Source organism: Lepisma saccharinum, chromosome 25 (assembly GCF_977018435.1).
Source record: "Lepisma saccharinum chromosome 25, izLepSacc3.1, whole genome shotgun sequence".
NCBI lineage: Eukaryota > Metazoa > Arthropoda > Insecta > Zygentoma > Lepismatidae > Lepisma > Lepisma saccharinum.
Window position 1 is genome coordinate 53,225,566 of NC_139253.1, and position 62,014 is coordinate 53,287,579.

Genomic DNA, 62,014 nt, shown 5'->3' on the forward strand with positions numbered 1-62,014 from the left:
GAACACTGGATACAGACATACACATATTTCATTTTTTAAATTTAATCTACGAACATACACACACACACACATACACACACATATATATAATTGTTTTACAAAACTAATTGGTACTCACTTTGTAATTCGCTCACAGTTCCATGCATTTTACATGGTACGACGTTCCTTTGTGTTCCTTGATTTTTTCACATGCTTTCTTCCAGTTGCGCATCCCTATTTTCCTGAAATTTGGTTCTGCATATCCTGAATCTGTGCCAAATTTACGGCATGGAAAACAAAAGCATGCGTCAAGTTCCACACTATATTCTAGCCACGGCGCAGATGCAAACCAGTGTTTTTGAAATGACCGCTTTCGCTTTCCGAACGTAGTATTTGGATAGTTTTGCAAAAGTGGTTGCCTAGGATTATCTACCCCAAGATCAGTAATTCTTTTCACATTAGTACATTCACTTGTTTTGTCTAACTTTGGAACGTCAGAACTTGGACCAACACCCTCTTCATTGCCGTCATCTTCCACATGTTTTGAGATAGTTTTAAAATATCCGGTTTTGATAAATTTATCCATTCAAGATGGAAATGCACAACAACGCTAGAACTCTTCCCACACACGAACAAATACACAGTGACCGTAGGAACCCGATAGCAGACCTTCCTCGCAAGCAAGAACACAAAGCTAATCTGTGGCTCTGAAGCTGAAGCATAGAGCAATTTTAAATCTCAGAACAATGCCAGTACTGGAGAACTCTCTCCATAGCCTATGTCGCTCGACCACCTACTGTTGACCGCTCGGCCACGGCGGAGTCTTTGATTCCATCTGTATTGGAAGGGTCATTTGCAACAAAAGGGTCGGATCTCTTGTTTCCAGGAACTTAGGGCAAAGGTAATAACCTCTAAGCAGGCAGATTTTATGACCTTGGTTATAATCTGGTAAGCAAGGAAAGGGTGGAATTTTGCTGTCCTACATTTGCTTCCGAAGATTTTCTTCGGAACAGTGTTTCCAACTCTGCTACAAATTTACCAGAAAATAATATGTAGTATTAATTTAGGATAATTTTTAATCGATCAAAATTTTGTTTGCGGGGGCCAGAGTTACAACTGCCGGGGCCAAAGCCCCCCCAGCCCCCCCCCCTTAACGACGTCCCTGTTTCGGATGCAACAATAAAAGTGACAAGAAATGCTTTAAAAAAAGAAGAAATTGAGAGGTCCCCAAATAAACATACTACAACATATTTACGTTTATTATACACGCATTTCTGTTATGATTTTATTAGTGGTATTATTATTATTAATAATAATTTTAAATTCAAAATTTTGACATGATCGGATTAGTGAAAATCGTTCGCACGTTTCATAAAGGTAAATATTGTAAATGTTTATAGGTGTTGAGAATTTTGTGGAATGTTAATTCATTTAATGAACAAAGAGAGACTTCAGACATGGAAAAAGAGAGATGTGTCGCTTAGAAACCAACCATTTGAAATAAATTAGACCTTCCGAACCGAAGCGACACACCAAACTGCACGTGTCGCTCGGACTAAGCCGTTTTCTTAATACCTCGTCGGCGTTGGTGGACATGCACGTTTCATTTTCTTGCTTCAGACTGAAGGAGCCCGTGTCGGTTGTAGCCTCAAATAATGGAGTTTTCAGATCTAATGTGCACGTGACTCATGTCGCGTCGGAACGAGCAAGCCAACGTTTACACCTGCCTTAGCGGCAAGACAGGCCACACCAGCCTGCATTGGTGAAATCCTCAAAGCGGCACGTATGCTTGTTGTTTCGGTATGAAATCTCTCTATTCAGACCGAAGCGACAAGCTACATGTGCCGCTTGGAACCGAACCCTCAGAAATCAATGCAACTTTTCGAACCGATGCGAAACGGCAAACTGCATGTGTCACTCAGACTGGTCTGTTTCCCCAATAGCGTTTATCGTGTCGCTTTGGTCTCTTTGTAGCGCATGCGCGGTGAATGCTTGCTTTTAGGGAGATTTTACACCGAAATGTGGCACGCGGCATGTGTAGCTTAAGGATTTCACCAATCAAAGGCAGGTTAGTGAGACCTATCACGCTTCTATGGTGTGAAACGTTGCTGTTGATAGGCTCGTTCCCAAATGGCATGTGTCGCGCGAGCACCTGAGAATTCACACCGGAGTGGTAAGCGACAAGCGACAAGACATGTCGCTTGAGGATTTCACCAATGCAGCCTTGTGCGGTCTGTCTTGCCGCTAAGGCAGGAGGTGTAAACGTTGGCTTGCTCGTTCCGACGCGAGACGAGTCGCGTGTACATTAGATCTGAAATCTCCATTACTTGAGGCCACAAGCGACACGAGCCCCTTATGTCTGATGCAAAAAAAAAAAAAAAAAAAAAAACTGCATGCGCCACCAACAAACCGAGCCGACACGATGGACTGTATTAAGAAAACGACCCAGTCCGAGACGACACGTGCAGCTTGGCACGTCTCTTCGGTTCGGAAGGTCTCATTTATTTCTGATGGTGTAGCTTGTCATGTCGCTACGGTGTGAAACGTTCGCTGTTGATTGGTTCGTTCCCAAGCGACACGCGTCGCCTGTCGCTTCGGTGTGATTTCTCACCGAAGCAAAATATTCACCGCAGATGCGCGAGCAACACACCGAAGCGACACTATGTATGTATGGTATTGGGATAATGACCCAGTCCGAGTGACACGCGAGCGACACGTGCAATTGTCGTGTCGCTTCGGTTTAAAAAAATTGCATTCATTTTTGAGTGCCAAGAGACGCTTGTCGCCTATCGCTTCGGTCTGAATGCTTCCATTGAATGAACGGGCTCCTGTATTTTGTCGCCTATCGAGTGTCACGTATCGCCTGATGTTTCGGTCCGAAATCTACCTATAATCTCGACTTAGGCTTACTTATTGAGGTGGCGTAAATTGTGTTATTTCGTGTTTGTACATAGCTCATATTTTTATATAATAATGTTTTGTGATGCATTTAAGAGTGTAGGAGTTAAAATACAATTCCTATTTTGAGTTTGGTTTGGTTTGAGTTGGTGTTTTAAGTCCACTTTATGCACAGTAAGGCTAATCGGGACTGGACCTACAGTTTAAAGTGGGATCCGAACCACTTGTGCCTCCACCGGGTATCGAACCCGGGACCCCTCGATTACAAGGTAATGACGCTACCACTGCGCCATGGGGGAGGCCCTAATTCCTATTTTGAATCTATTGTTATTTCATTAAACTCTTTCTGGTATACTAACGTAGCATTACATATTAAATGAACACGTCCCAGTACATAAAAAGTCTAGCTCTATTTGTTCTTTCGTCAAAACTAGTTACTAAGAGCTTAGTGTAATTGTTTCTGAAACATAACAAGCAGCCTTAATTTTCCCGACGAAATTCCTTCTCGCTCAATGTTAACAAATAGAAGCAACAGCCGGGTGACACATCCCAACATGGCGGGCGCCGCAAGCTATTTTGAGCCTAGTGCGCCTGAGCGCTAGTGTCGCTTCCAATATGGCCGCTCTAAGTAGGATGAATCTTTGTTTACATTCAGCAGTAGTACAAAATAGCAGCGCGTTGTCATGGCTGGTATGGTAGAAAACGTTTAAATTACGCTTTATTTTTAAATATTGCGAATACGATGTGAATTTCAGGTACTCTAACAAACGTGATGCTGTACTGAGAACGAAGCATTTAATTATGATAGGCAAAAATAACATGGAAAATGCAGACGAGACTATGTATACGCACTGGTTGTCCAAAGCAGTGCTGTACCATCTGCACGTTTTTTGTAACTGGGGTTCTCGGAAATTATTTGAAAATAAAGGAATTGAAATTGACCTGTACTTGAAAAGCTGGGACGGGAGAAAATTGCGAACATATCGTTGCAGTTCTTTCTCGAAAGAGAAAGACTGGTTTAATAATAATATTCACGATTTCATGACCAGGCTATACTCACTGAAAAAGGACATCGTACTGAATGAAACAGTAACATTAGCATGTCCACTTTTTTTCTGGTTACATTTGACATTAATTCATTCTCAAACTATTTTCATCTTCCCTCTTAATCGACTTGCACCTGTTCCAAATTTCACACATACGTAACACCGGTAATACATGGACGCATTTGGTAAGACGCTTCATGATTTTTCGAAAAAAAAAAGCTTTATTTATAAAGTACAATTTAAAACTTTACTTTCATGGAAATATATATTTATCTCTCGAAAAATAAAGTAAGCAGACTCGTGCATTCTTCGTAATTTCCTTGCCGAATTACAGTGTTATATCCCCCATACCAATCTTCTGTCAATTACGTTTTCCCTGATTTATTAACAAATTTCATTTTGTTGATTCTACGGGGTGAAACACATGAAAACTTTTAATTTGTTCTGACCCATAAAACTATTTAGAGAAAAAAAAACCTGAACAGTAGACCTTACTCTCTCGCATATTCACCATGCTTTAAACGACTTCAACACAAGGTATCCTACTTAGAGTACTTCCTGAAAATCCCGGCAGATGGCATATCGGTTAATTTTAATCGCGAATACTCTAAGTATTTATGTAAGAAAGGTAGAAATGTCATAAATATTCTGCGAGGAATGACCACCACGAAATGGGGTGGACACCCTCGAATCTTACTCCTCTTTTATAAAAATTGTTTCCGCGCATATTTTGACTATGCAGCATTCTGTTATGGCAGTGCAAAACAACATTTTCTTAACAAAATAGACATACAGACAAGAGCTTTACGAATATGCTTAGGCCTCATGCCTTCTAGTCCAAGTATTAGTGTGTACATGGAGAGTGACGAGATGTCATTATCATTTCGACGTCTAATACTCACCAATAAATACATACTTAAAACAAAAGAAAATTATCTACATCCCTTCAAAAATTTATTTGAGATTCAAAAACAATGGTTAACTGCAGATTTAATAGACCCATAATTAAACTCATATTATTTTATACATTGTTATATAGACATTGCAGCACACCAAAACGTTTTTACTTTCCCCCATCCCCTGATTTATCAATTAACCATTCCATTACAACCACAAGCACAGATACATCTACGAGATCTTGGACAGCATGAAATGTACAGGGACCATTTACAGATACGTATATACCAATGGTTCAAAAGATATAAATGGAGTCGGGTGTGCATACTATATTCCCGAATACAATATCTATAAACAATTCCGTTTACTAGATGATTCTTCGATATTTACAGCTGAAAGCTGTGCGATATATCAAGCGATCACTTATGCTATTGAAATTAATCACAAAAAACGTCTCGTAGTAACTGATACACAAAGTGTTCTGGCACTACACCACATATATCCTAGAATCTGTAACCAACAAGTACAATTAGCTCGTAACCACAACAAGACCGAGTCTACTGCCACGCGCATCTTTTTTGAGGTTCCAGCAGAAAAAGAACGTGGCAGCAGACACTGCCATATAATAGTCAGTTTGGTGCATAGTGTTATAATAAATTTTCAGTACAATCAGACCAGTTGGCCAAAATCAACATACGGTTGATAGGGCCAGAAGAAAGAAGAAGAAAGAAAATGGTGGTAAGGATGTGATGTGACGTTCTTCATTTGTTAGCCAAGCAAAATTAATAACAAACCTCCAATATTTGTTGTGCATCGGATACATGTCGAAAAACCCACGAGAAATAAGCGTAAGTTACGATGGTATCTGCGATTAACTTAAACTTTAGAAATTTTCAAAATAAGTAGTATACTTGTCGAAGAAAATACCTTAGAAACGTTCTCTTTCCTTTAACGGGCGATATGGAGTCAGCACAAGGAAAACAGTTATTCTATTCCTTTGTACGCTTCCAGCGTGCTTGTGGTCGGCTTTCTTATGTAATTTGAAGATAGTACATATCATATTAAAATCCTTAGTAATACCGTGGACAAAATAGTTAGTCTCACTGACTGAGTATAGCTGCCTCACAAGCGGGGGGCGCAAGGGGTTGCCCACCATTTCACCATTAGTGAAAGCTTAATTTTAAAATTCTTTACTTCTGCTATAAAATTGATCTATTTCCATTTAATTAGTGATATAAATCGCACAGAAATCATGCACACATCAAATAAAATTAAATGTTAAGTATCACCGAAACGGCTGGAATTACCTTATTGGTAACAGTAGTATAAGCCGGAGACACATTAAACTCGTTTGTTTTCAAATAAAAATCATTGCTACTTACCTCATATGCATAGCGGAAGATTTTTCAAGCTGGGGATCACTTTTTTTCCATGAAAAAGCGTTATTTTTAACATTATAATCATTTATTGGTCGTTGCTAATTCGGCGGGCAAATTTTAACTCACGTTGTCTATCGTCAGCTGATGTGCAGTGTTTCAAAACTTGGTAACACTTTACTATACCTGAGACAGATTTCTTCAAATTTACAGGAGAAAGTACTTACGCAAATCATTTTCTGTAGCGTTATTGATGTTCGGGAATGTAATTTTGATTCATTTTAATGTGAATGCATGTGGTTTTGTACGAAAATCTATTTCCGACGCGCTATTGCTGCTGCCGCCATTTGCTTCCTGCATGAGAGCACAATACGCTCTCGTATTGTCCGTATATGCTAAATTGAACGAAAGGAGTGCTAATGGAACCAAACCTAACAGACCTAACCTAACCTAGTAGGCATACCTTGTCCCCATGATGGTTTGTGGGGCTATCGTGAATTTTTGGGCTAACGTCAATGGTTTTTCTGGCTCAAGGAACGATCAACGGTAAGCTATCGCCATGTTGTGTGTGGAAATAAACAAGAACAGTAAGTACTCGTAAATATAATAAATATACATTACTTTCCTAACAAATTCAATTATTTCACCTAAATAAGTGTTCCGGAATGCAGAATAGTATGTTAGCAATGTAAAAAAGTGCGAAAGAAATGATTCCCAGGTGTCTCAGGTATAGTAAAGTAGTACCCAAAACTTATGAACCTATAAATGCCACACAAACTATTCACAAAAGGTTTTTAAGCGAAAATTGAGGCTAGACTCTACTTTACGTCCTTATCTGCATTGTGATTGCTTCTTTGTGTTCGCGGTGCGCGATCGTGGTGCGGCACCCGGCATCTCTTCGGGTAAGTACCTTTTTCTTTTTACACTTTCTGTTCACAATAGCCTTAGTATCCATTCACGGGGTCGAGGTATGCCTACGAGGTTAGGTTAGGCCTGTTAGGTTAGGTTCCATTAGCACTCATTTCACCCCTAAATATGTGCTTCATCATCTAAAAAAATCCTCAGTACGTTCAATTGCGCATATCCGGACAACATCGGTTTTTCTCGATTTACCCCTTCAGGAAATTTTTGCTCGCTTTGGGATTTATGTTGTTGAATTCCTTATAAAATAAGCTTTCCAACGATATATGACACGTATTCCTTATGAAAAGGACGTAAACTAGAGTCTTACCTTACATTGGAAAAAAAACCGCTCACACGTCATCTTGTCAAACTTCCGCGTGGTTGCTACACTGTGAGGGGGTTACATAACCGAAAGCACAGAACATTTGATTCACATAGTCGACGGTAATGGCGGCATGAGCTATCGTACAACGGAGATGCATGATTGACGAAAAATACATTATTTACAGGCAAAATACGTTGCACGATTCTAAAAAAAAACAATTTCCCCGGCTTCAGAAAGTCCTCAAGAATGCAATTCCGTAAGTACTTTCTCGTCTTTTCTCCTGTAAATTTTAAGAAATCCGTCTCCGGCTTATACTATCGTTACCGAATTATTTTATTTTCTTCTTTCACATTGGTACTTAACGTATTCTGCTTTCCTAAGGATTCTTGAATGTGCCATTTCGTTTCTTTCACGCAAATAATCTCAATTTTCGACATATCGAGTAATTCTTGTTTTTGCTAGCGTTACACGCAATATGGCAGAGAAATCTTGACTAGCGTTGTCGATGATCAGTGGTTATGTTGTGTTGCAACCTTCTTCATCGAAAAATACCTACTTTCGTGTTACTGATTTCGTATTTTTTTCCAGGTTCGAAAACCCCACGAACCATGCACAGATAGCCCCACAAACCATTCATAAATAGCCCCACGAACCATACACGACAAGGTTAGGTTATTCAAACAGTTAAAATTGTCATTTTAAAAATTGTTAAAAACACTCATAAATATCCCCACAAACCATTCATAAATAGCCCCACAGTTACATAAAAAACGGTAAAGGTAAAGTGCTCCCCTGTGCTTAGCACCACGCCATGAAGGCATATAGGGGGTGTGGGGGTAACGTTACATGCACGTTCATTTACGTTATACTACTGTTACACAGTAGGAAAACCGCGTGTTTGGAAACACTGGCCGATTGTTACTTCATCAAGCGCACACAAAATTTGTTCACGTAGTAGGACATCAATGGAACAGTTTTTGTTCATCGGAAAGACATTAATGTTGAGAAATAGATGGTTTTCCGCGAAAATTCATTCAGCGAGGGGAAAAAACACTTCCGAAACCTTCTTAGAGTATACAGAAACTCTTTTCGGTAAGTACTTTCTCCTTTAAAATTGAAGAAATACATTTGGGGGCAGGTGACTACGGCCAATTTCTAACATTCCTTTAACAGGGACTCTATAGAGAAAGCCGGAGCGGAGAAGGGTCGTGGTAGCGGTGTGGGGCGGTACGTCAATTACCCCAGCGGCGGAGTCCAAAATCGGTGGGAAATTTGGACTCAAAAATTTCAAACGAAAATATTTTTTTACTTTAAATTTCCCACAGATTCCAGGATGGATAGCCCCAAAAACCATTCACGGATAGCACCACGAAACATTACAATTTTCTTCATAAAACAATGCGAAAAAGTTTTTTTAAAAAATTAGATCAGATAAGGTTTGTTCACGGGTATTTCTTGGGTTCCGAAGGTTGAAACACTGCATAACGAATGAAAATCGAAAAAACACAAGCACGACGCACGATTATGTAGGAAGGTGTACGTGCCATATTGTGTCTCAGGCAAGCGAAAAGACTACGAGAAAGAAGTACTCATAATGTCAAAAATTGCAATTACTTTGATCAAAAAAATGTCAATACACCTTAAGGAATGTTCCGCGAAGCATATAGGTAAGTACGAATGTCAAAAATTGACGAAACGAAGAACTTATAGGTGTCCGAAGGATAGTAAATTTTTACCGTGGACTTTATACAAACGTTAGCCCACTGTACCCCCTAGAGAATTATGTTGAATTTTTTTTTAATAGACAGATTTTGGTATTTTACGTAATATAAAATTGGTTACAGCATGCAGAAAACACAAATAACGGAGATGTTTGATTCCAAAGTATGGCCCACGTAAGTAAAAACCTGCAATCTTGGAGTACTTTTGATGGCTCAAGTTTCTTTTGTTTTATTGCGATTTCATCATGCTACGAATGCAATTTTTACATGGTTCTATTTCAATCTGTTAACACATACTGCGGAGTTTTAGCGATCACTTAATATTTTGTTCAATATATCCTATCGTGGTTAGGTTAGGTTCCCTTAGCATTAAAATAAAGTCCCTAAATGCATTCTACTAAGGTTCCGATTTACTTCTACATTCATTCCCACACTTCTACGATATTTACTGTCGGTTGTCGACGGAGAATATCTTGTCCATGAGAAGTGCGTAAGGTACATTAGCACTCATTACTCTAAGGAAGGTTCAAATTTCGTGTGACAATGATTTCCAAAATTCTACAATAATTAGTCTTTGTGCTAGGAGAAATCATAAAACAATCTGAACCGTTACCTGTAATTCTCTTTTGTATATAGGACCATTCCATGCCAAATAACAGGCTCCGACCTCACCATATCTGAATTCCATGAAAATGTGAGAGTTAGTAGTATTTGAGGAAACAATAATATTTGCACAATATCAGCCAAGTATACTTTTTGTGTAGCATGGTTGCCAACTTAGGGAAAATTTGACACCTAAGATAAAAAATCATAACTGTTGTTGCAGGCAAGCTAGAATCTTCATGTTCGGCTCATTTTGAAGCTAATGGATTGTTCTTTTAATAAAAAATAAGGAGCGAATGCAGAATATAGAGAATATCTTCAATTTTTTGAAATATTTGGTATACTAACTAAATTTGGCCTTCTAATCACGAATCTGTTGTTTAAATGCAGGGGTCATGTCTGGAAATCGTGAAAAATGCTGATGTAAGTTGAGATATTTTTTTTAAAAAAAGCTGTATCGCATAACTAAGCTTGCCTAAGCTAACCTAACCTAACCTTACCGAAAATGGTTCGTGGGGCTATCTGTGAATGGTTTATGGGGCTATCCATCAATGTTTTGTGGGGCTACCCGTGCATGGTTCGTGCAACTACCCATTCATAATGTACTGATCAGAAGGCCAAAATTAGTTAATCTACCAAATATTAACAAAATTCAAGATACTTTCTTACCCTAAAAGTTTTGTGCGGATATCAGTTAAGTCTTTTCCCAATGAGCACATATTGTAATAAAATATAAGTTTTGTAGCACTAGCTTCCTCACTGCCCAAGATGCCATTTTTCTAGAAGAACACTCTAACTCCGTTGCCAAACAAACCTACATGCTGCCTATCACCTACTTTTAATATCTATTTAGAAGATATAGTGAAAAATTGTTTCCAGGGCACAGGAGGTGTCAAATTGGGAGGAAGAAGAATAAACTGCATAAGATTTGCTGATGACATGGCATTATTCGCTGAGGATAAAAGAACCATAAATAGTATGTTAGAATAGTTAAACAGCAGCTGTGAGCAGTATGGGATGAAGATTAATGTAAACAAGACAAAGGCAATGGTCATGGGACGGAAACCAAGGAATATTAATGTGAGAGCAAACAGTGAAAGAATCCAGCAAGTGGATAGCTTCAAGTACCTCGGATGCACTATAAGCAGTGACATGAGCTGCAAACAAGAATTGAAAATGAGAATCGCAATAGCAAAAGAAGCTTTCAATAGAAGAAAAAATGTTTTTTGTGGACCCATGGACATAGGTCTAAGGACGAGATTAGTGAAATGTTTTGTGTGGAGTGTAGCACTATATGGTGCAGAAACCTGGACGTTGAGAAGAAATGAAGAGAAACGACTCAAAGCTTTTGAAATGTGGAGATGGCGAAAAATGGACGGACAAGGTAAGAAACGAAGTCGTACTAAAAGAGTTCGTGAAAAAAGATCTATACTGAAGACCATCAAGAAGAGGAATAGAAACTGGTTAGGACACTGTCTAAGAAGGAACTGCCTGCTAAGGGACGCCTTGGAGGGAATGGTTGAAGGAGGAAAAGTCCGTGGAAGAAAGAGATATCAGCTTATGGATGATATTAAATTAACTGGGTCGTATGCTATTACGAAGCGTAAGGCAGAGAATAGGGAAAGCTGGAGATTGCAGTAAAAACCTGCCAATTAGCCAGAAAACAATGAAAATGAAAAAAGAAGTAGGAAAGGAATTGGAGATATTCTCTATATTGTGCATTCATAACAAAAATAAACTTCTTTGCCTTCAATCAAATTTTTATGTCAAGATCATATCATATGACCTTTGACCTTGAAAATTTTCAAAACTGTATTTTTAAAATTTTTGAAACTAATACATGTGATGCATTAAGATGTTATCGATAAGTGACAGAAATATCATCTTGGGATGGCATTGGGAACAGGAGCTGCTGAAATTTATAAACTTAACGAAAAAGTGTTACTGTGCATTGACTGAGATACAAACACTGGGAACGATGCACATGTTTACATTTTAGAGAAGTGCACAATAATAATAACAAATAACATTACGTATAATGCAGATTAGTGGCGTTTCCTATTCTTCATCTTTTCTCCTGAGGTCTTAGTGTCTGAAGCTTTGATCTTATATGTCCATCGAGTTTCAGTTCTTGGATATACATACGATGGAGAAGGACCATGTGGATAAAAAACAACAACTGATAACAACCTCATGAGAACTTTCACAAACATCGACAACACATCCCAACCACCATGCATGATCATGAACACAAATCACAAAACCACGAACTTCATCCAAAGGGCGACACTGGTGTGGTGTTTTTCACTTCTTATGTCTGTTGAAAACCTTTTCACAACAAGTTCTTCTGATGTCACAGGTATTCCTGGATTCAAACTTCTCCCAGGTTTAGGATTTGGTGATGATATTACTCAACATTCCCTCACTAGCTTCTTTGAAGTTCGTATCATGTGATTTGTTGCACTTGGGAATTAATTCTTAATTCTTCCAATACTACAATCATTAGGTAGTATAGTCAAGATTTGCACTTTAGCACTTCTTTCTGTACATTTTTCAAACTTTTCTTTCAACTGCTCCAATATTTTTCCATTAGTACTTTTGTTTTCTGCAACCTGTTCTTCTGCTGCTGGTATTTGGAATATTTTGTTTTGTACTGCTTCTGTAATCATCTTTATTTTACTTTTGCTATAACCTGTTGATTTCATTTTTTCTGTTTGATGGGTGATTCTGCAACACTTTGTAAGCTTTCATTTAATGTGAAACTTCTCCACTTCCTCATCACTACCATTATCACTTTCTCTTTGTTCTCTAACCATTGTGTCTTCACTCACTCTGTTGCTGGTTCTGATTGGAATTTGTTTTCTACAAGCATCACATATCTTGTATCCAATCTGCAGGTGTGGCAGCTTTTCTACAATCCATGGGAGAACATTTCTTAATTGTTTTCTGCTACTGGTATGTCCTTCAATATCAAAGGGGTTACAGCAATAAAATAATTAATCCCCCACACCCTGTGTAGGCACATAATAGTTCTTATCCATTGCAATCTACTGCAAACAAATCCACACACACACTTACAAGACAAAATGATAAGCACACTGGCACAGGTCACCTCTTACTGCTTGAAAGACTGTAGCTGCACTGAGAACAAAGTGACTGAGCACGTCTGAACTTGTTTCTTGGATACCTTCAGTGCAACAACTGCCTAAGTGCACTGCACCAGTGGACAGTAACTATCATAGCTCCTGTTCAAAATGCCATTCCAAGATGATATTTCTGCCACTTATAGACAACATCTTAATGCACCATATGTATTAGTTTCAAAAATTTTAAAAATACAGTTTTGAAAATTTTCAAGGTCAAAGGTCATATGATGACCTTGACATAACAATTTGATTGAAGGTAAAGAAGTTTATTTTTTATTAATTGAACAATCATATAGCTTTAAAATGAGCCCAACATGAAGATTCTAGCTTACCTGCAACAACAGTTGTGATTTTTTTCTTCGGCCCCGTTGGCAACCCTGCTACATGAAAAGTATGCATCACTTTTTGCTGTTATTGTGCAAATATTCTTTGCTCCTCAAATACTACTAACGCTGAGAGTTTCATGAAATTCGGAAATGGTTAGGTCAAAAATTCCATTTTTTTGAGTGATTTGGCATGAAATGACCCCATAAATTACTGTACGTCCCTTCAAAATACAATTAAAAAACGTGTTAATTAAAACTTATTTGTACATAATGCAGTTAAATGTAATTCGGTGTTATACATACTAATTTTCATAAAATACAGTTGATTTGTACCAGGTGGTTATAATTAAAGTGACGGTGTTCAGAGTGGTACAGCACGGGCTGTAATGAGAGTAGCAGTCTGAAACTTCGTAGATATGATAATGAAGCAATGCGCTCGCGAATTATGCAAAAAAAAATAGTTCCAATTCTCGCCACCAGGGTAAAAAATGGCGCTGTGAGCAGTCAAAACGTGGAATTTTCCGTAACTCTGACGTCAAAGTCGTTGACATTGCCTAACCATTGTGTGAGCTCCCTGGTTGTTGTTGGTGACGCTTGTTGCTTTTTTTTCCTTTAGTGATGTGAATGTTCGCCGAACATTAAAAGTTTGATTTTTCCCGTGTAAAAAGCAATGGCTATTGCGAAGAAAGACCGTGCACTGCTAGTGAAGTTGTTTTACCAGAATGGGAGCAATAGTAACGCTGCACTGCGGAAATATCGCCAACAGAAAGGGCTGAGAAGAGGGCCCATGTCAATTAATGGGCTGAAGAAGATGATGAAGAAATTCGAGGAAACAGGTGAATTGGGTGTTGCACCAGGGAGAGGAAGGCGGCCCATCCCCGTGGAAGTTGTGGACGAAGTTGCTGTAGCTGTAGCTGACCGTGCAGCACATGCCTCAACTTCTGCAACCAGTGCTAGAGCTGTGGCACGTGAATTGTCACTCCCCTGGTCAACAGTTCGCAAGGTATTGCGGTGCATTTTACACTGGTATCCCTACAAGATTCAAATTGTGCACCAATTGAAACCCCAAGATATTCCACAACGCCGTGAGTTTGCCCATCGGTTTTTGGCACGCATGGAAGTGGATGACATGTGGCCGGGGAATATTCTGTGGACTGACAAGGTGCATTTTACTCTGGTCGGTACAGTGAATACTCAGAACTGTCGCATATGGGGTTCCACTCGTCCACATGTTGTGCAGGAACAACCATTGCACTCAGTTTACGTGACTGCTTGGTGTGGGTTCACTAGCTCCTTCATTCTTGGTCCGTTTTTCTTTGAGGAGATGACACCTCGAGGGCCTGTTAGGTGTACAGTGACATCTGCACGTTATAGGGGCCTCCTTGTGCAACACGTGATTCCAGCTTTGCAAGAACGGAACTGTGAACACACCACCATTTTCATGCAAGATGGGGCAACACCACATGTCGCTCGCCACGTGAAAGATTTTGCTGCGAGAAACCTTCACTAATGACCGCATCATCTCTAGGCAGTTTCCAGATGATTGGCCTTCCAGATCCCCCGACCTTAATCCATGTGACTTCTGGCTGTGGGAATATTTAAAAGATCGTGTCTATCAGGGACATGTCCGGTCTCTGCCTGATCTGAAAGCTAGCATACAACGACATGTCGCTCAGATTTCACCAGACATGCTGCGAGCAACTGTCGATCATGCCGTGTTACGAATGCAGCATGTTGCTGAATTGGGAGGCCATATTGAACAGTTCTTGTAACCATAGTTCCTAATAAACATGCCAGAATCATTGTTCTTGTGTGTTTGATCTTTCCTGCCTATTTCCTGTAACTATACCACGTTTTGATAGCTTACAGCGCCATTTTTTTTCCCTGGTGGCGAGAATTGGAACTATTTTTTTTTTTTGCATAATTCGCGAGCGCATTGCTTCATTAGCATATCTACGAAGTTTCAGACTGCTACTCTCATTACAGCCCGTGCTGTACCACTCTGAACACCGTCACTTTAATTATAACCATCTTGTATATATCCAAGCTGCAACAATGTGACAGAAGTGTACATTCCTTGTCGTTACAAAAACACAAGATGAGTTTCAAATACAAAACAGGATAGGTGGACGTGGCCAGCGGTTGGTCGGTCTCGAGTTGCAAGAAAGAGGAGTGTGGCACGGAGGTGTCATGGAGAAGGTAGACAGCATGAAATCAGAGGAGAAAGATTTACTGTAGTTGTTCAGAACATAAGTTGCATTTTCTTTTGTATGTAATTGCGTTAAATAGATGCCGAAAGCTGACATTTGCCATGTTCCATAATGAAAACAAAACCGCATTTGCTGTTGCTGCTCGTTGGCCATGGAGAACAAAAAAGGAAAAGTTTCACGCTTGACCAGAACATTGAACAATTGAACATTGAACAATTTGTGAATTTTCTTGCAGTAACAATAATATCATGAGAGATTCCTTGTTAACATTAAAAGTGAAAAATTATTTTAAGTTCAGTAGTTCACTAAAACTATAGTGTCTACTGTAGTACGTATTTCAGTATCTAAGTGTTCACTAATAACATGGAAAATGTAATGTATTTAAGAATCAAACTTTTAGATATGTTAATTTACTATTTTATGACAGAAATAACCTGTATTATTCTGTATCTTGTTCCTCAAAGTAGATACAATTCGATACAGTATTTTAATAATGATAAGACATGGTATCTAAATATGATTTGTAACCAATTCTCAGTTACTATACGTATTATTTTCTCTTCACATTGACATACATATAACTCAGGTTCAACTGTATTCATAAATTTTGTGTGTATTGTAGATTAGTTTGATTTGCCTTAGAATTTCCACATTTTTGTCCTCTGTTACATGTGTGTACTGTACACATTTTCATATGAAAATAGCTTCAGATATAATAATACCATCTGTCACTTTCAAACATGTAAATTCGTCTTTTCAAACCTATTTTATGTTGAGATCAATTTTAAAGTCCTAGAAATGTTTTTAAAAAATCATGGAATGGGAATTATTCATCTTAGAGAGTTGATTTTTTTTTTATTTTCGATGTAATTTCTATTGCTTTTCAAAAAGTAGCTACAGACCAGTCGGTTTAGCTTGAGCTTTGGCCATCAGATGTGCAGAACTCTGTCACTCAGCCCGACGATGTGAGAGTTCCACTGAGGCCAGAGTTGCTAACTGCCTTAAAAATAACCTGTATCCATAATCTGATTTTAGATCTTATTGGTAGGTGTTCGGGACTTACTGGTGTCTGGATCTAGTTTTTTTTTATATATAAGTGACAGTTCGAGAAGGTCAAGGAAAAGAATGACATAAGACAGAGGATTCTTTGTGTCGGTAAAACCCCTCGGCGAAAGATACATTCTCCCTCTCCTCCTATTCCTCTTGGGCGTGGGGGTGACATATCGTGTTACCACGATGAAGGTAATTGTTGACCTGTGTTGCTTAGGGTGTTGTTATTCAACGGAAGCTGAGGTAAAAACTAGAAACAAGATTGGAGGAAGCAAAGTGATACACAGTCAGAGTGGAAAAATTATCTAAACATGCATAAGTTTATGAAGAAAGAAGCTAACAGTGGCCTTGCGTTGAATGTTAAACAAGTGCAAAAGTGTGTTTTCACGGCTACTGATGTGTCGGTAAGTACTTTGAAATGCCTTTAAAGGAAAATGATCGCAACAATGTAACTGGGAAGGGTAATGCCTAACAAACGCAGAAGAAATAAATTAAATAGTTATGTGGACAAATTTGATGTGTGTTATTCGTATAACAATTACCGAATTTCACGGTCATGAAAGACAGGGATCTACTTTAGATTTGTAGGTATTATTTTTAATGAGACAACAGCATATAACCTTTGCCAGTTTCATCCGCGAATTGCAACACTGCTCCTGTGTAGTCACATGATGTCTTCGGCAGAGGACAAACATTTCCCACTTTGCACATGCCAGAGCTCGGGCTAAACTGAATGTGCTGTACAGTGTCGATATTCCATGTGGATACAGTTGCAATTAGAAGAAGAAAAATGGCAATTTGCTTGCAAATAGAAAAATTCCAGACACTAGCATTGTACCTACAATCATGCTAAGTATGGTTGAAAATTGTTCCATAGTTTAACACCAAAAAAAAATCATAGAAAATACATTTTCTAATATTGTTACCAACTATTCCTAAGTAGGCTTTTATTCTTGAATTTATGCACCATATAGACCACTCTGTGATAAAATGTTGCTTTTTTTTTAGTTTTTTAAAATAGTAAAATTTCCTGAAAAATCTATAAAGAAAACTTTTGTGTGCGCTTGTTCAACCCCTATTTAGTAATTACATGGCAAAAAAAACTAGTTTGCAAAAGTTTGACATAGTACATACAATTAAACCATATTACCTCACTTACTGCAAGGCTGCGCTGCTTATCACCAACTAACATGTTTTTTTTTTTTTAATATTGCATGTTACAATAGTATATATGTTTCTTTTTACGATGAACCATTGAATGATAATTGACACAACTTTGTTGGGTTGTTGAGCATAACAGTACTACATTCTTTTTATTTTATTTTTTAAAAAAAAATATTTTATTTCGGTGGCAACAGTGGCTCTACACTTAGGAATTTTTGTGTATAATTTTAAATTCTAATTGTGCTTTTTGAAAAGGGTGTACCAAAATTTGCCTGTCCACAAGATTGAGATTCTCTAAGAGGAAAAATAAACCACAACTAAGACAGTTGTAACTGGTTTTTCGTCTACAAAATGGATGATATTCAGAGAACAACTGGTCAGCTTTGTTCAGTTCCCTGGAGTGTCCGTGTCCCCTGATGTGTCCGGCTTCTTGGACAGTACTCGTTTTAATGTTTTGTTGATGTTGTGTTCCGAGTACCCATTCTGTTTGAAAGCCGTGCGAAGATGCTGTATTTCTTCTGATAGATGCTCCGCATTGCTGATGGAGATTTCGGTTGATTGAAGTGTAGCTTTTCTTTGTGAAATTTATCCTTGATTTGTTTTGCATATAAATTGTTGTGCATTGTATACTAGGTATTTTATTCAATAATGATTTGTTGTCTGATATTTTTATGTTCCAAGATTCTTTCATTACTTTTAAATGTTATTGCAGAGAAAGCAGCCATCAGACAAAACCTTAAGTAAAGCATTGTCTTGGGTGTTACGACATGGAGCAGTGCAAGAAGGTTTCAAAATCACAAGGGATGGCTACGTAGATGTATCTGCATTGTTGGAATATAAAACATTCAAGAAATATACTTTGGAGGATATTAAAAGAGTGGTTGCCGAGAACGACAAGCAGCGATTTACTCTTCGAACTTGCACTGAAACAGCAGAACTACAGATATGTGCAAATCAAGGTCACTCATTTAAAGTAAGTGTGTATGTTAATTTTTATAGATTGTAGGGCTTGTTAACCCTTACACGCCGAGGCTGATTTTTCAGGTATTTGCACTAATGCCGAGCGTGTTTTCAGCCGAAAAGTTGAAATTCTGCATGCTTTTAAATGAAATTTTATATTTCCGGGACTAAGAATATTAGTGGTACAAATGATATCTCGTTGTGTTCAGTATACTTTGGGCTATAATCCTGATGGAAAAAAAATAAATGTTCAGTGAGAAGAAGAAATAAAAGAGGAAAGTAACAATTTTTTACATGAAATTTGATTTCATCAGACCCCCATGCATAGGTTACGCCAGGACGTGAATCTCCAAAAGGTACCCGCATAATGTCTGGTATGTTTGCCATTGATGTAGAAAAATTTACGCACATATTGCTAATACTTTTGAAGGAACAAAAATGTTAATGTACTAACACCAAGCGTGTTTTCAGCGGGAAATTTGAAATTATGCATGCTTCTAAATGAAATTTTATTTTATGTTTACTAATTGTTAATTACATACCTCTAGACTCATGCAGAACTCAAAACTTGTATCTCCGATAATTATCCAAGTTGCAGTATGTTAAAAAAGTAACATACTATGAGATAAAGCTGCTTGTGACACCGGTGTCACAACCTGTCCTTAAGGGAATGGCCCGTCCTTGAAGGGTTAAATCTGTTGCCTTCTCACATACCGGGTGGTCCAAAAGTCCCGGAACGGTCACATATCGTGAGAAATACACATCAAATCGGAAAACTAAAAAATTTGTGTTGAATAAATGCAAGCTATTCAATGATATCCCACTTGATTCCCTGCCCCTGGGGGTGGGGCAGGGGGCAGCTGTGAAATTTTAAATGGAAACCCCCATTTTGTATTGTAGAATCGGAAAGAGGACTTCATTCCGAGTCCAACGAGCTATAAACCATCCTCTTAGCTGAATTAGGAACGGAGATATGGCGATTGTAAATTTCCGCCCAAAAAATTTTTTAAAAAAATAAATTCAAGGGACGTATCTCTGCCCCTAATTGAGCTAGAATGAAAGCGATTGCAGATTCGGAATCTGTACATCAAGACCTTTCAATAGAGTATACGATCACCATAAAATCGCCATATCTCCGTTCCTAATTGAGCTAGGAGGATGGTTGATAGCTCGTTGGACTCGGAATGAAGTCCTCTTTCCGATTCTACAATACAAAATGGGGGTTTCCATTTAAAATTTCACAGTTGCCCCCCTCCCCACCCCCAGGGGGCAGGGGTGGGGAATCAAGTGTGATATCATATCATTGAAAGTTCCAGTTTTGAGAGAGATAAGCCTCAGAAAATGGGTTCAAATTTATGAACTAAATTTTCGGAGGAGGGGTCAAGGATGGGTAACTCAATAAATATTTGAGCAGGCAGGACACCATTAAGCAGCTTTATGACATGCCCATGGCCCATGAACTGGAGAAATGCCACTCTCAAAGCAATTAATTCAGTAGTTACAGCTTGCTAATGTTTTGGGTGAATTTATCCCAACATTCATATTTGTCGTGACAATGAAAAAGTGACCTTCACACAAGCAGCCCTGATGCCCCAACCAAACTATTTATGAATTAGACATTTTGCAGGTCTCCATTTGAGATATGTATATGTAACCTGTACAAGTTTCATGAAATTTGAAGAGGGTCGAGCAGGAACCATATCTGGATTTAAGCCTCTTGGGATGGAATGACTGACCCCTATGCTTCTTATTCAGTCCACTCAGAAAGAGAAATTTGGAATTAATTTTGTTACCTTAAATCTAAGATTGTTAATTTTCTGACGAGCTGCAGGTATAATAGAATTAGTAATAAGCTGTATAGTTTTCTTTTACGGTGTTGCAAGTATGTATAATTTATTTTAAAAGAATAGTCTAATAAACAAATGCTTGATTATCACAAAAGCCAATTGTATATTTTTTTTGCCATGACATTGAAGCATCAGTGAAATTAAATCAGATAAATGACTTATGTGTTTCTTTGAATATTGAATTTTGGGAATTAACCCTCAGTCATCTGCATCCTCATAGTAGCACAAATGTTCCTGCCGTGGCACTAAGTGCCGCCCCATCAAAACCAACATTATTTACATGAATTCTTGATGCAAATCGATGCTGAATTACACTAGCACTTGCAGGAAATCAAGTGAAATACACATGAACGCAAACATGTCCATTTCGGATATTTTTATTAGCAATTAAAAGAAATAAAGTAAAAAAAATGAAAGAGTCTCATAGAATTACAAGCTTAGACTCTTGAAGCAAATGCATCAAAGTATTATTCTAACAATTATAAAAACTCTGCTATATAATGAAGGAACTAAAAAGTGAACTCACCATTCACAAAATTTTGAACATATTTCCCAAAACTTTTCAACAAATTTTTCAAAACGAATTTAATTCAACTGATATGGGTTTAGAAACGAACTATTTGTTCCAAAATTCTGAGTCAAAATCTTAGTTACAGAAAAAGCAATCAAATGTAGAAAATTCACCTCGAAGAAACTTACATTAGGATATTTTTACAATGTTCAAATCTCAATATGTTTCTCGTACTCTTATGAGATAAACGTAAGAAAAGACATATTAACTGAAATAAAAGAAACCGAATGTTGTCAGATTTTAATAATGTTATTTTGACAACTAGGACATTTCGTATGGTTTTTGCATACAAATAATTTGCAATTCCGAACAACGTACCGTTATTTTATTATACTTATTTCCACCAAATTCATGGCTGCCGTTCTATGATTTAAGGTAGGAAACTGTCCCGTACAAAGTACTAAGTGCCGCCAAAGGGGAACCGGTCAATTCAGAGGTGTGTAAGCAAGTGAAAGAACGCTAGAAAAAAGGCGCGAACGTCTCTTATGTTTTTGTGGGAAAAGTGCAGATAGATTACCTAGTGCTTTCCTGACCATTAATGTGCTGGTAAGGAAAATAATTCAAAATTTTATGCCATTGCCCAGATTACAGAGGGTTGAGCATAAATAATGTTGAATTAAATATTTAGGGACATCCACAAAGCAATAATGTTTTGATGATATTATGTTTATAGGTAGATGAACCTGAATTAACACCAATTAACACAGCAGAGGAAGCACCTACTGTCATCCATGGCACATATTTCCAAAGCTGGGCAAAAATCAAAGAGGAGGGATTAAAGCGCATGAGAAGAAATCATATTCATTTTGCAGTGGGTGAACCAGGAGAAGCTGAAGCCATAAGTGGAATAAGGTCTTCGTGCCAGATTTATATATATATTGACATAGAGAAAGCATTGACAGGTATGTGCTTATAAGTTTCTGTTAAGAAATCATTATGTACAACAGTACAACAAGTTCTGCATAGGATTATAATAATAAAAATTCGTAACGTTGAAACAAGTTGTTTGAATAACAGAAAGTTGGTATCACTGTGAAGAGCAACTGAAAAGTTTTGAAGGCAACTTGCTGTGGTAGGTTGTGCATGCTCAGAAACTACAGACTTGTTCAAACTTCTGAGAAGGCATCAGTCAATATGTGGATGCCACAACTGAAGGTATTTTGCATTTTAGCACTTGCAGAATTGAAATATGTGAAATTGTACACATTCACATTCATTCATTATAACTTACTGTATGTGCCGATTTAGAAATGGAACAAGCAACTGCTAGAAATGGTATCTTTGTGCACATTTTTAGTATTACCCATTCTTAAAATAGCTGTGGATCATGAATGTTTGGATCAATTCATGGATGCCCATGTGAATGGCAGCATCTTTTACAAGACACGTCAATAAAAAGGGCCGATAATTTTTTACTTGAGACTGGCAACACTGACGAAGCCGCACGTGCACAGAAGCATGCTTTAGTATTCTGTGCCTGCAACAGAGGTATATTTCTCAGTGTGGAGGTGTGTACGTGCGAGTAGTAGGAAGTTGAAATGGCTGCTGTAATAGAAAATCCCGCCAAATGCGAGGTGAGGTCAGTGATTAGATTTCTCAACGCAAAAGGAATGAGTGCAGCTGACATTCATCAGGAATTGTGTGCCATTTACGGACCAACAGTAATGAGTGAAGGAAAGGTAAGACAATGGTGCCGTGCTTTTCAGGAAGGACGTTCAAATGTTCATGATGACGAGCGGAGCGTCAGGCCTAGTGTTCAGACGGACAACCTTGTGCAACGTGTTGATGAGAAAGTGCGATCCAAATGCCGTTTCACCATTATTGATCTGGGCAAGGAGTTTCCTGAAGTGTCTGATAAAACATTGCACTAAATTGTAACAGACAATCTGGGTCATCGCAAACTGTGTGTGAGGTGGGTGCCAAAAATGTTGACAAACACTCACAAAGATGAAAGAATGAAATCCGCACGTGATATTTTTGGCCCGCTGGGAGAAGGATGGGGATGACATGTTTTCTCACATAGTGACTGGAGATGAAACCTGGATATCGTACGTAACTGGTGAGTCGAAGCAGCAATCCATGCAATGGTGTCACTCCGGTTCACCAAAACCGAAGAAATTCAAGCAAACACCATTACATCGCAAAATCATGGCATGGCAACTGTGTTTTGGGACCAAAAAGGTGTAATCCTCGTGGAATTTCTGTAACCGGGAAGAACCATCACAGCAGATGTGTATTGCCAAACACTGTCTAATCTGCGACGTGCCATCCAAAACCGGCGAAGAGGAATGTTACGGTCTGGAATTCTGCTTATTCATGACAACGCCTGCCCACACTCAGCTGACCATACTGTTGCGACAATTCAAAAATTCCGATGGAAACATTTTAATCACCCATCATACAGTCCTGATCTTGCCCCAAGTGGTTGCTGTCTGTTCCTTCATCTCAAAAAGTGGCTTGCTTTGCAACATTTCGATGTTAGTAAAGTTCTCAAGACATCAGTTCTCAACTGGCTGAGATCCCAGGTGGCAGATTTCTACGCAGAGGGTCTACATAAACGCTTGGAGCGTCATGGTGATTATGTAGAAAAATAGACAGGGTATGCACTTGTATAGCATCAAAATAAAGATTTTCTCGCTTGATTTTATTCTCTGTAATAACCAATCGGCCCTTTTTTTGGACATGCCCTTCGTATTTAATTTCCATAAACACAGTTTTTAATTTTTGCAAGTTCATTTGTTAGGATACATATATGTTGACAAAATTTGACAACCAAATTAGTTGCTAAAGTTAAAATGTTTCCTAAACATTCTAGAACTTTAAAACATGCTGAAAGTCTTTCTTCCTTTTTCAGATGGCATTAAGTTTTATAAATCATTGAACAATGTTATCCTGAGCCCTGGGAATAAAAATGGCTGCATAGAACCAAAGTACTTCAAGAAAGTTATTCAAGTATCAGGAAGTAAGTAGGACTGCACACTGAGAAGCAGGAAAATTATACTGGTTACAGACTACATATGTTTGTAAGACAATTTAATTTTTCTGTCTTTGTATTGAGTCTGTAGAGAACAACTCTGTTTCTCATGATATTGTAGAATGTAAAGTGAGAAGTAGAATTTAGCATGCTATGAATACATTTCAATTTATTTCTTTCTTCTTTTGAATGGCGAAGTTAAGGCACGAGCCTTTTCTTACACTTAACCAACTGTATTTTACAAATTGAGTTGAATATCTAACAGTTTGCGAAATATAAAACATCAAAATACCAAAGAAAATTTTAAAAGAAAAAGAGAAAAAAATCCACAAAAATACACATATATATACTGTAAGAAACGTAAAAAAATGCATGTTCAGCATGAACACACACACAAGAAAAATACAGAAAAGCCAGTCAGTGTTTGTCCTACAAATTTACATCAAGAAAGGTTTCATTTTATTGTCTTTCCTTGGTTTCAGTACTGGTAAGTTTCCTCCAGAAGATGATTTCTTAATTTTGATTTGAATTTGCCGAGAGAAGATCAGTTTCTTATGTCATTAGGGAGGTCGTTCCATGTTCTGGTGGCAGTGAATGTGAAGGAATTTCTGTGGGAGGGGATGGTGAGCAGGCAGTTGTTTGTGAACGGGTTGCTAATGTGTGTGATGCGCTTAGGGGTTGAAATGTTGAAAGTAGGTGGGGGGTTCTTTTGAATGCACTATTTTGTAGAGCGACTGTGTGTTGAAAGGTCGAACCAGCCTTGGTCTTTGAAAGCTGGGGTAAGGTGCTTAAAATATTTCATGTTATAAAATTTATATCAGGATTGGAGTAATAAAAGTATATTCTTAAAATATGTGTGTGTATAAGTAACGTATTACTAATATGATTTAATAAATTTTGATAGGTGAATATTTTCTATTAAATTATCTTAGTGGTCATTTTGAACTGATCCAACTAACTTATAATCAAGGGTAGAAAAAAATATAAAAACAATTCAGACGCTACTTCCTTTTTCTCAGAAGGCAATTTTTTTTTTGGGGGGGAGCAAAATACGGTCTAAGAACTAAGAAAGCCATGAATCCAACTAACATAATCAAATATTTTACAGGGCCATTTACCAGAAAAAGCCTTTCTATAAAAAATATATATATCTATATGTACGGTGCTGAAAAATATGCAAGCAATTTTAAGCTTTTTTTTTTTAATAAAACAAATCATGATTTTTATCCACCCTGACACTGTGACAAAAGTCATTTTTACTGTTTTCTGATCATTTCTTGTAAAACTCAGGTAGACTGATAGGGTACAGTTCAAATGAAGTACCTTAGTGTTCAAGCATTGGTATTGGTTCAATGTGCTTATCTCTTCATGCTAGCTGGATCAGTATTATAATGAAGTTAATAGCCATAAACAATTTAAATTCTGAAATCCCTCAAGTCAGAGTGAGGGTTTTCCTCCTCAGAATTCTAATTTGAATGGAGAAGAAGTGATAAGAAACTATTGCATCATCATAATCCTTGGTTTCGTGGCTGGCACCATGGTAACCTGTGGTTTGTAACAAGTAGAGCCCATGTGCAGCATTTAATGGGTGTGGGAAGATTGATTAATTGATTTGGCATTTTAAGTCCACTTTATGCACAGTAAGGCTAATTGGGACTGGACCTACAGTTGAAACGGATATTGAAACCAGGACCCCTTGATTACAAGGCGATGACGCTACCACTGTGCCATAGAGGTGGACGATAGTGTATGGAAGAAGCGAAAAAGCAACATTTTATACAAGGCCTCCTCAATGGTTTAGTGATAACGTTGTTGCCAGGTTCAATCCCTGGTGGAGGCTCGTCATGGTTCGGTCCGCACTTTAAACTGTAGGTCCAGTCCCAATAAGCCTATCTGTGCATAAAGTGGACTTAAAACTCATTTAATTTCAAGTGACATTTTATAGACCAGGAAGTCTATCCTGGCAAACTTCCTGCCACGAAGTGTTCAATTTTCTTGCAGCTGTCACGTGAGTGCTTCCACCTACTGGCAGAAGCACCAGAAACGCACACTGTTTCTTCTCTGCTCTTTCCTTGTGAGGGAGAAATTCAATACTTCATTGCCACAATCAACATGTAGGGAATGCAGAAAAGAATTGATCCTCTAAGAACTTGAATAACTCACTGATATTGTTTGCCTACTCTTTTTAAGGACCCATACAACAACATAATAAGTTGCCGTATTTGTACCAAACATAAATTACATCTGGCAACAAGAGCCCACAGATGGGAAAAAAACAACAACTTAGTAGCATGAGGTAAAGGTAAAGTTCCCCATGCATATTCGCGATTGAAATTTACCACCTGAGTGCTAGTGTCGCTTCCAATATGGCCACTCTATGTAGGATAAATCTTTGTTTACATTCTGTAGTAGTAACACAGACATTTCGTGCACAACAGTGCATTTTGTCTGCACATCAGGTTGTAACTAGGGCTCTCGGAAATAATCTGAAAATAAAGCAATTCAACTGTATTTCCAAAGCTTGGGCAGGAGAAAAATGTAAACATACCGTTGCAGTTCTTCCCCCAAAGAGGCAGGCTGGTTAAATAATAACACAGGATAAAAATAATAGAATTCACAATTTCCTTGCCACATTTCAATGTTATTGTTATCCAACATGTCAATCAATTCTGTTTTCCCCGATTTATTTACAAATTTTCATTTTATTGATTCCACGGGGTGGAAACAATGTAAACTTTTCACTTGTCCTAACCCATAAAATGATTTAGAGCAAAAACTGAACAGTAAACGTAACTCTTTCGAATATTCCCCATGCTTTAAACAACTTCAACACAACATACAGGGAGGTTATTTTAGTCGTTTATTGCAAGACCGTCGGCCGCTCAACGGTGCCTTCATGCAGGTCCCTGCAAATTGCCTTACAGGAAGTCCGTAACAGAAACAACTTGTTTTGTAGTGTTTCTACTTTTTACAATTACAGTTACAATTACAATTGGAATAAGCACATACCTTGTTGCAAGGATGCTGGAAAAGGTGTCCTCCCAAATACAAATATTTCTGGCACCTTATTTCTGACATCTAATCTTAGATTAGACATCGCTACTTTATCCTCAGTTGACAGAAAGGGAAGACAGCATCCCGGAGCATAAAGCAAACAGAAAGCGTAAAATGATATTTAAAAGTAATATAATGATGATCACTAACCTCGTGTGTTATAATAGATATTGAAAATGACTTCCTTCAACAGCAATACAACACGTTTTTTAGGTTCAAGAGATCCTGTCTCTCGTAATTGCCTAACCACTTTTTTGCAAGAGTTCGTTTTCACGTAATTTTCACATAAAAACTCTTTGTTCAAGACTATATTTGTTTAGCGGAATAACTAATGAATGAATAACAATTAACACACAATAAAGCACTAGCACTGAATAGCACACAAACTCAAGAACAGTATAAACAACATGCGTACTGATAAAAGCAAACAGAAGTGAACATGATCGTAGATTCACTACGTCTGGTAGCCGACAGTGTTGCTAACCATTTTCCGGCAATGTCCCTACAGACGTACTCAAAATGTCCCTACGCCAAGTAAAGCGACTAAAAAAAAACACCACCTCATGAGCATGCAAAACAGAAGAAAAAATTTACACATTTACTTAACCAAATCTTTCTGCTCGGTGCTACCACAATTAATGAAGGAGCAAAGGACCCCCTCCCCGATTTTTGTAATATTTCGCATACTCACGAATTGAGGCCTCCTAATCACGAATTTGAAGTTAAAATTTGGGGGTCATCTGTATAAATTGCAAAATAAGTGAAATTCAGTGGTCCGCGATCGGCACGATTGCTCATTATTTACCGTAATATTTTGTGTTTCTAATACAGTAGAGCGTCGATTATTCGAACGTCGGTCAACCGAACGACCGCTTAACCGAACTGTGTACTTGCTCACTTTCAGATATCTGTAATGAAAAAAGTACGTGACTTAGCTGCTCGTAAGCGTGTAGGCTTGCTTAGACAGACCAAAATAAAGGATTTTTTTAAACGTTAATTTTGTGTACTGTGTGTATTGTTCATGCAAAATGCGTATGTAATATGTACATATTTTTGTTTAATAAACTGTACCACATACTATATATTCCTACTAAAGTTGCCTTTGTACGTTACTTTGTAATACATACTTAAAGAGATGCCTGTTTTTATGAATAAATTTACTGTACAGTACTTCTTTTTGGCAAATAAACATGTACAGTTCGATTATTCGAACAAACCAGTTTTCCGAACACCCATGTCCCCCAATTACTTCGGATAATCGACGCTCTACTGTACTTAAAAAACGAAATATACATTCCTGATATTACTACGACCCCAAATTTTAACTATGTTTGCCTATCCTAACCTAACTGTACTGTGAATGGTTCGTGGGGCTATCCGTCAATGGTTTGTGGGGCTACCCGTGCATGGTTTTCCGACCCCAAATTTTAATTATGTTTGCCTTGCCTAACCTAACTTAACCTAACCTTACCGAGAATGGTCAGTGGAGCTATCCGTGAATAGTTTTGCGCTAATAAAAAAAATCTTATTTTCGTAGCACTTTAACGGCAAACGTTCATCATCGAAGATGCCATTTTCGTATCCTGCAATTTTAGGATCGATGCACTGTTGCCAAACTTATCTGTAATGAAATCAGTCCACATTCCACATGTTCTTCTACATCGTGATTGTCACTGTCATATGTAAGCACCTTCTTTTGGCAATATACCGAAATCCATAAGTTTATTAATTAACCCACGGCAATCCTCCTGCACACTCCACCTAAAAATCTCTATTGTTCTCTTCTGCCATTCTTGCACGATCCATGCCCTCCAAGTATGATATCAACAGTGTGGCAATGCTGTAGACAGCGTAACTAATTGTGAACGTCAATTGTTCATATCAACAAATATGGCTTATTACTTGTATACGGAGAATCATTGTGAGAATTGAGAAAAGCTTATTATACAAATTCTACACGTTAATGAACAATTTTTTCACCTCACCCCAACATGTTAACTTGAGATAAATCATGACTAATTATTTCGTGAGTATAAGATGTAGCATAGAAATTACAGAATGGTCCGGTATTGTAAATTCTTGCCTTAATGAATAATAGGAGTGTGCGGGACAGAATTTTTTGGGTCGGAACGGGATTTTTTTTTAATCCCGACATTCAGGATGGGAAAAATGTGCAATTTCCCGACCAAGTCGGGACGGGAAATGTTCAAAATTTTCCGAAGCTCTGGAAATCTCGAATTCTACGCATCATTTTCACTTTAAGTGATTCTTTTTGCATTTCTAGAATAAAAAACCTACAATTTCTGATAAGTTCCAGAAAATCTCAATGCAAAAAACGTCTAGAATTAACAACTTTTTAAAGTGACCATTCGGTATTTACTGACTGCTTGGGATCCCGAAAAGTCGGGAAGTCATTTCCCAAAGTCAGGATCGGGACGTAATTTTTTTTTTTCCCGACCCCGGTACCGACTTTTCGGGATCCCGCACATCCCTAATGAATAACGTTGAGTCGTTTACTGTTGATTATGTTATTTGAAGTCATACGTGCTGCTGCTGTGAAGAGATAGATGTTGGTTGGTGATGCTGTATTTCCTGCAGTCTTTAACAATTATGGTCCCATTTTATGTATCTTTTTTGTTTTTGTATCACTTAACATTGAAAATATTCTTTCCATTCCCGAGTTAGAATGTGGCAATGTTAGCACTATTTTCGCGAGAGTGGAAATGTTTTCAAAAAAGAACTTGCCTTGGAAGTTCTTGGTAACCAATAACATGTTCCAAAATTCTGATGGAGATTTGTTGGTTAGTTCTTTTTTCTCCTCCTTGCTAAAGTATCCAGATAAACTAATCCATTCATTCCAAACCGAGCACGAAGAAAGTGCAATTGACTGGCGAGTAAGCTTTGCACCTTTGCACAATAAAATGTTATTTTCCAAAATTGAAAAAAGTCCCTACGGTTGGCATCACTGCCGACAAGAAGTGCCCTCTCGCGGCTGACAACTCCCCCGACCCCCGATAAGCTGCCGGCAGTCCTGCGACAACTGAGGATAAAGTAGCGATGTCTAATCTAAGATTAGATGTCAGAAATAAGGTGCCAGAAATATTTGTATTTAAGAGGACACCTTTTCCAGCACTGCTTATTTCAATTGTAATTGTAACCGTAATTGTGAAAAGTGGAAACATTACAAAACAAGTGGTTTCTGTTACGGACTTCCTGTAATGCAATTTGCCGGGACCTGTTGCATGAAGGTGCCATTGAGCGGCCGACGGTCTCATGTTAAACGACTGAAATAACGTCCCTGTAGTATCCTACATAGAGTAGTTCCGGAAAATCCCACCAGATGGCATTTCAGATAATTGTAATCGCGAATAGCATTGTGCCATTAAGTCACATATAAGGTATGTGGGGGTAAGGCCCCACACATTCTTGATCTCTGCCACTTTGGAGGTGATGTGTCAGCACCATCCTCCAGCCACCTTTACCCCTGCAAGGTTGCCCCAAGTACCCATTCATTTGAGGCGGGGTGAGCCTCAGAGCATCTTTATGTGGGGACATGGCCAGAAAAATTCAAACATTAGATCACCCACCTTGAGATTTGAACCTGGATCTCCCAATGTAGTAGTCAAACACTCTACTGACTATACCACCATGGCTCCAGCATGAACTATACCACGATAAAATTTCCAGGCTATAGTGGCACATAATCTCAGTTAGCAACGAAACAGTCCAGAATTTTGTCAGCTCATGTAGACAACATGTCTGCAAGTGTTGATCACACAATCACATGCAAAATCGTAAATCACAATTTTATGTCAAAATGACACTTTAATCCTTTGATTCCTGGCTGGTACAGATCTGTACCTTGAAGTATTTTCACCAATGCCTAGCTGGTACATGGTGAAAGTTCCATTTTTGCATAAAATTGTGATTTACGATTTTGCATGTGATTGTGTGATCAACACTTGCGGACATGTTGTCTACATCTGCTGACAAAATTCTGGACTGTTAGCGTTTCTATTTTCTGTACATTTTCCTGCATTATACATTTAATCATGATGGTCCCAACATAGTAAACCATTATAAAAATTTAGCACAGTCTAGGTTATTGTTAGATATTATTAGAATAATTAAATCAAGAAGACTTAGGTGGGCAGGCCATGTGGCACGAATGGGAGAGGAAAGAGGAGTTTACAGAATTCTTGTTGGGAAACCTGCTGGTAAGAGACCTGTAGGAAGGCCAAGACGAAGATGGAGGGACAACGTTGAGATGGACCTAAAGGAAATCGGTAGGGATGGGAAAGAGTATATAGATCTTGCTCAAGATAGGGACAGATGGAAGGCCTATGTTGCTGCAGCCATGAACCTTCGGGTTTAAGAAGGCTAGAGAGTTAGTTAGTTAGTTAGTTAGTTAGTTCTAGGTTATTGTTTACAAACTGTATGAGTTACACAAACTATCACAAGATAAATTATGCCAGTATAACTGAATTTACTGTAATCCTTACCTTGTTTTTTTTTCCAGAGAAAACACTTTTGAAAAATTAATAATTGAAACACCTTTGAATCATGCAGAGAGAGTGTGAGTTGTGTAAAGTTGTTGTCGTTGGTGATGCTAGTTGGGAAGCTCATGTGAATGGAAAGAAACATCAACAACTGATCAAGAAATTAGAAGGAAAACGAGAAAAAGAAGAAAAAGGAATATTTGTTACTGGTGAGCATCACAATGTGCTAATTCATTGTAGAAAGTAGATTGTTTCAAAATAAGTATTCTTTATTCACTAATAAACTTACAGTTCATTTTTCAACTCAATTTTTGTTCATGATCTATTTTGCTACCTGTCTGCTAGCTTTGTTAGCTTTCACTCGTGTGCATGGGTTTTTTTCACAGGCGCTTATGATTTGGGCTTGGTTTTTTTAGTGTTGCGGTGGGAGGATGGTTGGACACGTGTATTTCTAATGGCGGGAAGCCAGGTTTTATTGAGAGTTCTGGAGCTGGTGTTAGGTCCTAGGAAAGGGGTCACTATTGCATATAAATCTTTTGACAGTCTTTCTAATGTGGATCTCGCTTGCATAATTATTTTGGCACAGTTTATTTTGTGGTTCTCATCGATGAGGTGAAAGAGATACTACACCAACCCCAATGCAAGAAGCAGGGTCTATATGGCCTGCAAGTGTGTGGGTATGATAAAACGCCGACTGAAAGATAGGCTCAAGGAGTATGATGCGAACCACCAGCCTAGAAGAAGAATTGGCCGTGCCTGTCACCTCATCGACAAGATCCACAAGCCAAAATCCTAATGCGTGGCCAAAGAAGGAACTGCCATGCAAACTAAAGGAGCAGAAAGAAAAATTCCAGTGTCAACTACCAGCACCACACATACAAGTGGGAGTACAAAGAACCTTGCCACCTGAAGCGAGCCAGTACCAGACAGGTGGTGAAATTCATCCCTAACAAAAACTGCACAGAAAAATGAACTATGTTTATTAGGGTGAATTATCTCTCTCCGCTTAACTGCCAAACACATCTTTAGGTCATTATTAGTAGTTCAGATGTATTGGTATTGGCTGATATCAGTGGTATGAGTATCAGAAAGTGTCTGTTGGAATTTCCGATACTTTTCTTGCATTTTGGTCTTTCATGGGGTTCGCAAAACTGCTCCACAACACTTTCGCAGTCTGGAAGTTATGCAAAATTCAAAGTTTATTTTTATGTTGCATCACTTTTGTGCAAGAAAACTGAATTTTGTGATAACATAACACATAATTTAATATTCCAAGGTAATTCTTGAACATTTTAAGGTAAAAGCGTTGGTACATTGATTCATATAATAAGAGTAGAGTACTCGCACACTGATATTAATAAAAATTTGGACAACTTTTAGTTATTTCAATTTCCAAGCATCGGTATCTGTATTGATGGGAATTGGTGAGAGTATTGGCATTTGTATCAGTTCAAAGTGGTATTGGCTCGGCCCTATTTATTTATTTACTTGTTTATTCTTTATTGCTCTGGGTTAGCTGCCACCTTTAAAATTTAATCCAACCAAAAGACAAAGAAATTTTGTAGAGATGAAGAAGATTTTGATTTGAAGATTTAGACTTTTGCTTGACAAGGGCACATAGTGGTTAGAGTCACACTTAAAACTCCCAAGTTCAGTTCCAATTACCCTATCTGTACATAAAGTAGGCTTAAATCAAAACTCTTTCATCAGAATGTCCTGAATTTCTTTTCAACTTACACGATACTGTAAAGTCATTTTATTCAGTACCACTGTTAATAACATACAGTGCATTATGATTATGTTTCTACTTCAAAATATTTAAATTGTAAAAATGTATAAGTAGCCTGTAAGTTAGTGCGAAATTCTGCCATTTTGTGATTATTTCTGTGATTATTTTTGTGATTATAAACTAATGATTTGTATGTTCTAGTTTCGTAAACTAAAAGTTTAAATATACAGTTAAATTTTCAAAGGTGAAACTCATTGTAGTAACCTCTAATTAAACACCAATTAAGGATGTTAAGGAAAGTCCACTTTATGCACAGATATACTACTTGGAACTGGACGTAGAGTGTAAAGTGGGATTCAAATAACTATGTGCCTTCACGAGGACCCCTTTTTTTACAAGATGTCAGCATACCCACTATGCCATCGTGGAGGGCCAGTCCATCCATAATTACTTTTAATGTAACTACATGGGCATTGACAAAGATTCAAGTGGTGTAATAATATTTCAATTTTTTTGTGCACATTAATCATTCCCCTAATTGTAATTTTTACACTACTTGTCTGTCTCTTTTGACTAATTGTGAGGGTCACATGTATCTTAGCATTATATATTGTTCAAACTTAGATTCAAATATTGTGGATGGGAATTCACATTTGTTTTTTGAACTCTTATTGTGGCACATTTACACCAGCCTCTGTCATGAAAGGACTGGATTAAATTTTGTTCTGATTCAATTACAGGCTACCCTCCAGACAAGAAGCTACGGCTTCTAGATATTGTTCAAAGTTTTGGCAACATAAAAGAACACATTTTCGGAAATGATGGGAAATACACTATAATCCAATTTGAAGATAAGTAAGTTGCATTGTGTGTAAGTAAGTTGCATTGTATGTTTGAAAGTAGTCACACTTTATATACAGGGTGTCATTTTAATGGTGCCCACGGACCAAGGAAACGTATAGAGGACATCAAAACAAACAACTTTTCTCAGTAACATTTTTCTCAGAGCATCGCTTCGGCGCTACAGTCATTCAAAAAAGCCCAGGTTGCCACCTGAATGCTGGCAACCACACACAACATTTGATTGCATTTGTGATGTCATATACCGTCTTGAAGCGATGCATTCCAGGGTTGCCAGGAACACACATATTCTGTGAAAAATGACATAGCTACAATCAGGCACATTATGTACCGTAAAACAAAATGAGAAAACACACTGTGTAACCTAACAGGAAGTAAACAAACGATACAAAAAATGGTAGAAAGAAAATATAATTCAAGTGGAAGTGGTCATATCGAATTTTGTCTCAGCTTACATGTCAAATATTTGCAAATCTAGTCCTGATACTAGTTGTCTGTGACACACTGAACAGATGACAAAATAGAAATGAAAGAATTAAAATTCCAAAGGAAAGCAACAATAATATGATGTATATTCAGGGCATTATGAGGCAAGTAACAAAAATGGTTGATAATACAGGTATATAAGTAGTAGTAATACAAGCTCCCCTGTGTTTATCTATGCACCGGATACACATGTAATAGTTTGCTACTGTGAACAGGGCAGTATATTTGCTACTGATTCATAATTAGATTGTTACTGTGGTTGTACGTGTTGTAGCCATAATGTAACAACATGAACCTCAAATACTTCCGTTATCAGCACAAAAGTACCACAAGGCATCTGGATACAAACGTGTAGATATCAACTTTGCAAGGAGATTTACAAATATTTGACATGTAGCTGGGCGTAAACAGCCACATGTAAGCTGTAAGTCCAATAGAATTTTTTATTGTTGATATTTGACATGTAGGCTGAGAAAATCCGATATTGACACTTCATTTTGAATACGTTTTTACCATTTCTCATATAATTGGTTCATTTACCCCTTTCCCTGAGATGACTGCTGATCTTCTGGCTGGTAGGCTATGGTCTTTGGTCTACTGGACGAGTTTCTCGCTTCGTTTTACAACTAATAATGTGGTTGGTAGTTTGTCATTTTCACAAAATTTGTGTGTTCCTTTCAACCCTGCCCTGTGCTGTTTCGCCGCAGGAAATGACGTCACAGATATGATCAAATGTTGGGTTGGGTTGCCAGCATCCAGGTGGCAAAACGGTCTTTTTTTAACAGCTGTAGCGTCGAATCGACGCACCAATGAGAAAAATGTTACTGAGAAAAGATGTTTGTTTTGATGTCCTCTATACAAATCTGTGGTCTGTGGGCACCATTAAAATGACACCCTGTGTGTGTCACAGGAATAGGATGAGAAAAGGTGCCAGAAGGGCGGATAAACACAATGAAGAAGGAGACAGTAAACACTTAACCACATTAAAGGAAAAAGTTTGATATTTCGTAGCCTGGGCTACATTTTCAACATTTTCTTCTCCGTTGAAAATGTGGCCTATGCTACGAAATATCAAACTTTTTTCTTTAATGTGGTAAGTGTGTATTGTCTCCTTCTTCATTTGTATACACAGACTTAGAATTAGCATGTAAGTTCATTTATAATTTGTATGATACAGGTTGATCTATAAGTAGCTTTTAACTTAGAGCCATATTGGTCTGGTCAGTGGAGCATCTGACTGGTACAGTTGAGACTCTGATTCAATTCCTGGGGTGGCTGATCTAAGGTTGGTAGTTTTCTGACCTTGTCTATGCATAAAGTGGCCCTAGTGATCACTCAGCCTCTAATAAATGGGTACCTTGGAGCAACCCTGCAAGTCAAAGCATGGTGGTGATCACATCACCTCCAAAAATGGCTGAGGTCATGAATATGTGGGTGCGCTACCTCCACCCCACCCCCTAGGTGCCTTAATCGCATGGTGCAATGAGCATTGATAATTGTACCTTTAACGTAGTGCAAAATTTCTTTAATTTTGTTATTTTTATGAACATAAAGGTGTAATTCATATGTACTGGTTTTGTGAAAATGTGGAGTTTGTTTTATAGGGCAAAACTCATTACGATAATCTGGTGACGAACATTAATTAAAGAGCCTAATTCACAATTTTTTATCAGAATGGTAGAATATTTGTATCGGCAAATTTTATATTTATAAATTGCATATTAGTCCACCCCTAATGTAAAACATATCAAAAGATTACAGTGGAACCTTGCTTTTACATCTTTGTGTGATGTAGATGGAAAAACTTAAAATATAGAAAAATGTAAAATCTTGAGAAATTTTATGGCATTGTGTTCAATTGGAAGCATGAAGAATGAACGTTAAGTCACAGACACTTCTGGGTTGTAAGAACCACATTGATTTGCAATGGAATCATTACAACCCAGAAGTATCCGTGACTGTACAAGGTTTTTAGAATTAAAGTTCCCCTACTTAGAACTTTCTGGAGCCTGCTCAAAGCAACAGATTGCAATGAAACGTTATATAGAAGCTATGTACAGTACGGGGAAGTAAATGCCGAAAAAAGCTGTGAGTAGGAGAACTTTCTTTCCAGCCACCTTGCATTATGCAGGAAAATCTGCAACCTGACAAATTAAAATTGAGGATCCACAACACTCACTTCATGTGTGAAACTGATTTGACTTACTTGGTCAATATCCCAAGGGAATCTGTCAATGATTTATACCTGTCCTATTAGTTTTGATGCCACTGGCACATCGTCCACGTAGGAAACTCTTGCTTCACTGTTTGGCAGGCTTCTGGTTTGAACCATTTTACCAAGTGCCTCTAGTTGTATATCTGTAGGTAGTTTCCTGTGCACATTGTTTTACTAACGGTATCAATATAGTGCAATAATTAATTTGGGACTTAATTTGCATTACTTCTTTTTGTGATGTTATTAGTTTAAAATGTTTATGAATACCATACTTGCAGGATAACATAGAGTTGGAATTAAAAGTGGCTGATAAATAATGGAAAGAGAAAGAATTATAAGATTGAAATAAATATGACTGAGATGGAGATACTACGCTTGTGAGAAATAAAATTTGAATCTTTTGTTATGAAGATATTATGTTTTCTATAGATAGAAGTCATATTTCAACATTTTAGACAATATTTTCCAAGTTTCACATTCATACATAAATCTTGTTTGTCTACATTTTATCCATCAAGAATGCAACAAAATTTAATCGTTTCTATCTCTTAAGTAATCAAAATTATTATACCAGTCTGTCCCAGTAGTCCTGCACCATACAAGGGGGAAAATGAAACATAGAATATGAGAAACAAAGACAGACTTTAGTCAGCAAAGTACAGGCCTTCATGTTCAATTACCTTCACCCATCTCTGTGACAACAGTTCAATCTCATGGTGATACCAGGTGGCAGGTTTAGAATTGAAAAACTCACGACAGGCAGAATTTACCTCATCATATGAATTGAACTGCCGACTACACAGGAAATGTGAGACAGAGTGAGACAAACGGTAATCCGATGGTGCAACATCCGGACTATAGGTGGGATGAGGTAACAACTCAAACGCGTCAAGCTCAACCAGGGTGTTGGTCACTCTTCGAGTTGGTGACTCGGAGCATTGTCAATTTGCAGAAGTAACCTCTTCCTCCTCGTTAATGCCGGGCATTCAGAATGGCATACACTCGGCGTAATTGCTCAGAACACAGTTCACCTGTTACACCACGACCTTCTGGAACAAACTCATAATGGACAATCCGGTCAAATATCCGCCACACACTCAGCATGAGCTTTTCCCAAATCTGTCCTCTTTCACATGGGTGATGGCCTCCTGTTCTCTTTTCACCCACTGTTTACGTGTATCAGGGATTTTCAGAAACATCCACTTCTCATCTGCTGTCACAATTCTCCTCCAAAAACTAAGATCACGCAGCTTTTGTAGCAATGTCTGACAAATTGCAACTCTGCGCTGGACCTGCACCTTTGTCAGCTCTTGCGGACTTTGTCGATGCTGTTTATTGGTGTAATCCATGTCATTGAAGCGACGGTTTACTGTCGATTTGGATGCCCCAACCACTCTTACTAACCCATGTGTGCTGGATTGTGATGTAGCATTCACAGCACCCTGCATAGACTCGTCAATGTCTATTGGAGGTAGTCCCGTGCGGGGTTTGTCCGCGAGGCGTAGATCACCTCAAGCGATTTTTTTAAACCAACGGGAAGCTGTCGATCGATTCAACACTTCTTCGTTCTCCACACGACAAATTTCCTCCGCTGCTGCTTTTGCTGTTAGTCGTCTTTTCCATAAAAAAAACTTAGCACTGCATGAAGTGCAATTTGGTCCTCACTCATCGTGCCCTCTTTAACTTCATGGGAACCCTCGCTACACATGCAGTGTGCGCCTTCACTTCATCCAACCAACCTGTCCTCTATGCCTGCCAACAGCCTTTCACCGATGGCGCCACCTACCCTTGCAAACTTCATCTTGTTGAGCTAAGCGTGCTGATGGTGCAGGACTTCTGGGACAGCCTGGTATTGATGATGATGATGCATCAAGCAGCTGAACAGTAAATAATAGTGTTTTTACTATCTATATAACAGAACCTATGTAAATAGCAACAGAAGCAGTGATTCAATAACAAAATGGTGTCTTGAATTTTAGTGGTAAAAAAAAGTGTGGGCAAGTAAGTTTCTCATATGGCACAAGTAAGCTAGGTTAATGAAATTTTCATCCCTTTAAATTTGTTGTGTTATAACAATAAATATTCCACAACAAGGAGTCCCATCAATTTTTAAGCAGTGAAGTACAAAGGGGAAACCAAGGAAGAAGGTTTATTCTTGTACTCTGTACAATAGAGGTCAGTGAGTCGGCTTTTGTAAAGTGCTCAATAAAATAATAATAATAAAAAAAAAAGAAAACAGAAACATAAGCATCACTCATATAATGTAGCATTTAAACATAAAGTTGTTTTGTGTGCTGAGGAATTCGGAAACTGCAAAGCTGGTCAATGGTTTACTGTAAGTGAAGTGTCCATGCATCGTTGGAGAGGTCAATGACAGCAGTTATTTACTACGGTATTGTTCTAACAAAGTACCAGTATTGCCAGCATAGGCGTAGCTAGAACTTTATATTTGGGTGTGCACAATGAAAAAAATGAGGTCTTGTACCTTTTTAATAGCATATTTTGCAACACAATCACTTTGCTCTTTAACTGCACTGATGTTTGTAAAGGAATATAATTCACTAAATGACAGTGTTGAAAATTTCTGAATATATGTAGTAGAAAAAAATCAAATTGCATAGAAATTACACACACACAAAATGTTCATAAATGTTACAAACAAATACATCAAAATACATGTCATCTATAACAAAGGACGTCTGTCAAAAGGTACAATGTTCTTAAACTCATCAATAACTTCATTTACATCAATAGACTAAGCTTTTTCCTTTTCCACAAATAGCAAGAGCATGGCTTCCAATCTATCCTGCTTCTGAGTTGCTCTTAATTTAGTTTTAACTTGGGTAAGTTTGGAGAAAGCTCTCTCTCACACGTGCAGCTTGTGACAGGTAGTATAGAAGAAAAGTGCTGTAGTACAGAGTAGAATGCAGTAAATATCTTCTTTCTCCAAAGACATCAAAAAATCGAAAATCTATAAACACTAGTTTCATCAGCGAAAATGCACACGTTTGTACCAAGTAATGACATTTTCAACTTCTTATAAACTGCTTATTTTATCTCTTATTGAAATATCTGTCTTTAATTCTCTTTGATAAAGCAGCCCATTAGGGTGTGCCTAGACACACCCGGCACACCCCATAGCTACGCGTATGATTGCCAGTACTTACAGTCACCTCTTTGTTGTAACAACCCCATTGACTTCCAATGAGATTATTTCAACATAGAAGACTCCATGACTGCATGACTGTATGTCTATGTGCCTTAAATTGGAAGCAATTTTTTTCTCAACAGCTGAAGCAATAATTAGATGCACCTTACATAGTGGTATCTTGGATTCGAAGAAATATGGTGTTCTTGTTAGATGTGTGTATGCATGCTTCTTATTACATTATTTTAAATTTCTGTTATCGTGCTGTAAAATGTATTTACCACATTCTATGTTCATGATTTTTCAAATAAATAAAATAGTAATTTTGTTGTAGTTCAATGCTTAACAGCCATTTTTTATTGTTGCAGATTGTCTGTTGAAAAGGCACTAGCAAAACCATTATATTTTCAGGGGCGGAGGTTAATAGTTAAAAGACGTCAGGTTCGAGAAAGAACAAATGGTATGTTATAATTCATATTTTAGTAAGGATTTAAAATTTTTCCATGTGTGTGACTTTTGAGCCAGTTCAGTTTTACTTTTTGCATAAAGATGTTGAAGTTAGGGATGTGCCGAAGCCGATTACAGATGTATGAAAATCGGCCGAAATTGACACATCGGCATCGGTATCGGAATCGGCAAAAATCCGATATTTAAACCGGTACAGATTATACTAGAGTTTTTACCTTCTAAGTTTTATATTCTAATTTTGTAAGATTTATTCAAAATTTGGTTATGATTCGTCATTATTGTAGAGTTTTTGTAATAAAATTATTGCAAACTCATTCAGAGGATCAACCTAACTATAAATCGGAAATAAAACAGTACATTGCTGAACCAGGATCTGCTGTTGTATTGGAAATTCAAAAAATAATATTCAAACCTGAAGCAAGTCCTGAGAAAATACTTGGGCATACGTGCTGCATCAGTATTCAGTGATTGAGTGTTCAGTGTTTCTGAACAGATTTGAGATAAGAGAAGAAGTAGCTTACTTCCTGAAGTGCTTCCAAATCTCGTGTTTCTGAAGTTGAATCTGGCAGAACAGGAATTCATTTTGCATTTCAAAGAACTGCTTGTGTACTAATTGTAAAATATCTTGAGAATCCATGTTCTTCTTAAAGGTTCACATAACCACCTTTTGTAGATGCAAATGTACATTCGCATCTCTTGAGAATATATATATATATACATATGATATGCCATAGAAATGTACATAGCAAATTTATTTTTGTCATGCTGAAAATAACATCCCATTTCTGTTTAATAATCTTATGTATCGGAATCGGTTAAATATCGGCATCGGTATCGGTTCCAAAAATTATCGGTGAGTACATCGGCATCGGTAAATTTTCAGCTTCGTCACATCCCTAGTTGAAGTGTATGAAGTCTTAATATAAATCAAGAGCTTTTAATCATTCTCATTTCAATTGTTGTTTCTTTCAACAAAGGGAAGGGATGTCTGTTGGGACTCTCAGTTTGACAGCATTGGAATCTTGTACAGGATGCAGCATAAGAATGTGATGGTTTTCAAAATGCTGCTGCAGCTGTTGGTATTGAATTGTGGGAGTAGTGCTTTGTGACTACAAGGGTAGTTGTTTATAAATTTGGCCATGGGCTGAACAAGAGGTGACAAGTGTCGACATCCGCTCTAAGTCAGCAGGGGCAAAGTTCTAATGTCATGAACCAATGGATTTTTAAAGTTTTTTCTTCTTCTTCTTCTAATTACTAAAATATAAAATGAACAAGACGCAACCCAACTTATATTGAACAAAACAAAATATATGATTCATAACTCTACCATTCTTACTTTCCAAGATATTATATTTTATTTATATCAGTATATAATTGCAACTTTCATGCTGAAAAGTCTGACATTGAGTTAAGTACTGCATGGAAGCGCTTTCGCTCCCTTGTACTTGTTTGAGGCTCCCACGCTGAAGCATTTATGAGATGAATTTCAAAAGAAAGGTCCGATTATTTATAAAAAGTGACTGGCAACAGTGATCGGATCACGCCTGCACATTAACATGAACTAGTCCATTGGCAACCTATCAATCATATTTTCCCAAGTCAGCTGTTGGTTATCGTGTGAGTTAGAGCATGTTAAAAAATGTACATGGTTAAACAATCCCGCCAGTTGAGAACTACGGTCTGTGATTTGATTTCTTATTGCCAAAGGTCACAATGTTGCCTAAATTCACCGAAAATCATGTGAAGTGTATGGTCCGAGTGTAATGAGTGCAGGTAAAGTACGGCAATGGTTCCCTCGAATGGGAACATTTTGATCGCTCCCCTTATAGTCAAGACCTTACACCTAGTAACTATTGTACCTTCCTGTACATTAAAAAGTGGCTTGCATCTCGATGATTTGAAGGAAGTGAGGTGTTGAAAACAACAGTTGGATTTGCTGAACTTCCAGGCAACGAACTTCTATGCAGAGGATATAAAAATGCTTGTTCAATGGTAGCCAAATTGCTTGGAAAATAATGTTGACTATGTTGAGAAATGAAGTAGATATGTACGTGTTTGTAACTACCAAAATGCACCTCGTACAATGTAATATCATTTTGACCTGGCAATAATCGTAGACACAAATAAGTATACATCCTGGCAGTTTCAGCTCACAATCATCTTTTTCATATAATATCACTATATTTTTGTGCCTGAGTGGTTAGCAGATCGCATTACGATGCCAGGGATCCTGGGTTCGAATCCTGGCCTGGGCATGGATGTTTGTGAGTGTTCATTCATCATGTCATCACTCATCCCCATCTTTGCAAATTAGCCAAAAGTGGCACAAAAGTGAAGTAAAATAAAGCAAATGAATCAATCAATCATATATCACTGTATTGGTAAGAATAAAAACTACATGGAGAGAATGACTATGTTTACTTGACTTTAAATTTCACTGCATCTTTCACCTCATGATCCATGTTTGAGGACCCACTTCCACAGACAAATCATGTTTATATGTGTACTACTGGGATTCGATTGAAAATTCTGGTAAGCTGATTGATATGATTGTAGAGAAATACCTACATACCAATAGTAATTAATAGTTTGAATAACTTTGTTATTATTTATCTTGTAGTTTATGACTGTTACAAGCATAAAAACACAATTTTTGTTGTAATGTGTCAGAAAAACACATGCCCCATTTATCATTTATTTATTTTCAGTTTGATTACTTAATGGTACAATTTGTTTTTGATTACTTAATAGTACAATTTGTTTCAATTTTCAAGCATTGGTTTCCAATATGTGTGGTCATCAGCAAGACTTTTGATATCGGTTCAAAGTGGTAACGACTCACCCTTAGTTATTATAAAGTCATTTGTAGAATTATAGAGTTATTGGTTCAACCTTTGGTAGTCATGACAGGATGTCGACCAGTCTGGAAATCCTGGAAAAATCAGGAAATGTAAGGGAAATTTATTATGTTCCTGGAAAATTAATATTTTTGTAGTAGTGTACTAAAAGTTGGTTTTTGAACAAAGAAAAAATGGGACAAGCTAGAAATTTTAAATTTGGTATGAATAAACTATAATTCAGTTTGAATAATGTCGGTAGTTACAGTAGAAATTCCATATTACATACTCTAGGAAAAGGAGTCATATTTTGAGCTTTTTATCAAGTAGAAATCTCCTACAGTACATGTTGCAATTTTTGGGTTATGTTTGGTTGATATCAGGATTAATACATATATTACTAACTTTACTACAAATGTGTATTATTTATGCTATGTTTGTTATGATTTTTTGCCATTTGTTTATCATTAGTCAATATGTGGCAAGTAATAGGTAAAAGGTAACCTCTGATACCCCTTTCCAGCAGTCAATTTCTGTTCAGTTTCCGTTCTTGTTATTGCTTTCAAAATGCGAAGTGACTATTCTAAAAACTTGGTTATGTGGTATTCTAAGTCTTAAAATGTGGTGACCATCTTACACACACATTTAAATACATGAATTGCCTTAGTGAGTTGGTCTGGAATTAATTTTTTTTGGTACTTTGACTAGAAAATCTGGAAAAGTCACGGAATTTGGCTTTTACAAACTTTTTTGTAGACAGCCTCCATAACGCTTCCTCTTGGTTTTGAATAGGTACTTTAATTAATGCATCTGTATGCTACAGTATTTTTTGCTTACTTCTTAATATTTCTGTTGCAGTAACGATTGAAGGCAAGAAAGTGCCATTAGAGTATCCCGAGGTTGCTGATATTCTTGCATCCCAGCACAGCATTGATGACCAAATCCAAGCTTTGGTAACAGAAATTGAACAGACGAATGAAGAAATTCAGAAGCAAGCATTGTTGTGCGTAACATTAGAAGAATTGTTCAGAGAACATTTTCCTGCATGTTCTGCTCATCCGTTTGGCTCTAGTTTGACTGGCCTTGCTTTCAAGGGTAGTGACATAGACCTGTACATGGATCTAGGTGAGCTGCATTTGAATGCTTCGGTATAAATCTTTCATGGCTTAATTTGCTATGTTATGGTCATACAAGTACAAATCTCAAATTTGTACCCAAAAGTGGTGTTATTTTTGTCAAAATTTGCATTTTTATTTTATCACCCAAATATAGTGAAAATTATGCTTCCAGCTCTCCTAAGGGCATAACTTTAGTAATAACTAGGATTGAACTGATACTGATGCCAGTTTGTCGATATTGGAAAGTATCGGTTGGAATGTATTTACCAGTAGAAGCCTACACCTTTCCGATATTTTGGTCTTTCGCTGGCCCTGAAAAATGCCACATGACACTTTCACGGAGCCTAATTATCTTGTAAATTATACATACTTTGAAGCTTCTTTTTATTTTACACCAGGTTTGTGGACTTTTATGATTACATAACATGTAATATAATATTCTGATGCACTAAATTATTTTCTTGAATTATTAATTAAAATTCTTGAATGTTTTAGAGAAAAAACTTTTGGTAAATTTATACATATGATTGGATTGGAATACTTACACTGTATTCTTAACATAATTTTCACAATTTTTGATCATCAGTATCAGTTCATAATTGGGAAAAGAGACACACGGTAGTATATAAATACGGAGAAACTAGTACTCACTTTATTCGTGAAACTGTTTTTTCTTCTACGTTCTATTAATTTTAGTGGATGGTGGCAGTGGCCACTGAAATTAATAGAACGTAGAAGAAAAAACAGTTTTGCGGATGAAGTGAGTACTAGTTTCTCTGTATTTATCAGTATCGATAGGATTTCGGTAATAGTATTGCCATCAGTATGCAGTATTGGTTCAAAGTGGTTTCAGCTTGGCCCTAATAAACACTTTCATGCATTTCACTAAGTAACTGAAGTCAAGTTTTAGCATGTACTTCCTGTTTTACTCTAGCTTTTGCCACATCATGTGGCTTCTTCAGGAGATAAGACAAGAATTGTCAAAGTTGGATTAAAAAGATTAAAATTGAAGTTAAAAGACAATGCAGTGTGTCCTGTCACTGCTTCCTATTCCATCTCTGGCTGGCAACTTTCTTTTCCATGTTTTAAACTTTGACTATTCTTGTCTTATCTCTTGAAGAAGCTAAAACAGGAAGTAGATGCCAAAACTTGGCTTCAGTTACTTGTGAAATGATGACATGCGGTGTAAGTTATGCCTTATCTTTCGTGCATTTGTTGTGACTGTAGAAATCTACAAAACAGATAACGTTACTATTAACTCAATGAAGTAACAAATATGTCCCCCAATGCGACTTGGTATTGTTGTAGGAATATACAGTACTACTGTTACATACTACATTTCGTTCACCTTGGTCTATTGTGGTGGCCAGAGTGAGGGCCAGATAATGATTTTTTCTGTAAAATGCATATGCCTGGTAAGTTACTGTCCCAGGAGGCTAACAAGACAGGAGAGGCTCCCATCTGCTACATGCTAAATTATTTTATTTCATAATAACTAGCAGCCCATTTAACCCTGAACTTTACAAGTTGAAAAGTTGAAGATTACAAGTTGAAAAGTTGAAAATGTTTCTTCAAGCTTTCATAGACCTGGGAGAGCACACTGTCAATCTGTTGATCTATGGATCACTGTTCTACACTGGTCAAAACAATTAGGGGAGCAAGCAAGAAATCCCAAAACCAAAGTTGGAAAGTCAAAAGTAGCAATGTATGTTGATGAAGTGAGTGTGTCCTCAACCAGTACAATTCATGTGTGATGAATCATCAGCATGAAGAGCTCTCTCGTGACACCATAAGGCACGTGGCAGAATTTGTGATATGAGGCGCAATCACGAGGTCACTTGGGAACACCGGTTGTGTGGTGCTGGCAGACCGTAAGTGAAGGTGGGATTCAGTTGAGTAGTGTTGAATAGGAACGATAGCCATTGGGAGGATGGAAGCAGGGCAAACACAACGTGAGGTGGCTGCAGCCCTTGGTGTGTCACGCAGTGTCATTTCCAGGTTGTGGACACAATTTCAACAGACAGGTACAGTACGAAGAAGGCCTGGGCAAAGTCACTCACGGTCAACAACAGTTAGGGAAGACCGGTACTTAGCATTGTCGGCTCGCGGGAATAGGGAGCAAACTGCAACTGACTTGCAACGTGGCCTTGTTTTGGCAACAGGATGAAGAGTCTCGGGCCAAACTGTACGAAATCGCCTGCGGGAAAGGGGTCTTTATGCAAGAAGACCAATGGTGTGTGTCCCTCTGAATGCCCAACACCGTAGGGCCCGCAGACAGTGGGCTGTGGAACATCGTGAGTGGGGACATGGAGAGTGGAGTTCAGTTCTCTTCTCGGATGAGTCACGTTTCAGTCTCCAGTCAGATAATCGACGCATTCTCATCTGGAGGGAACGCGGGACTTGCAATTATCCCACACATGTGCACGAAGTGTCTCAGTATGGTGGGGGTGGCTTAATGGTATGGGCTGGGATCAGTGTTGGTTGACGTACCCCCCTGCACATTATCCGGAACTGTACTTTGACAGCCTTACGGTACCGGGAAGAGATCCTCAGGCCTCATGTTGTCCCAATGGCTGCAGATATCGGTGATCGTTTCATTTTTGTGGACGATAATGGCCGACCTCACCAAACACGTCTGGTTGACGCCATGCTACGGGATGAGGGTATCGAACGAATGGTATGGCCAGCATCCTCCCCAGACTTGGATCCCATTGAACATGTGTGGGACACACTCGGAAGATGCATTGCTGCTCGGCCAGCCCCACCTACAACTCTGCAACAGTTGGAAATGGCCCTTCTGGAGGAATGGGTGAATATCCCGCAGGCTGTCGTTGATAACCTTATTGGTTCCATGCAAAACAGATGTGCAGCTGTCATAGCAGTTCATGGCGACCACACGCCTTATTAGAGGTATGGATCTGTTGCGTATCTGTCCATTTCTGTTGTCTTATCACCGTGCTGTTCTGATTTTGTGCAGAACCTTGCAGAAATCACCCCTAGAACTCTGTTGTGCTAATGACTCAATAGACATGTATTGTACTGGTTGAGGACACACTCACCTAATCAAAATACATTGCTACTTTTGACTTACCAACTTTGGTTTTGGGATTTCTTGCTTGCTCCCCTAATAATTTTTTTGACCAGTGTAGATACAATGGGACTCGATGCACTAATGACATGCCACTTAAATAAAAACTGTCAGGCAGGCTTTGGCTCTCAAAAAGAATATGTATTACACCATAAAATCTAGTTTTAGAATATATCATAAAGCTTCTGTATGAAATGTTTGCATTTGAAATTCGTATCGCCAGTGTTCCAAAAATATTAATAAGAGAGATTTTTTTTTTTCTTTCAGGTGTAATGCAAAATGATAATACTGATACATCAGATCCATCATCCAGTGCATCTGCACAGGAAGAACTTATCAGAAAGGGAAAGCGGATATTATATAGGTTGCCAGAGTTTAAAAATATCATTGCTATACCTAAAGCACGTACACCGATTATAAAGTTTTCACATTTACCAACACAGATCAACTGTGACCTTAACTTTAAAAATGGAATGGGTGTTCTTAATTCCAAATTAATTATGTATTACATTTCATTGGATGTGAGAATTCGCCCTTTGTTGATGGTCATCAAATACTGGGCAAAGAAAAATGAGCTGTCAGGGAGGGGAGGAATCACCAACTATGCTCTGGCAATGCTTGTGTTGTTTTATCTTCAGTCTCTTGATAATCCTGTAATACCTACCGTCACACATCTACAGAAGCTCTGTCCTGTCAAGACAATTGTGGATGGGTGGGAGTGTAGTTTTAACACTGACAGTTCTCTCTTGCCCCCAGTCACCAACAAAGACAGTGTTCTTCAGTTGCTTTTGGGGTTTTTCAAGTTTTACTCGTCTTTTGATTTTGGTATGAAAGTAATCTGCCCATTTAGTGGGAAGGCTGCAATGAAAACTTACTTTACAAATATTGGTGGTGTTGACTTACCAGAAGAAATCGTCAAATATAGAACCACAATAAGCAATTTAAATGCCCTGCCTCTTCGAGTGAACACTGCAATGTGCGTGCAAGACCCATTTGAATTGAACTATACTCTTACAGGAAATATGGGGGTTAAAGCTGTTGAACGATTCCAGGCATATTGCTTGCTTGCAGGCAAAATATGCCAGAGTCTTCTTGAAAAAGTGGAAGACAAGGGTTTGCTGAAGCTCTTTGACGAGAGCGCAAAGCTGCCTCCATTGGATGCTCACTCCAACAAGAGTGTCATTAGAGGTCAGTCATTGGAAATAACGATACCTGTGAGTAGTTACTTTGCTGGAATTGTAACTAACACAGGTGAAACGTCGACTGAAATATGTAATCTTTTGACTACCGAGGAGAGGATAAAAGAGGGGTGGTACACAATGGTTTTTGAAATACTGAAAGATATCTTCGTTAAAATATTGCAGATGGAGCATGAAAGTGACGTGCAAAACTTGCCTGTTCCTACTGAAAATAACAAAATACCCAAACTAGAAGGACAGGCTGATGTACGTGGAAATGTGCAACAGGCAAATAGTGACAATACGGAAGTGAAAACTCTGCATTTCAAAGGATTCTATCCATTATGGGAAAGTCGGAAAAAAGCACACAAGGAATTCTTTTTTCCTCCCGAATTGCCTCCGATTGAGAAGGAGCAGCACGTTTCGGATTACATGGTAAACATAATTTTCAAGGACACTAAAAGTAAGGAACCCTTAGTTGATTTTGTGTGTAGATTTCATCAGAAACACGATCCAACTCATATCTTGTTGGAATTTGTGGATTGTGGTTCTCAGAAACATGCCTTAAAACAGATGTATGTTTTCATGCAGACCAACGTGCCAAGTATAATTGAGAGATCTATTAAATTCAGGTATGATCAGAAGAAAAATGCAAATGCCGACACAAAAAATTGATATGATATAAATGTACTTTTATAATCTTTTTTTTTTTTTTTTGCTTTTTTGTTTACATGTAACAAATTTCAAATTAGCAGTAAAATGCACAGTACATTAAAGAAAGTGATGAAAGCTCTCGTAACCAATGCTATCAGGAAGATAAATGGTTGGTAATAAGCAGTATGGTTTAAAGGATACTGTTAAGTATTGCTATTTTGCTAGTAAAGACCAGTTGTTTTGAACACCTGTTGCAGGGAGTACTGTATCAGTAATGAAACTTATTTTTCTATGCTTTTTTTGTGGACTTTCTTTTTTTAAAATCATATTAGACCACGAGTAAATTAGTTTCCAACTTTCACATTTGTTAAAGTTATCAAATTCTTTTACTCTGCTTCAAGTTACTCGATATGTATTTTATGTAAATTACTTGGCATAGAAAACTGTTTTATATGTCTTAAGAAAAATTGTTTTTCTTAATTTATTCACAAAAATATCTTACTCAAAACATTTGGATAAGTTCAGTTACATAATTCTGATGCTGCATAACATACATACATACATACATTCTGTTGTATTTACTTTACTATACTTACTTTATTCATTAATGGCAGGTGGTTAAATAATACATAAATAGAACAGAAATGAAACCTTGTATATACACACACACACACCTATTCAGTATCGTTGTTGCACAATTTTGATAGAACATAAATATCTGGGGATTCGTAAGTTTTTACATATTTTATATGTATACTCAACCCTGCGAGCAGATAACATGTTCACACATGTATAACGCTAAGGAAAACAGTATATACGTATTTAGTTCCCTTTGGCATAGATACATTGCTGCCAACATTGTGCCAAAATGGGAGTCATGCTGAAAGAAGTGCCATGGCTGTGACACTAAGAACTCATCCAGTGTGTGATGCACATCTCTGGTTTTCAAATTACCTACCCAACAGAAAGTGATACAGAAATTACCTACCCACAGAAAAAGGTGAATATATTGGGGAGAGGGGTGGTGAATACAGAGAATGAGGAATCAGGAATGGGGCATCCACATATCTAACTTTTGACCTTACCTATTGCTAAACACCGAACCATGGTAGAGGGATGCACATACAACCTTTCAGCTATTTCATGTGCACTTTACTGGTAGTCAGCATCCATGGGCCATTATCTGATCCAATTGCCGCATTTGTTTCCTGCTGCAGTTCAAACACACAGCTAAAAATCACCCTAATTGGAGTAGTGTCTGTGTATCAGTTTGACAGGCCACTAATGCACAAGAGTGCATCTCAACCATCACACAACCAGGACAACTTATCACTCGTCTGTTTACCAAGTAATGTGCGACATCGGAGTGTCATGAAAACAGATGTTTGAAATGCACCTATCCATTACTTTTCTACTATTTTAAATGAATCACGACAACTAACTTGTTTCTGAAATACTGTCACTTTATTATAAATAAAAAGTATAGTTTTTATGCAATCATCCATACACTAAGTCCACCATATTGAAAAATGGCAGACAAATAGTTTTCACGAAATAAGGGAACTATAGTTTATAACAAGCTGAAATTTGGTATTGTTACTTACGTGAAATGAGTATCTATTTTGTGCAACGACATTTTGGAACAACTGTTTCCTTCTTCAGAACCTGAACCTGAAGAAGGAAACAGTTGTTTCCAAAACGTCATTGCACAAAATAGATACTCATTTCACGTAAGTAACAAAGTTTTGTATTTTTAATTCATTGAAAATATGAAATACGAATTAATATATATAAAGTGAGTAAGTCGCAGTGAACTGAAATTTGGTTCATAGCTTCCTTATAATATTAATAATAACATATCAAGAGTCAGTGGTGATCACCCTGCTGCTAAGTATGCCATATTGAAAAATGGCGGATAAATTCAAGTTTTCCGAAATAAAGGAACTAATTGACAATTGCTTGGTGTTTGATGCATATCTTTCTTGTAAACTAGTAACATCAATTACAACATATTGTTTTCTGCAGATCATTGGCACAGTAGGTAAAGGTGCCATATTGGAAGCATGGCAGATAATTTTAATATTTCGCATGATAATCGAATTGACTTATAACAGAATGGAATTTGACAAATGTGTTTGGTATGGAAGGTATCACAACATTCTATAACATTTGCCATCTCATCAGGTGGGATATTGTTTTCACATGTCTCGTTCTGTTCACAAACTAAATCAGATTGTCTTCACAAACTAAATCAGATTGTCACTATCATAATGTACACCTGGTAACACACCACGAAAGACATGTCTGAATGAAAGATTTTTTTTATATATTGCGGACTTAACGTATGGGTGATCGCCAGGAACTTTTGATATGTTGTTATTAATATTATAAGGAAGCTATTCACCAAATTTCAGCTTGTTATGAATTATAATTCCCTTATTTTGTGGAAACTATTTGTCTGCCATTTTTCAATATGGAGGACTTTGCATACGGATGATCACAGGGGACTTTTTATATGTTTGATATTAGTGCTATAAAGACATTACATACCAAATTTCAGTTTGTTATGAATTAGATCCTTTATTTTTCTTCTTTTGACTGCACTATCACTTATTCATTATTGGAGTCCTTTACCTTTTCTGACGTACTTACTTGCACTTTGTGCAAAATAGTCCAGTTCATGTACAGGGAGGGCGAAAAGTCCCTTTACATGTTAATAACATAGTACAGTTAGACATATAGATAGACATTGTTATGAATACAAAACAGTATATTTTTTAAATTTCAACATTTATTTTGAATAAACAATGTCTGGTTAACATTAACATTTATTGTGAATAACATATTAACATTGTTACAAAGGTTCAAGGTTCATTGATCAACAACGTCAGTGTGCATCCGCTGCAGCATATCAGGTGTGATCCTTTCAAATGCCATGCGAACTCAGTCTTTCAGTTGATCGTCGTTTACAAACGTCTTCTTTTATTATGCCCCATGGTGCATTGTCTGGTGTGGTGAGGTCTGGGCTTCGTGGAGGCCATGGCAACGGTGTTGGAAGGTCTCGTGATCCACGTCCAATCCAGTGGTTGGGAAACAGTTCATTTAGCCGTTTGCGGACACTCACAGCAAAATGTGATGGAGTGCCGTCTTGTTGAAGTGTAACGATGTCAGCTATTCCTGTTGCCGTTAATTATGGAAGCAACCACGTGTTAATCATGTGAAGATAGCTGTGCTGTGCTGGTTCACAGGACCACAAAAGTAATATGGTCCAAGCAAATGGTCTGCCGTTATCCCTGCCCAAATCATAACATGCGGCGGATTGCACTCGATTTCCTCATAAAGGTGCGGATTATCTTTTGCCCTAAAAAAGACGTTACAATTTTGTGAGCTACGATAAATCGCACACTCGTCAGAGAACATAACGTTTTTTTTTTGTTTTTTTTTTATCATTTGCATGCAGGAAGTGTGCGAGCATCATTTCACATGCATGCACATGTTGCTCCAAGTCACGATCACTCAACTCATTCACTGAGGATGGCCGAAAACATGAAATGTTCAAGTCTTTCCACATGTGGTCTTGCATAGTCGATCGCAGGATGCCTAATTCTGCAGACCGCTAACGGGTTGACTTCATCGGCGATCGTTCAATTGATTCCACCACAGCAGCACAAGTTTCGGTGTGAGTCGTAGGACTTCCGCTACGTGGTGCATCGAGAGCACTTTCCCTTCGTAAAGGTTTTATTCTCCCGTGCGAATAACGTTGGTCGTGATGGCGGCGGTTTTCCAAACTGCACAGCAAAGTCCCTCAAAATGTCTGTCATTGTCTTCTTTGTGTTCTGATGTTCGTGAACCCACACAGAAGCCACCAAACGGTCCTCAACAGTGAAAGCACTTGTATCCACCATGGTTTCACTCTCTCGACTGAATGCAGTGAACCACGTTCTTCTGCCACGTCCTTCCCACACAGTAACCGAAGTGAATGTGACATGTGCAGGACTCAGCTTATAGCGGGAAATTCTTATCTCAACAATCTGTAACAGAACAACAATAATCTTAATAATAAATAATAATAAAGAGTCAATCTGCTCAACAATAGTAAAAAATATACTGTTTTTGTATTGTTTTTGTATTCATAACAATGTTTATCTACATGTCTAACTGTACTATGCTATTAACATGTAAAGGGACTTTTTGCCCGCCCTGTATATTGTATTATTTTTATTTTTGGATGAGGATCATAGGCTGCATTGTATTTTGTCTTGTGCATTATCTATGAATACTTACTTTACTTGTTTAAAAAATGTAAAGCTTCAAAGGAAAGTGCAAAATTTGTAATGAGAGCAAAACATTAAATTCTTGAGTGTCTTGTGTTTTACTGCTGTAAACAGGTTATGAATTTTATGCATGTTCATATCAAGAAAGTTGATGTATAAAAGTTACTTTACACCAATTTGTCCATGATATTATGAATACAGAAATTACTATGTGATACTGACAATGCTATGAATGTAAACACAAAGAGAATGTGTTGTTGAGAATTAGAATGATCGTATGTCCTTTTAAGACAATGTTATAGGATGTATATATAAAATGCAAGAACACTTCAAATGAAACTATGACTGTAGATGTTAATAGGCTCACCATATATTATATATAGATATATATATATATTGGAATAAAGCATGGTAAGGAAGAAGCATAATGGCATGAGTAGGATAAAGTGATTTTACATTATCATGAATCAGGGGGCTCTTGATTGTACAGTATTTTTATTGATGTTCTCTAATTAACTTTGCACCAAAACTGGAAAACCTTCAGTGGGTGGTTGAAAAGAAAAATTCACATGACCCAGTAGGGTAAGAGGTTATGGTGCAAATTTGCCACATTATGTGTGGAAAAGTATGAAAAATTTAGCTGTTACCAGGAATTTTGTTGAACTAACATGTATGTTCATATCATCCGCTGTTTCACTGGAAAGTTTTCTATTCTGATGCAAATGCTGCTCTATTTTAGTGTGGTGAAAACTTCTGTTCCACACATTGCATTGTAACTAACACAATTTTGGTTGTACCATCGTCAGTGTCTTTCAGGATCTTTTCAGCATACTGCATCATATAGTCATGATTTTATATGTATTTAATTGATTTTTGTTTTAGAGCTTATAGATATTATTTGGATAGAGGGCAATAAAAGAGAGAATATGTAGATTTTATATTAAATTATAGCTTGCACTGCAAAGTAGAGATTGGTGGTAATTTTTATTATTAGTCAATAATAGAAAAATATGTGTAAAAATATAAAGGTACGTTCTTTCTCATTTAAAACATGCATTTTAGGCACCTACAAAGGATGTTCGAGTCAAACCAGAACCTTTGAGTTTCCAGAATAACAGAACACGTTTATTTTCTAGATGTAATCCCCTTTATACTAATGCACTTAATCTAGTGCATGGATACCAGCAACGTAGAAATATTGCTAGAGCCATGATCCGGCTACTTACATTTTACCTCTTCGTCTGATGAGATGCTGACCTTGAAGGAGTTTAAGGATCCAAACAGGTGGAAAATTGCTTGGAGTGAGGTCAGGATTGTAAAGAGATGTGTGACAGTAACTCCCAGCTGACTTCCTGTAGTGTGCAAAACATTGTGTGTACATGGGCGTGCATTGTCTTGCAGCACCAGAATGCCTTTAGTGATCAAACCAGGCAGTTTTTGTGATAGTTTCCAAACTTTCCACAGAAAGATGTATCTGTTCTGCAAGTTGACAAAATATTATCCATCGTTTTGGGAAGGACTGCCATGGGATTGTCATGCACAGATGTGTGGCTGGCTATCTTTAACGGTTTGCATCATTAAAATGTTTTAATCTGGCTAAGAGTCTCATCACTGTACTGTGCTTGAAGTCTTCTGTAAATTTCACTCCGTTTTACATTTCGTTCACAAGAATTTCCATCACAACATGCTATTCCAAGTTTGCCTGCGATGGTAGGGCTCCATACAGTAATAGTAGACATTTGTCTCGCATACACATACATCTGGGGGTGTTCCATTATTCTGTAAAAATTGCCCTTTGACTTGAATGAAATAAATTGTCTGTCACTGTGTGTGGTAGTGAAAGGAGCCTAATGATGTTTTGAAAAGAATGAGAACAGGAAGAGAGCTATGTAACTGAATATCTCCCTGATCTGTGCTGTATTGAACACTTCAGATCTAAATTAATTAACATGTGTGAACCTAAATATCTGTTATTACATAGAAAACCTAAACTGAGCTATATCACACTTTTGGATGAAATATACCAACCAACACATTACATGCAAAACAAGAAAGGAAAAAATATATGTTCACACAGGTGAACCAACGAATATGGATCAAATGCATGTGATGATATCTGACATGACTTGAGACAAATCATTGGTAAAGACAATGGAAGTTACATCAAAATTTTGGTAATAAAATTTGAAACGATTATTGTTGGAAGTGTGAGGAACAGCACAAATGCTTTAGAGCAAGGAGCTGTACAGTCTCCGGTGAATGCACAGCTGTGGAGAGTATTCATGAAATGTACAAAAGATGTCCAGTACGTTCATGTGTGAAGATTGTTACTTAATCTTCTGTTGCTAATACACTTTGTGCACTTAATCATGACTTATGAAGATCCATATTGGAAGGTGAAAAATAGTGCACACATTACTGCAATCTGTTGTTTTGGAAATAATATTGCCGAGCTCTTTCTACAATATCAAATGTAAATTTGTGTTGTTCCACCTTTATTTCGTGACTCACTTAGGTTAGATGTCACCCCATTTCAATCCCATCCTCATCCTGTACATATGCAAGGAACAGGATACTCGCCAGTCAAAATGAAATTGTTGACATTTTCATTTTGTATGGTCAACATCTGTTTCCTTCAAGCTGTATTTTATCATCTAAGTAAGCCCCAAGATTAGATTTCATACTTTACTATTGTGTAGAGAATACTCCAGTCAAATATTAAAGTTCGTGAGACGTGCTTTCTACAATCGACAAAATTTGAATATGGAATGAATGGCAATGCACTCCAAAGACAGATGCAAATGGACATCAAATTACAGCATGATTTTGATATGGATTTTGGTATGTCTTTACAAGCTAAAGGACAAACAAACTTTGTAAGAAAGTTCACCCATGTGAAGAAAAGCATACAAGTTTTAGAATAAGGATACACCTGTTACTTTGGTATGAAATGCAGTACTTTCCATATGTCTGAACCCATGAATTGGTTACCACATAAAATATATTTCTACATAGATAAGTACACATGATGAGTACAGATTATCCAAATATATAACTGGAATGGAAATATGTAAAGGAAGAACTATTATGATACGTTGTCGACATTTACACTGTTCATGCAGGAATAAAATATGGCAATGCCCAGACTGTAGTGATATGACATTTATCATATTTAACTTGTTTATAAATAAAACCTTTTTAAAGACTTTATTTACAGTCCTTGCCAGTTGAAATAATTTGTGAAAGAACTTATCTTTGTCAAAAGTTGAACAACTGCACAGACTCGGGAAGATGTTTCCAACAAGTGTGACATGACATAATCATCCTCAAGTGCACCACCGAATGTAAAGGAAATGCAAGGCTGGTAAAATTTTTAAATCGCTTGGTATCAATGTGAATATTCGTTTTGATATAATTATATGATTATCATCAACTATACCTCTTGCTACGTTGTTTTTTCAGGCTATGGCCTTTATGATTTAGTTATGTTTCTCTTCCAAGACACGAGTTGCAGTGCTGGATTTTTTTCTTATAGAACTTCTGGAATTCGCTTCAAGAATATTAAATTGTTTGACTATGAGAAACTATTGTGGGCAACCTTGATGCTCCTCTCATAAAGGGAAAGGTTTGCAATGAGGGGGTATGGCGAAAATAGAAACTTGACTGTTGCAGCATGTTTTGGGATGGGAACAAACTAGATCATAAAAGCTGTACACATGAAAAGGCAAAGAAAACAAAGACAAATTGATACAAAATATATACTTCCCCCACACACTATCTACCTTGACCCCACAGGGTTGTCTCCAGGCACCCCATTGGTGAGAAGTTGGGTGGATACAAAGCTTCACAGTAAAACTGTTGGATCACAGACCCTAACTGGGCCACCATCTTTATTTTCCAACATTATGTAGTAAAATTTATTACATGTGGTACACATGATGATTATGTCTGGATTTGCAATGTCACAGGGAAACCACTCTATCTTTGGTCAAGTGTGTGTTGTTAAATTTTGATGAAGGTAAATTTGCAAATGTATTTGAAGCAATGGCACATTGTATATATTATTATATCTCTATTTGTCAATTGCACCATAAAGTAAAACTGGTGAATATCAAAGAATCTGCCACAGGTTGAGGACAGAAAAACATACCTGTCATGGAAACGTATACATTACAATTAATGTAATAACTTGCTGGAGTTACATAAATATTTTGTTTGTGGTGTAAAACAAACAACATGCACACTTGTTGTGTATTTGGTCATATTTAGAGAAAATGTAAATGGATTATGAATGCATGTACAAGAGACTTATTGTCTTGGATAATAAAAACCGAAAATTGCTATGACTGTCATTTCCTACCTTACCCAAGTATTTTTCATGGTTTTGTATTGATCTAATATAATCTGTATTGAGCACCTTTTCTACAGCGCACAACACTGAATTGACATTTTAGATTTTCCAAAGTAATATTTGAAAACCAGTGAAGTTGCAACAGTGCTAGAAACATAACAACATAACTGGAAACGAGACTGGCAAACAGTTGTTATGTATAAAAATATTTTATGTAGATTGGAATGATTCACAAATGCAATTGGGTCTAGAATAGTTGCCACTGGATTTTATCAAATTAGTATTTACTTCTTATACAGGAAAGATGAAGTAAGTATTTTTACAATTTGTATCGTGAAATTCTACTTAAATAATAAAGCCTGCATCATACCCAGGATTTTGTTTTTTGGGTGAGGGCCAAATCTTAAGTAAAAGAAGAAGAATGGAAATTTGCCAGGGGAAAATAGAACAAATAACCTGCAATGTACCCATCACTTGTAAATCAATTGTGATTACTATATTCGTAAAATATAGAAAATTATCAATTTTTTGGCATTGTTTTTAATGGAATATGGATTTAAAATATCCTGAAATTAACTACACTAAAAAGCGCACAATATACTAATAATTTACTTTAATTGCAACTTAGTATGCATGAAAAAGATGTTTAGTGTCATCGTATCCATTTATAAGCATTTCATGAGTGAAATTGTATAACACCACTGGTCAACAATGATTTTGTTAAATGACTAATTTTCACTGGTTCTCATGGTTTTTGGTATGCTGATTCTGAATATGAAAACAGAATTTCTCTATTAGGCCTCATTTTTTTGTAACACATTTACAACTTTTTCTCCTTGCAGCCCATTTTTATCGTTAAACCCACGGCCATGAATTTAGGCGGGTGGTAGAAGTTTGCGCTGTTGCCATGTTTGAGCACAACCCCGTATGTTCAGACGTTTAAGAGAATGAAACATCTCGTTGTAGAGTTGGTCTTTGCAGTCCATGTGATACAAACTGGTAGTATTTGCTCGAAAGGTCAGGTAGCTCAAACTATGCAATGCAACACATTTGACCTTGCCACACACTGCATGGGAACTAGCACCTTTTGTCCCACTCTCGCTTTGCTTTTCCCATATGTGGCACCAGCACAATTCTGCCCAGCCGCCTATTTTCATGGCAGTCCATATAAGCTCTATTATAGTAACAAAAGTATAAGCATTACGAGTTCCAAAACATGAATGAAAGAGACTGTCTTCGCTTAAAAAGTTTCTGCTTAGGCCAACCATTGTTGACAACGCTGATAAAATTCTGGTTTATTGCAATCAGAATAAACAGCAGTGGTAACATTTCAGTTGAAATCCAGTTTTCTTGTGTTTGTTACAGAAATAAGTTTGTTCGCACTAATTTGTGCATATTTTGTTATATACAGTGTGTATATATTTAAAAATGCCTCATAAGTGTGTTAACCACAAAACAATTTTTAATGTAATTTGCGGTATCAACTTGGAAATCTCAAAAACTAAACACAACTCCAGTGGTTAGGAAATCACATGAACTTTATTTGGCTGCAAAATAGGAAATAGGTGACTAGGATAAATCTTGGACCCCTCATATCAGCTATGATTTATCTGTTATACTGTGATGGGTGGCTGAAAGGGTTTGTCATATGCCATTCAGAGTGCCTGTGGTTTTGAGAAAAACGTTGAACCACTCAATGTATTGCTATTTTTGCATTACAAAAATCTCTGGAATAACTGCGAAGACTAGGCATAACGTTAAATCCTATGATATTCCTTCAGCTAGAAGGCCTGTGCCTCACACTGTCAAGGACTTTTCATTCCAAATAAAGCATTACATTGCAATTACGTGTACACTTGTCTCCCAAGAGGTCACTGTGATCTCTGCTCTTTTTTCTAACACCTCAAAAAGGAGTAAATGTTTAAAACCATTCAATCATACGTTTTTGCTGGTTAAAGATACATTGGTAAAACCTTCGCCACTGCATTTCTTGTGAAATTCTAGTCTGATTTGATGTCGCATCAACCCTTTCTATTGAAAATGTTTTGAGTCTAATTCAATATGGTGAACCTTACTATCAGTTGTACCCAGAATAACTCCTTTACATTTTATAAGGGGTGTTGAGGACTTTTGACTCACCCTAGTACATTAATAAGGCCTTTATCAGTTACAAAAGTGTACATATTTTCTGATCCCATTACAGTCAGAGTTTGTTTTTTTCATATGTTTTAGAGTACAGCATGGTGTACCAAAATTACCATGGAATTTCTCTCTTAACATATAAAATATTATCTAACATTCTTTTAACAAGACTAACCCCATATGTGATTATCAATGTGGATTTAAACGTAACAGATCAAATTTTTCACATCAGACAGACACTTGAAAAAAAGTGGGAATATAATCAAAATGCTATTCATTGATTTCAAAAAAACATATGATTTGGTCAAACGAGATAAATTACATATAGTAGAGTTCGGAATACCTAAGAAGCTTGTTAGTATGATAAAAGTATGCACCAGTGAAACAAAAAGTAAAATTTGTGTGGGTATTAATGTGTGACAAATTTACAATTCATGATGGGTTAAAACAAGGAGATGCATTATCTCCATTGCTTTTTAATTTTGCCTTAGAACATGCTGTTAGGAAGGTAAAACAAACTAACAAAGGACTAAAATTAAATGGTGTGATCAGTTGTTAGCATATGCAGATGATGTAGACTTATTAGGGGATGATATAAATACAATTAAGAATAATGCTAAAATATATTTCAAAACTGCTAAAGAGAGAGGTTTGGAAGTTAGCAAAGAGAAAACTAAATATATGCTTACAGGCTGAAACCAAGTGTTAGGTAATAATCAAAATCTAATTATTGATAAGTCATTTGAACCAGTTTCCAAATTCAAATACTTAGGAGTAATATTAACAAATGAAAATGATATTAAAGAGGAAATAAAAAGTAGGCTTAATTCAGGAAATGCATGTTACTTCTCTCTTCATAAACTTTTCTTCTTGTTTAATATCTAAGAAACTAAAAGTTAAAATATACAAAACAGTACTTTTGCCTGTAGTATTATATGTGTGTGAAACTTGGTCCCTTACAATGAGAGAGGAACAGTTCATGGTGTACCAAATATATTTTTTTCATGATTTTTGGGGATGTGTTTTGAGTTTTCAAGGTCACATGACAATATTTTCTTCTTATACAAAGGTAGGTCTCTTACATATCATTGGATAGCTAGTTCCATTCCCTGCACAATAAACTTTGTTTCAACTTCCTAGGCCAAATAGGAATAGTTACGGCATATATAGTATTTCTGCAAATTTTGACCTTGAATACTTACAAGATGCATGAGACTCGAAATTTGCAGTTACTACATTCCATGCAGAGTTTGGAATACCTAAGAAGCTTGTTAGTATGATAAAAATATGCACCAGTGAAACAGAAAGTAAAATTCGTGTGGGTATTAATATGTCTGACAAATGTACAATTCATGATGGGTTAAAACAAGGAGATGCATTATCTCCATTGCTCTTTAATTTTGCGTTAGAATATGCTGTAAGGAATGTAAAAGAAACTAACGAAGGACTAAAATTAAATGGTATGACTCAGTTGTTAGCGTATGCAAATGATGTAGACTTACTGGGGGATGATGTGAATACAATTAAGAATAATGCTACAATATTTTTCAAAACTGCTAAAGAGATAGGTTTGGAAGTTAACAAAGAGAAAACTAAATATATGCTTACAGGCCGAAACCATGTGTTAGGTAATAATCAAAATCTAATTATTGATAACAACTCGTTTGAACCAGTTTCCAAATTCAAGTACTTAGGAGTAATATTAACAAATGAAAATGATATTAAAGAGGAAATAAAAAGTAGGCTTAATTCAGGAAATGCATGTTACTTCTCTCTTCATAAACTTCTGTCTTCTCGTTTAATATCTAAGAAACTAAAAGTTAAAATATATAAAACAGTAATTTTGCCTGTAGTATTATATGGATGTGAAACTTGGTCCCTTACATTGAAAGAGGAACATACCGGGTGTTCCGTTC

The 62,014-nt window shown here is 37.2% G+C and overlaps 1 protein-coding gene across 2 annotated transcripts; it reads left to right on the forward strand.

Annotated features, from left to right (window-relative positions):
- The first annotated feature begins 5,555 nt into the window (after window positions 1-5,555).
- On the forward strand, window positions 5,556-51,003 carry LOC145978835 (speckle targeted PIP5K1A-regulated poly(A) polymerase-like). Of its 2 annotated transcripts, none has more exons than XR_014440750.1 (6): window positions 5,556-5,668; window positions 18,357-18,617; window positions 21,696-21,924; window positions 23,877-23,984; window positions 31,570-31,758; window positions 40,357-40,448. XR_014440750.1 is itself a non-coding variant. In XM_083111713.1 (6 exons), exons 2-6 carry the CDS (start codon window positions 31,614-31,616, stop codon window positions 49,350-49,352), a joined length of 2,205 nt encoding a protein of 734 aa, XP_082967839.1. In that variant the 5' UTR covers window positions 23,881-23,984; window positions 31,570-31,613; the 3' UTR covers window positions 49,353-51,003. The 2 variants fall into 2 exon arrangements, 1 of the variants encoding a protein (XP_082967839.1); XM_083111713.1 differs by lacking the exons at window positions 5,556-5,668; window positions 18,357-18,617; window positions 21,696-21,924 and adding exons at window positions 34,019-34,133; window positions 44,152-44,418; window positions 47,767-51,003 and having other exon boundaries at window positions 23,881-23,984.
- The last annotated feature ends 11,011 nt before the right edge of the window (window positions 51,004-62,014 follow it).

Bases quoted from the DNA above. Each gene is read 5' to 3' on its own strand.
- LOC145978835 (XM_083111713.1), top strand. From the start codon at position 31,614: ATGCAGAGAGAGTGTGAGTTGTGTAAAGTTGTTGTCGTTGGTGATGCT. The intron at 34,134-40,356 runs GTAAGTTGCATT...TTATTGTTGCAG, and splicing joins ATAATCCAATTTGAAGATAA to ATTGTCTGTTGAAAAGGCAC. The intron at 44,419-47,766 runs GTGAGCTGCATT...TTTTTCTTTCAG, and splicing joins AGACCTGTACATGGATCTAG to GTGTAATGCAAAATGATAAT.